This window comes from Mustela nigripes, chromosome 5 (assembly GCF_022355385.1).
Source record: "Mustela nigripes isolate SB6536 chromosome 5, MUSNIG.SB6536, whole genome shotgun sequence".
In the NCBI taxonomy this organism is placed as follows: domain Eukaryota; kingdom Metazoa; phylum Chordata; class Mammalia; order Carnivora; family Mustelidae; genus Mustela; species Mustela nigripes.
This window is the reverse complement of record NC_081561.1, coordinates 64,188,169-64,259,103: the sequence shown is the minus strand read 5'-3', so window position 1 is coordinate 64,259,103 and position 70,935 is coordinate 64,188,169. Positions and strand designations below refer to the sequence as shown.

Genomic DNA, 70,935 nt, shown 5'->3' with positions numbered 1-70,935 from the left:
GGAGTCTCTCTTGGTTTACAAATGTCCTTTAGATTTACAACAAAGAAGTTGCCTTATCAATAGCCCAATTTCCAAAGATACATAACTCAGTTCCTCAAGCCCTAACTGTCACCCTCCCCTCCATAAAAAAACCGAAGGAGATGGAGGTAGAAGGAAAAGTAAATAAAGTTAAATTTCTTTAAAGACCTAAATCTCACTAACAAGGACGTTTGATAGCAGGAATGTAACATTCCACCAGGAGACTCCCAATTGTCTTTATGTTAGTGCCTCATTAGAGGGAAAGTGGCCTTGGCTTGATAGTAACCAGGCCTTCCATATCCTGACAGTCTTCTTTATCCCAATAGCCCTTCTGAACAACCCTTTGTCCTCACCTACCCAACTCCTGTGTATATAACCAGCCACTCCTCACAACCCAGAGCAGCAGCTCTTCCTGCCCACGGGTCCTGTCCCCGTGCTTTAATAAACCACCATTTTGCACCAAAGATGTCTTAAGAATTCTTTCTTTAGTCGTCAGCTCCGAACCTCACCCCACCAAACATGACTTAGGTTCTGGAACTTCATCAATTTGACAGATGAGGGGAACGAGACTCAGGGGGGAGAAGGTTGTGGGTTTCAAGGCTTCTGACTGGGTGTCCAGATGTTAACAGGCCTTCATTCTAGTAAAAAAAAAAAAAAAAAAAAAAAAAAAAGAAAGAAAGAAAAGTAAAGAAAGAAAGAAAAGAACTGTGTACAAGGGGAAGGGCTGCTTCTAGCCCACTGGATGCTTTTTTGCATATAAGAAAGGGGATCCCTATCCTCCTGGCGACACTGCTCTGCCCCAGGGGTGTGTGGCTTGTAAAATGAGGGCAGCTGGATTTCAGCTCCTGCCGGCTTCTTGGCAGGGCACCCTTGTCCCATGCACAATCTCTACGATCACACTGGTAGCTCCGGCCACGGAAATGGAGAGTTTGTCTCGGAGGGCAGGACCTGAGCCTTATTTACCCCATAAATCCTGCCTCCTCTAGACCTATGCCTGTCCCAGGACAGGAGGAAGAGAAATATTTACAGAAGGAAAGAAGGGGGGAGGGGAAAATGCCAATATCCTTGGGAACTTCACAAGGAGCAAAACAAGCAAAACCCAAACAGCCAAACCCTAGGTCTGGTACAGGAAAATAGGCAAAGTGAAATAGAGTCCAATTCGTTTGCTTAAACGATATTAAACTCTAGGGGAAAATGGAAAGATAGCTCCGCTGACAGGACTGCGAGCTGTGGAAAGGGGCCAGGCAATTACATTAGGGAAAACAGATAAGTTTGTGAGTTGCCAAATAAAGAAGCAATCACAGAGATAAAAGCAGGCGCTTTCCCCCAAACGGAAAACATAACTAAATCATTTGTCAACTTCCTGTGCAGAGCCCAGGCACCTGATCTGGAGACAAATAAGGGGTTTTTGTTGTTGTTTTTTTTTTTTTTTTTAAACCGGTGTTATCTTAAATAGCCTGATTCCTTTGCCTCGGGCTAATTTGGATTAATGTCTCTCCCCAGGAGGCCATAAAATCCTTCCTTTCCTTCATAAACCTTTCAGCCGGTCACCCATCTGCCAGTGAAGTTTGAATTCCCTCCTTACTCCCCTTGGTGGGGAGTGGAGGGCATGGGGGTAGGGTGGGGGGTAGGAGGTGCAGCGGTTGGGGGTGGGGTCTGAGGAAGGTGTGTCTGGAGCAGAGAGGCAGAGAAGAGGGAGAGAGAGTACATCTTGCATTATGTTCAGAAGTAATGTCTTCCGATTCATTTACTGAGACAAGCTCCTGTCCTTTTAAGAGTCACTGTGGTCTGTAAACTTTTCAGAGTCACAGATCCTTTGTTTTTTGTTTTTTAAACATCTTATTTGTTTATTTGAGAGAGGGAGGGAGGGAGAGAGAGCCCAAGCAGGAGAAGGGACAGAGGCAGAGGGAGAAGCAGGCTCCGCACTGAGCAAGGAGCCTGATGAGGGACTGGGGACTTGGGACAGGGTTCCAGCATCCTGGGATCATGACCTGAACCGAAGGCACATGCTTAACCAACTGAGCCATCCAGGCACCCAGGGCACACAGATCCTTTTGAAAATCTGGTCAAAGGATTGGGATCCCCACTTCAAAAAAAAATACACATATGCTCGCACACTTTGACAAACAATTGCAAAGGCTTCATGCATCCCCTGAAGCCCAACCTTGGATCCCAAGTTAAAAACATGTGCTCTAGAGCCTGGAATGGCAGTCTTTTGGAGAGGGCCCCAGAAGCTTAAAATATGACAATGCTGTCCTTTTGTATTTTAAATGGGGGTTGAAGGCCTCAATTGCATTATGAGGAGCAACTTGGGAAGTGGCCTACCTTGAGGACCCTGCTAGCTGAGACTGAGTAAGGGACAGGTGGGGCTAGGTACGGAGAGATAGGTAGGGGGCTACATGATCTGGCTCACCAAAAATCCCAGAAATGCTGAGGCATAAGGAAACCAGAGATAAGGGAACATAATCAGACCACCTCGTTTGTCTTAAACATCAGCGATGAGATATTCAAAGGAAAAGTAATCATGGTGCTATCCGTGGTGATGTCAAGAACATTTTAGGTCCCTGGTCAGTTCTAGAGAGCTTTCTTTCTGTTCTCATCTTCACTTAATAAATTATCACTTCATCCCTCTGTGTTTGCAAATTCCTTCAACTCCACGCACAAGAATCCAGCAACAAGACCTGGGTGAGGGGAGAAATTGACAGGGAAATGCTAGCACTGTCTTTATTGGGAACACTTAAACCTTCTAAAAGTCAGGTCTTCACTGAAGTTTAGCCTGTAATTTACCAATGCTGCCACAAGGCGGCAGTGCTGCGGTCGTATGGTTTTTCTTGCGAGTGAGCCTGTGTGTGCATATTTCTGGGTTCCAAAACCAAATCAAAAATTTTCCATTCTACTTTTTCAGTAACTCAAGAACAAATATAGAGAGCCAAATACCTGACTACCAAGTGCCTACTTCTGGCTTAGGTATTGGGGGTGCAAAGATAAGGAAGATCCATCAGTATTTTTACGTTCCTTTCTTTTTACTTCCTGCAGCAATAGTTAGCCTTCATGTGGCTAGATTTTCATTTCTGAAACTCTTTCAATCACTTTTCCCTTTCAGAGGCAGGTAGTGAGTACATATATATCTTGTCTTTTAATTTCACAAAATCCGTGTGGGCTGTACCTGGCATTTTCCGCCTCTGAATTTCCTGAACTCTGAGATGATGTAGTGTCTTTTTGCTGAATAACTAAGAATTTTTGTTAAACCAGCTAACTGTTATACAGATGAAGAAGTATTACTGGTCACCAAGGATTCACTAAGCTCTCTTCATAAATTAGAGATATTATTCTTAGATGCCCCTGACCCACACCTCTAACACACTCTCTCTCTCTCTCTCTCTCTCACACACACACACACACACACATTCTTTAGGCTGCTGGGAAGTAGGTCAACTCCTGTAAGAAAGTTGGATTTGATTTAGGCCTTGAAGGAAATTTTTTGTGATTATTGCTCAAAGTATTTGTCTTCTCTGAATTCCCAAGTTCTTGTGATCTGGCATATGGTGTAAATGACCTAGACTTTCAGCTACTTGTGTGCCTATTCTGTCCTGCAGGATGGGGATGAGTTTCCATCTGCCAAAGCATCGTAGGTAAAATGCCCAATAAGTAACATCGGTTGAATATATCAGCTAAGAAGGATATGAACAATAAGACAAAGAGTTGTGGGGAAGGGGGCACATTGGGCAGAAAGGGCAAAGACAGCTGGGTAGGAAACGCCAAGGCTCTCACAGGAGAAGGTGACTCCTCCCAGTGTGACTAGGGAGAATGCATCAGAAGGGCAGAGGAAGACAGAAGATTGGGGGGGTGGGGAGCAGACAGACTGAAGTCACCTTGAATTTTAACCTAAAGAATCTGGACTTGGTTCAGTAGGCAAAGGTGAGCCAATGAAGGTTTCCAAGTAAAGATTTCAGCAAGACTCAGAAAGAACAGGTTGGGCTAAGCCAGAACTAGTAGTAATCCATCACACACATTCCGGGGTAGGTCATAAGGGGGCCAAACCCTCTTATGAAACACCTTTCACAGTGACAGGGAAGGGTGGACGGAAGTGAGATGGTTAATGGAAGAATGAATTAACAGAAACTGGTGACTGCATGTGGAGTGGCCAAGGAGAGTGGCCTGGGGCCTAGAGGGAAATGAGGTGCTAGATTGGGAGCCAAGATTCACATTCAAAATAGTACCACTGTAAACTTCTGATGTTATCTCCAAATGAATTTGAATATAAAATTACAAAGACACACACACAAATAAGATTACTCATAGATATAGGCAAGCTGATTCCTAAAATTATATGGAAAGGTAACGAAGCTTGAATTATCAGAATAATTTTGAAATAGAAAATCAAAATTGAAGAATTTGCACTACCTGATTTTAAGACATACTAGGCACTACAGTAATCCAGATGGCGTGGTATTTGGGAAAGAAGAGACATGGTTCAAAGGGATAAATAGAGTCCAGGAACAGACTCACAGAAATATGATCAATTGATTTTTGACAAAGGTGTATAGGCAATTCAGTGGCATGTTTTCAGCAAATGGTGCAGAGACAGTTGGATTTCAACCTCAACCTCAACCTACCTCACACCATATATAAAAATTAACCTAAATGAATCATGGATCCAAATATAAAATATAAAGCAATAAAGTTCTTACAAGAAAACATCATAAAATCTTTGTGACCTTGAGTTTGGCAAAGAGCTCTTAGATATGACACCAGAATGATGATTCATAAAAAATAATAATAATAAATTTAAATTTCCTGAACTTTAGAACTTTTGCTCTGCTAATGACACAGAGAATGAAAGTTCAAGCCACAGAATGGGAGAAAATATTTGCTAATCATGTATCTGGCAAATATATCTAGAATATATAATGAACACTCAAAACTCAAGAAAACAGGGGTACCTGGGTGGCTCAGTAGGTTAAAGCCTCTGCCTTCGGCTCAGGTCATGGTTCCAGGGTCCTGGGATAGAGCGCCGCATCTGGCTCTCTGCTCAGCGGGGAGCCTGCTTCCCCCCCTTCTCTCTGCCTGCCTCTCTGCCTACATGTGATCACTGTCTGTCAAATAAATAAATTTTAAAAAATAATAAGAAAACAATCTAATAGTTAAAAAAAGACAAACAAAGGATGACTGGGTGGCTCAGTCAGTTAAGCATCTGCCTTTGACTCAGGTCATGATCCCAAGATCCTGGGTTCGAGTCCTGCATTGGACTCCTTGCTCACTGGGGAGCCTGCTTCTCCCTCTGTGCCCCCCCCCACTTTGACAAATAAATAAATAAAATCTTAAGGAAAAAAAAAAAAATTGAACAGGCACTTCACCAAAAGAAGATATACAGATAGCAAACACACACATGAAAAGATGCTCAATATTTCATTAAATAAAACCACAATGAAATATCATTTTATAACTATTAAAATGGCTCAGTTTTTTAAAATACTGAAAATACAAAGTGCTGGCAAAGATGTGGAGCAACTGGAACTCTCCTACATTGCGGTGGAAATGCCAAATGGTACACTCTGGAAAATGGTTTATCAGTTTCTTATAGTTATACACACAGTTACCACACAACCTAGCTCTCCTTCTCCTAGGTGTTTACTCTAGAGAAATGAAAATTTATATTCATAAAAAACCTGTTCACAAATGTGTATAGCAGCATAATTCATAATCACCCAAATCAAAAATAATCCAGATGTTCTGTAACTGGTGAATGGATGAACAAACTAGGATACAACTATACAATGGAATATTATTCATCAACAAAAAAGAATAAATAATTGATGAATGTAACAAATTATATAGGTCTCAAATACATTGTGCTTAGTTATAGAAACTAGTCCCAAATATTACATGATTTCATTATACGACTTTCTGAAAAGGGTGATAGGGGCATGTGGTAGGCTAAGATATTCCCCTACCCCCCCCCACCCCCCAACCACCACTGAAAATGTACCCACATCTTAATCTCTGGAACCTGGAAATGTAAACTCATCTAGTAAAAAAGTATTTTGCAGATGTGATTAAGGTTCTCAAGATGGAGTGATAACCCTGGGTTATCCAAGGGGACTCCAGATGCAATCGTAAGTGTCCTTATAAGAGGGAGGAAGGAAGAGATTTCACACAGGAAAAGGAGACATGAAGATGGAATGGAGAGGGATTTTGATGATGCTGGCTTTGAAGATTGAATTGACGTGGCCACACCCAGAATGCGGGCAGCCTTCAGAAGCTTGAAGAATCAAGGGACAGATTCTCTCCTGGAGTCTCCAAAAGGATTGCAGCCCAGCCTACACCTTAATTTCAATCCAGTAATACTGATCTTGGACTTCTGGGTTCTAGAACTGTGAAACAATAAATCTGTATTATTCTAAGCCACCGAGTTTATAGTAACTTGTCACAGCAGCCACAAGAAACTAGTACAGGACAGAAAACAGATGAATGGTTTCCAGAGATTGGCATTCTTTAGGGTGTTGAAATTGTTGTGTATCCTGTGTGTTGTGGTGGTTACAAGAATACAGATATTAATATGATCATCTCAATAATGCAGAAAAGGCATCTGACAAAATTCCACATCTATGATCAAAGCTTCCAATGAAGTGGGTATAGAGGGAACATGCTTCCACATAATAAAGTCCGTATATTAGGATAAGCCCACAAATAACATATATCAACAGTGAAAAGCTGAAGACTATTCTTCTAATATGAGGAAGAAAACAAGGATGTTCACGCTGGGCAGTTTTATTCAACATGGTTTTGAAAACCTAGCCAAAGCAATTAGGCAAGAAAAAAGAAAGAAAAGGCACTTAAATCAAGCAGGAAGAAGTAAAACCATTGCTTTTCAAATGATGTATTATATATAGAAAACTGCACCAAAAGACTGTTAGAATAAATGAATTCAGTAAAATTACAGAATATAAAATCTATATGCAAAAATCAGTTATATTTATATATAGTGATAACAAACTATCAGAAAGAGGAATTAAGAAAACAATCCCATTTACCATTGCATCAAAAGAATAAAATACCTAGAAAGAAATTGAACCAAGAAGGTGAAAAACCTGTGCACTGAAAACTGTAAGATATTAATGAAAGAAATTAAAGAAGACACAAAAAAATGGAAAGATATTCCAGGACCACTGATTGGAAAAATTAAAGTTGTTAAAATGGCCATACTACCTGCAGCAAGCTACAGATATAATACAACCCCTATCAAAATTGCAATGACATTTTTTTCACAGAAATAGAATAAACATTCCGAAACTTCACATGGAACCACACACAAGAAGACCCTGAAAAGCCAAAGCAATCTCGAGAAAGAACAAAGCTGGAGGCATCGTTCTCCTATTATAAGCTGTATTTCAAAGCTATAGTAATCAGTACAGTATGGTATTGGCATAAAAACAGACACACAAATGGATGGAAAAGAATAGAGTGCCCAGGATTCATTCACACACAAATGGTCAATAATTTACAACAAAAGAGCTAAGAATACACAAAGGGGAAAGGACAATATCTTCAATAAATTGTGTTGGGGAAACTGGACAGCCACGTACAAAAGACCACTCGACCACTACATTACACTATGCACCAAAAATTAACTCAAAATAGATTGAAGAGTTGATCTGAAGCCATAAAACTCCTAGAAGGAAACGTAGGCAGCAAAACCCTGGTCATCAATCTTGGTGATGATTTTTTGGAGTTGATATAAAAAACAAAGGCAACAAAAGCAAAAATACACAAGTGGGGCTACATCAAACTAAAAAGCTTCTGTACAGCAATGGCAACCATCAATAAAATGAAAAGGCCACCTACTAATGGGAGCAGGTATGCCCAAATCTTGTATCTGATAAGGAGTTAATATTAAAATATACAACGAATTCACACAAGCCAATAACAAAAAACAATCTGATTTAAAAATGAACAGAGTAATTCCAGAATTAACGTTATTAACATTAAAAATGAATCAACGTAATTCCAAAAAAGACATGCAGATAGCCAACAGGCACAGGAGAAGGCACTCGGCCTCACTGATCGGGGGAAATGCAAAATGACTATTATCAAGAAGACAAGAAATAACAAGAATTGGCAAGGATGTGGAGAAAAAAGAACATTTGCGCGGTGTTGGTAGGAATGTAAATTGGTGCAGCCACTTGTAGAAAACAGCATGGAGATTCCTCAAAAATAAAAAATAAAAATGATTAAGCCAATTCCACTTCTTGGTATTTTCTGAAGGAAATGAAAACAGTAACATGTTCACTGAGGTATTATTTAAAAAGCCAAGACATGGAAACAACCTAATTGTTCATTAGTGGATGAATGGATAAAGTAAATGTGATATATTATATTATATTATATTATATTATATTATATTATATTATATATATATATATATATTATTTCACAGCCATAAAAGAGAAGGAAGTCTTGCCATTTGTGACAACATAAATGGATTCTGAGGGCATTATGCTAAGCAAAATAAGTTAGAAGAAATGCGTGATCTCACTTATATGTGGAATCTCAAACAAAGAAATAAAAACAGGCTCATAGATGCAGATAACAGATAGATGGTTGCAAAAGGTGGGGGAGGGGAGGGGAAAATGAATAAGGGGGGCTCAAAAGGCACAAATAAGTCATAAAATAAGTTTTATAAGAATAAAATACCTAGAAATTCTTTATTATTTAAAATACCTATTCTTTAAAATACCTAGAAATTCTTTACTCTTTATTCCAGTCATAAAATAAGTTAGTCCTGGGGATGCAATGTGCAGCATGTTGACTATAGCTAATAATACTGTGTTGCATATTTGAAATTTGCTAAGAGAGCAGATCTTAAAAGTTCTCATCGCGTGAAAAAAGACTGTGACTATACGGTGACAGTCATTAACTAGATCTATGATGGAGATCGTTTTGCCATATATACAAATATTGAATCATTAGATTATACACCTGAAATATACATAATGTTGCGTGTCAATTATACCTCAATTAAAAAACCAATAATTTAGGCATGTGTTAAAAATCAGAAAACTGTGGGTGGCTGGGTCATGATCCCAGGGTCCTGGGATGAAGTCCCACATCCGGCTCCCTGCTCTACGGGAAGCCCACTCCCCCTTTGTGTTCCCTCTCTTGCTGTGTCTCTCTCTGTCAAATAAATAGATAAAATCTTTTTTTAAAAAGAATTTAAAAATTAAAAAAATAAAAAACTGTACACCAAGAAAAGTGAATATTACTGTATTTAAATTTTATTTTTTAAAAAAGATTTTATGTATTTGCTTGAAAGAGAGAGAGAGAGAGAGCATGTGGCGGGTAGGGGGGTGGCGGTGGTGGTGGAGAGAAGGGTCTGAGGAAGAGGGAGAAGCAGACTCCTCACTGAGCAGGGAGCCTGAGGAAATGGGAGTCAATCCCAGGACCCTGAGATCAGGACCCCAGTCGAAGGCAGGCACTTAACCGACTGAGCCAGCCCGGCGCCCCTGTATTTAAATTTTTTAAAAAGTGATCAGTAAAATTTTTAAATTAAAAAAAAAAAATACTGGACTTTCAAAGTGGTTCCACTGAGAGCAAAGCTAAGGGGAAGAAGTCCGGTCTCCAGCCCAGGGGATTCCAAGGCCATTACAGGAAGCGGCAGGAGGAGCTGCTATGTCTGTGTCGGGGAGGCGAGCTGGGGAATGAAGGGGAAAAGGCCATCAGGCTTGTTCCAGACACTATGAACTTGAGGAGACCTCTGGCTATCTAGGCGGAAATGTGCAGCAGGCGGTGGAAATGGTTGACTCCGAGAAAGGATGATGTGGGAGGCTGGAGGGTATAGGTGGTTATGAGCAGGCTTTTTAAAAATTTAAATACAATTAGCCAAGGTATAGTACATCATTAGTTTTTTGATATAATGTTCAATGATTTATTAGTTGAGTATATCACCCAGTGCTCATCATATCACATGGCCTCCTTAATGCCCATCACCCAGTTGCCCCATCCCCCCACCCACTCTGGTTTCCCAGAGTCAAGAGTCTCATATGGTTTGTCTCCCTCTCTGGTTTCTTCCCATTGAGTTTCACCCCGCTCCCCAACCCCAACTGTCCTCTGCACTATTCTTTATGCTTTACGATAGAACATGTAAAGTTGTAGTTCCATCCATGTGGTTGTAAATGAGTGGACTTTCAGCCAAGACCATATTCCAGCTGTGTGACTTTAGCAAGTTACTCAGCCTCTCTGAACCTCAATTTCTGGGAAATTGGGACAATGTTGGCACTTACCTCATGTGAGGACTCAATGAGAGAAAACAAGGAAAGCAGCTGACCCTAAGCCTGGCACATGGTAGGGGCAGGAAGTGTGAGCTAGGACAATTATTGTCGAGAGAGTGATGGAGACCTAACACATGGAACCACGAAGGGACCAAGGGTCTGTTTTAGGTCTGATTAATTGCAGAGATGCACGGATGGATGTTGCAGGAGTACGGGGCTGGCTGGAGAGATTGAAGAAGAGGGTACAGAAGCAGAACAGGTAGCTAGAAGAGGATGGAGCCGGGGGGAGGGGGTGGTAATTAGATTTAGAGGGCTTCTGTAACACAGTAACCACAGGCGGGTGACTGAAAACAACAGAAATGTACTATATCAGTTCTAGAGGCTAGAAGTCCGAGATAAGGTGTGGGTGGGGCTGGTTCCTTTGGAGGGCTGAGAGAGAGAATCTGTCTGTCTATGCTTCTCTCCTAGCTTCTGGGGGTTCTGGGGTGCTCCTGCACATAATACCTCCAATTATGGAAGTGGCTTTGGAATTGGGTAATAGGTAGAGGCTGGGGGAATTTGACTGATAGAAGCCTAAGTGGCCATGAAAGAGACTGGTGCTGGATATCCCCATGTTCAAGGCGAGGTCTCAGAAGAAAAGGAGGAGGCTGTTGCTGGCAGCCCTTGCTCTATGTACCCCAGAGATGCGGAGAATAAATGCAGTGGTCCCTGGGCATCGGGTATGCAGCAGACATGAGGACTCTGATGTCCCATTACAGTGTCCTGCCAAGGGGTCAGCATGAGGCTCAACAGGGGAGGACTGGAGGGACAGAGGCATAAGAAGCTTTGCCGATGAGATGAGTTTCTTAAAGGCAAGTGTGAAGGATCCTAGGCTTGTCTCTGGAGTCGCCCTGGCTGAGTTCCTTCTTCCTGCTCTCCTTTTCACGTTGTCTCCGGCAGACTCCCCCTCCACCCACTACTTTCTCCAGGCTGCCCCTCTCAACCCTGTCCCTTTCTGCTCCCGTCTTGACAGTGACTCCTCTTTTGGACCCCTTGTACCTGCCCATGGCTTTATGCAAAGGGGGTTTCTCCAGCCCTCACCACAGGTCCTGAGGCTAGCAGGCCAGAAACTGTTAAGTCTCATCTTAAAAATGAGGCTGTGGAGGCTCAGAGACACTGTCGGACCTATCCAGGACACACAGCATGTTGAAGGCAGTGGTGTTAAAACTTCTGGTATCTAGACTCCAGCCTGGAGCTGGGTTCACAACACCACATGGCTTTGGTTTCTGGAGATTGCCATGCTGGGAGGCTTGACCTGAGAGAGAAAGTGAAGCCAGAGGCAGAGTTATCCTGAGTTTCCCAGTCCTGACCCTGGCCCCAAGATACCGCTCTTGGGAGGCCTTCCTTCCCAGGCACTTTGAGCATCCCAGAGGGACAGAACCTTCAGCGTTGCTCTCAAGAGTGACCACAAGGGGGCAGTAGTGCCCGCGTGATGACCTGCCTGTGGTGAGGCTTTGAGGTCTGCAGAAGTGGGGAGGAGTTCTGCTTCCCTAGATGTTGTCAGAGCTCTGGGCTGCCAGGACCCTTCCCAGATTCCCCTCCTCCACGGAGAGACTCATCACTTTTCAGGGTGTATACATTTGACTCAAATTGGTCGTTCCAGCATTTCCTGAGCTGGGGCTGGTTTTGATGCCGGAGAAGTCCCCCATTTCCCACCACCGAACACATACATTCAGCCTCAACCCAGAATCATTAGAGCCCCTTTCTCTGCCTCCCTGGGGACTGAGTTAAGATGACATCCACATCCACGATCTCCTCCTTGGCTGCTCCCTGGGCGCTGTGGGCAGAGAAGCTCTGCTCCAACCCTCCCTGCTCCCTCCTTCTCTCCCCTTCCTCAGGATCTTAAAATTCTGAGAGATCAGCCCAGATCTCAAACTGGGCTCAAACAGGGCTTATTGGAGCCAGAGAATCTGAGAAGGGGGAGTGGGAGGGAGTGGACTGGGGCGGGGCGGGGGGGTGTCTAACAACTCCCTTAAGAGAACTTCTAGTATCCGCTGTTTTGTATTTTGAGTGTTTTCTTAAGATTTCTTCTGAAGAAAGAGCACCACCGTGGAGGGGGTAGGGGCGAAGTCCTTCCAAATCATTAAACTAATTGATTCTCTTTTCGTTGGAGACACTGACGGAGACCCGAGGGCAGAGAGACTTGCCTGAACACACATCTCAAGAGGAACAGAGTCAACCCTGAAACCCAAGTCTCCTGGCCACCAGGCCCACCCCACACAGCCTACCAGGGGCTTATGGGGTATGTGAGTGGGGTGAGGGTAAGGAGCAGAGGAAACTCCTATAACTGTCAGGAACAAGATAGAAGGGTCTAGAAGTCCATGAAGCCATACCAGTTGAGAATCTGTCACTCACTCAACAAGTATTAATTGAGCACCAACTATGTGTCAGGCACAGTGAACAAAACAACAGTGAATAAAAACAAAGATCTCAGTCTTTAAGAAGCTTACGTTCTAGTGGGAGTCTGTTTGTTCTGTGACAAAGCAAAAATGGCAAAACAGAGGATTAAAAATTCACCCCCACCTTATCCAACTGTATAGTTGCAGTGCCTGTACGTCACCCTTGTGGTGATCTGTTCTTTGTTTTCTTAGAACCATGCACCCATCTCTTCGGTATGTTTCCTGCTTCCTGGATCGCTCCTCTTCATACTCCAGAGAGGCATCATGACAGGCAAGAAGGGGCCTGCCCTTCTGGATCCATGTGGGGCCAATGGATAAACATCGAGATGGCCATTCATGCGGATGGCCAGGCGGAAGGGAGGAAGCCAGAGGTCCTGCTGTGTCAAGCCCGGAGCAGGCTGCCCTTTGACCCATCATTGGTGGGGACAATCCCTGAGAAGGACCCCTCTGTCAGGGACAGCCATGGTTTTAGCTCTCAGAGTCAACCATCCACACCCCACAGCAGAGGGAAGGGGACAGCCCAGGAATAGGAGGGAGGGGCAGGGTTCCCCAGGGGAGTTCCAGGTCTAAAGTCATCTTTGGTAATGAGGATATCCAGTCTGGACCTCCCTGAACTCCAGCTGAGACAGAGTGCATTTCCTGAGTATTTCTACAGAAGCTTCTGAGATTAAGATAAGTGTACCAGTCAAATAAATCATGGTAAACACACATAGTACTTATGGTTCTTTGTTCCCTGGTAGATCAGCTTCTCAGGCATCCCTAGACTGAGGGGGAAAGGAACAGTCCTTCCAGGGATTTCCAGTATGAGGGAGAGACACAGCCTTGCCCGCAAGGAGCCCCAGTCTGAGTGAAAACACAGCCCTGCCCTCATAGAGCCTTAGTCTGAGGGAGGAGACACAGTCTTACCCTCAGAGACCCCAGTCTGAGGGGAGACACAGTCCTGCCCTCAGGGGGACCCAGTCTAAGGGGGAGACACTGCATAGGGAGCCCCAGTTTGAGGAGTGGAGACAGCCCCATCCTCAGGGTGCTCCAGTCTGAGGGAGAAGACACAGCCCTGACCTTCAGGGAACACTAGTCTGAGGGGAGAGACACAGCCCTGCCCTGAGGCAGCCCTAGTCTGAAGGCAGACACAGCCATGCCCTCAGGGAGCCCTAGTCTGAGGGCAGACACAGCCCTGTCTTGAGAGACCTTCTGTTGTTAGGGGGAAGACACAGCCCTGTCAAAGGAAAACATCCAGTCTCAGGGGAAAGACACACTTTCTGATCTCTAAGTGTCTCTGAGAAGTTATCCTTCTGTCTTCCTGCCCCTGTCTTGCCTCTATGTCTTTCTCACTCTCTGCCTCTTTCTCTTCATCATGTGTGCACACACGCAGAAATACATACACACACACGCACATGCAGACGTTCAGAAGAAGGCTGGGGTGTGAAACTCAAGACCAAATTTTAATAAATGCCACAACACACTGCAAACTCTAAGAACTCTGGAGACTTAGACTCAGGGAGGCATCAAGGAAGATCTTCAGGTTGAGCTGCTGGGGGAGGCTCCAGAACTTACCTCAACTCAGGGGTCTTAAAGCCAATGGGCTTTCTGAGGCTCTGAGTGTGACTACCCTTGTCAGCAGATGTGTCCTCTGTGGTCACTATGTTGGGGGTGTGAAACTCCTCACCTTGGAGCTGTTTCCTCCCAGCCTTAGCAGTCCTGATGCATCCTTGGCTTCCAAGGAAGCGGGACCTGGAAGGGTGAGGAGCACAGTGACTGAAGACATCTCAGAGTCAGAGGGGGATGGGGGCAGTGGAGCTGACCAAGAAACAGAGAATCCCTACTACACACAAGCACACACACACACACACACACCCGCCTTGACTTCCAGAGCCCAGGTCTTTGCATCTTCCCAGGGATGTGCTCCATGGCCCTTGTTTGGGACTCGATGCTGGGGAGGGCCCAGGGGTGGGCAGGAGGGGACCTTAAATGGATGCATTTCCAGTAATGTTTAGAAAACCTCCTTCTGTTGCTTTGCATGACTCTAGTCACTTTTTGTCTAAAGAAAAGGACCATTCCAATTCATTTATAAACGTGGAAACTAGAGTCTGTCCCCCAGAACAGACACAGTCCCAATGAGAGCTAGAGGGAAGGAAGCCATGATGTCCCATTGTCCCATGAAGACAAGGGGTGCAGAGAGGCTGTAAAGTCTGCCTTTCCTGCGCTCTTTAAACTCAGGGCGGGTTGCCTTCTTCCTTGCTGTTCATTTAGGCTGGAGGCTGAGGAATGAAGAGTTGACGTCTTTACCGGCAGAAGCACAAAATGGCAAGACCGCCCATCTCCCAGACAGGGCACTGCTCCAGTGATGGAGAGTTTGCTGTCTTTCAAGGCTGCCTTGCTTTTCACTAGATGCCTCCCACGGGGGCGGGGGGCGGGAGGGTATGGATTGTGAGGCTGCTTGGTCCCCTGCCCTCAGTCCGGCACAGAGGACGGGGCACTGGAGCTCACTCTCCATGTGACACGGAGGCCCAGAGCCTTCCTGGCTGTGTCTGGGAACTGGTCCTGGGAAGCCAGCTTTCACAGATGGGCTTTTGCTCTCAAGTGGCCCCATTGTGCTCTGGGGTGGCGCCAGGGAGGCGGGGGTGGTGAGGCAAGAAGGCTGCACGGGGATCCACCGCGTGATGGAGGTACACGGGGCCTCGGCCCTGGCCCAGCCCCTCCCCAGGCCTGGCCCGGCGCCTCCCTGCCTTGGCACGGCCCACGCCGGGATTATGGTCGAGCCAGACTTCCTGCGCAGGTCTAGCCACTCCTGAGCCCCGGGGGGCCGAAGGAGGAGTTTAAGCCCCAGGGCTACTGTCTGGTGGACAAACAAGATGTTTATTCAGCGAAGGTGAACGGGAAGGTCCAGGGATGAAGCTGCTGGTGCCTAGGCCCAGGTATGCGCCCTCGGACATCAACACCAAAGGATCTATGCTAGACATTATAGACACAAACACACACACCCACCCCCCCCCCCCCCCCCCCCCCACACACGCGCGCGCATGCACCCACAGACTCTCTGTCTTAAAGGAGGGGCTCGGGTCCAAGTCTGTCACAGCAGCTACCAGTGCCAACATGGAAGAGAACTGGTCCAGAGAGGGACGGAGGCGGTAGCTGGTGGCAGGGACAGGGCATGCAGGGGGCCACTGCCAGGTCTGTGGTGTGGCGCCTCTGGAGTAAACAGACTGGGCCTTGTTTGATCTGGGATGCTGTCCTGGAAGGCCCTGCCTCCCCGGACAAGGGATCCACGCTCTGCGGCCCTGGGCATGGAGAGTGGACAGATGGACAGATGGACCCCCAGAGGGAATCTGAGACCCCTTTGGGCCTTGCTCCTCAAAGTGTAATTCACGGACAGCAACATGATGGAAACGCAGAATCTTGGGTCCAACCCAGGCCCACAGATTATGCATTTACCTAATCAGGTTGGGGAGGCACTTCTCTGGGAGCTTCTTGGACCCTGGATGAGTTTCCCTGTGAGCAAGGCACAGAGGACAATGTCATCACAGCAGACTTCACTGGAGTCTGGAAGGCACCCCGCCATTTCCCAGCCTTGGGGGTGTGGCTACGTGTCTGGCCTCCCAGGTGGATGCATTCCTTCATCTCCCAAGTGTGCACTACAATACCCTGCAAAGCATGGAAGATACAGGAATAAGCAAAACCCAGACACAGTGCCTGCCCTTGCGGAGTTCTGGGGCTAGTGGGACTGGCAGCTAAGGTTTTCCTGAAGTGTCACTTGAGGTGCATTTGAAGAGGTTCCTTTGGTCAAAAGGGGAGAGGAGCCTATTCCAGGCAGAGGGAATAGCACAAGCAAAGGCCCTGTGGTTAAATGGAGCATGGCTGGTTTGAAGAACTGAAGCTCACCGCGGCTGGAAGGCAGAAAGGGGCAGGACCACTGTATCAGATGACCCTGAATGTGGAAGTCTCCAGTGAGCCAGAGTTCCCAGGTGCCTGCCACACTCATTGATTCAGAGAATCCTAGAATGCCAGGAATGGAAAGAACATCAGGCTTCATCCATGCCGATGCTTTGAACCTGACTTCAAACCTCAGCTCCGTATGAATGAAGGGTAGCAGTGACCTTGGGTCACAAATTTTTTTGTCTGAAAAGTGCAGGAAGTGACACCTACTTTGCCTGGGCTGGGAGTACCTCGTGTAAGACTTTAATGAGGACTTAATTTAGCTAGGACACATTTAGGCTGCTACTAAAAAGAGAACCCCCTGGGTACCTGGGTTGTACAGTCCATTAAGCGTCTGACTCTTGGTTTCCACTCAGGTAATGATCTCCCATACAGAGATCGAGCCCCACGTCTGGCTCTGAGCTCAGCAGAGAGCCTGTTTCTCCCTCTTCCTCTGCCCCACCCCATGCTCATGCTCTTTCTCTCCCTCTAAAATAAATAAGTAAATCTTAAAAAAGAGAGAGAGAGAGGGACCCCCACATATAATGACTTAAACAGGAAACAGTTTCCTTTCTCTGTTGTGTACAGGTCCGAGTAGATGGTCTGGTAAGGAGGGCAGCCAAGTGGTGTTGGAGAGTCAGGTGTTTCCTACCATTTTGCTCTCCCATCCTCAATGCATAGCTTCATCGGATCCAAAGTGGCGGCTGCAGATCCTGCCATCACATTTGGACCCTCTTTCCTTTTAGAGGCACCATCTAGATGTTGTGCCCAGCCTTCTGCTCAGATCTCATTGGCTAGAAATTAGTCATGTGGCCACACGTTGCCACAAGAGAGTCTGGGAAATGAAGTCTGCAGCTAGGCCACGTGTGTGTGTATTACTATGTGAAAGCGGGAGAATGGATATTGAGGGGCCACAGAGGGTGACACAGAATCTGAAGGTACAGCTGGAGTCAGGACACCCAAGCAGGTATCTCTAGGATTCTCCTCTTAGCATGAGCTGCCCTGGCCCCCCTTTACTGAACTTATCAGGGGTGGGGTCTGTCCTGCCCCACAATCCACCAGCCTTCCTACCAACTTGGGGAAGCAGATCCAGCCTGTGGAGGCTTTGATGGTGAAGGGTCACAATCATGGGAGGAGGCCCCAGCTCTTGAGGGGCCCCCATGACACCACACACTGGGTTTTAGGAGGGTCTGTGGCAGGCTGGTAGGACAGCTCTGGGAGAGGGAGGTTTCCACTGCTCACACTTGTCAAAGGCTATTCTGTCTGTCCTCAGGGTAGTGGGAGAGGCCATTGGGGGGTGGGAGTGGGCTGGTTGTGGTTTCATTACCTGCTCCTGAGTCAGGACCAGGGGTGCTCCCATGGAGCATTTTCCTACCGGATTGTGTGACCCTGAGAAGTCCAAAACCCACACCAGGGATTCTTGGGGCTGCGTCCCTCCCACTGTCTGGGCAACTCATCATAGCTGGCTGCTGGCAGTGGCTCCCCTTCTGGGCCTCTGCTCTCGCCTCCCGTTGTCCCTGAGGGGAACTGGGGGAGTGTGTATGAAGTAGGGGTTATAGGAGATTGGAGTTTCTCAATCTTGACACTATTGACCTCTTGAGCTGGATAATTCTTTGTCCTGGGGGGCTGTCTGGTGCATTGAACGGTGTTTGGTAACATCCCTGGTCTCTCCCCACTAGGTATTGGTAGCACCAAGTCCCTCTCCAGCTGCCAGAAGTTTCCCTGAGAAGCAGGGGAAATCAACCCTGGATGAGAGCCACCAGAAAAGATTGAAAATGTCCTGATTTCTTAAAGGAAGAAGTCAGGGATGGTTGGAGAAAAGGGGGGAGAGAGAATGGGGGGAAAGGGAAAAGAGAAAAACAGGTGGGAGAGAAAAAAGAAGGAAGAAGGGATAGTGAGAGCGAGAAAATGAGACAAAAGGAGAGAAACAAAGATAGAAGGAGCAAAAGAGAGAAGCAGATGTAGAGGGCCAGAGGGAGGGCCAGACCCCAGAAGGCAGGGGAGGGCAAGTAGGTCCGGGTATTGTGCAGGAGTCTGGGGATGTAATGGGCCATGCAGGAGCTGGCTTGGGGCAAAGAGACCATCTCAGAACTCTAGTGTCCTGGGCAAAACCGAGGTCCTGTCACCCGACTTTCTGGAGGCTGGGCTGCAGGTCAGAGCTTTTGGGGTCAAGCTTCTCCCAGGTCTCTGGCCATGCTGCTTTCTTAGTGGAGTTAGAATTTGAATGTGGGATTTCCTCAAAGTTTCTTTAAGCCTCAATTTTCCCCGGCAGAGAATGGGCCATTACTAGAGAGAAAGCATGGAGGTGCCTGCTTTTTATGTCTGCTCTCTCCTAGAACCCCACAAAGATGATGACCATAAGGCATGGCCCACAAGGACAAAAAGAGTGGAGCTCAACTGTAGGCAGCAGAATTCTGGAAGCTGGAAAAGTGTGGGCAGTTAGCTTGGCAGAAGCTGCAGCTTCAGTGCCTGGAGTAGGTGGGGTGGGGGTGGGGATGGAAGAAGGGGCTGGTGAGCAGGCTGCTGGGGGGGCACCAGGGGAGCTCAGTCCGTTAAGTGTCTGCCTTTCACTCAGGTCACGATCCCAGGGTCTTGGGAGTGAGCCCCGCATGGGGCTCCTTGCTCAATGGGGAGCATGCTTCTACCTCTCTCTCTGCCTGCTGCTTCCCCTGATTGTGTGCAGTCTCTCTCTCTCTCTCTCTGTCAAATAACTGAATAAAATCTTAAAAAAAAAAGAAGAAGAAGAAGAAGAAGAAGAACACGCAGACTGCTTGGAGCTGTGAGTGCCTTGAATGGCTCAGCATGGGGCAACAGGAGATCCCTCTGAAAGGAGGTGCAGTTGGGGCTGAGAAGACTAGCTGGAAGTGGGCAAAGGAGAGAGAGCCTCAGGCCGCCTCTCGCATCTTGCATAGCTGGACACTGATTTCCCCACCTTAGCAGAGAATGGGCTTGCTGATCGTCAGAGACGTTTACACAGCTGAGGAAAGACTTAAGTGCCACTACCCTGTACACAAAGAGTAAGCTCCCTGAAGCCCTTCCCCACTCCACATCAGAACTGGAAACACGTGTTCATGTGCTGGCACATTCTGGGGAATCTCTTGAGGAAAATTGGCCTGAGAGAAAAAGCCTACAGAGGCTGACATTTAGGGGGTTCTCAATGAGAGGATCAGCTTGCCACCAAGTCCCTGAGGCACAAGCCCTGGTCCTACAATCAGAGACAGTCTTAAAGATGAATAGACAATGGTGGGTCGCTGGGAAATGGAGAAGAGGCATTTCTATGAAGAAAGAAACCAAAATAAGCAAGTAAGAAAAAAAAAAAAAACACCCATAACTCAGAGATGATGCAGAAGCCAGAATCATTTTTTTTTGTCTCTTTGAGACAAAAATATTGTTTCTTTGAGATAATATTCTCAGAGATAATAAAAATGCTGTCACCTTTGAAACAAGAATAGGATGCAATAAAAAAGGAGCATTCAGAGAATAAAAAATAGCTCTTGGAAATTAAAAATATGATAGCAACCTATTTGCATCCTTGCTAAAAATATTTAAACTGATTCTCACCATGATCTTACTTACCCCACAATACAGGGGTTGGAGGGATGAATTAAATGGCATGGTGAGGAAATAATCAGACAAATCCAGCATGTAGGACATTCTGTAAGACAACCTGCCTTAAAAGAAAGAAAACCTGACTGTAAGAAAACCTGACTCTTAAAATGTTCTTTTCTGTAAGAAAACCTGACTCTTAAAATGTCAATGTTGTCAGAGAAATAGAAAGAGAAACTATCATATATTTTTAAAAGACTAAGGAGACCCAACAGCCAAATAAAATAGATAGGATCTCCGTTCAAATAGACCAGCTATAAAAGAAAACGTGGACATAGGGAAATTGGGATCTGGACAAAATATTGAAGATATTATGGGATTATTGTGAATTTTGTTAGGGGTTATAATAGTGGTGTGATTGTATAGCAGAACATTTTTAATTTTAGGATCCGCAGGCTAAAATACTTAAAAATCAAGTGTGGGGGCACCTGGATGGCTCAGTTGGTTGAGCATCCTGCTCTTGGTTTCAGCTCAGGTTGTGATCTTGAGGTGGTAGGATGGACCCCATGTTGGGCTCTGTGCTTATTAGCAAGGAGTCTGCTCAAGATTCTCCCCCTCTCCCTCTATCCCTCTTTCCCCCATTCTCCACTCATTCCCTCTCTCTCTCAAATAAATAAATCTTTAAAAATTATTAAAAAATAAAGTATAATATGATCTTCAAATTCCTTTCAAATGGCTCTACCAAAATAGATAGTTCATAGATAGATATATAATAACAAGCTTCAATCTTGTCCTGTGCTAGTACAATAACTAGTCACATGTGGTTACTAAGCACTTGCCATCATCTATCTGAATTGTGATATGCTGTGATCATAAAGTACACACTGTATTTCAAAGACGTAGTACAAATAAAAGGAATGTAAATTTACCTTGATTGTTTTAATATTTATTAAAATATAGTTTGAAATAAAATATTAATTTCACCTGTTTCTTTTTACCTTTTTAGTGTGGCTGCTAGACTTTTTTTTAAAGATTTTATTTATTTGAGAGAGAGAGAGAGAGCATGTGTGAGAGAGATCATAAGCAGGAGAGAGGGGTAGACGGAGAAGGAGACTCCCCACTAAGCAGGGAGCTTGATGCAGGACTCAGTCCGAGGACCCTGGATTTATGACCTGAGCTGAAAGCAGACGCTTAACTGACTGAGCCAACCAGGTGCCCTCTACTAGAAGGTTTAAAGTTACCTATGTGGATCACATATTTCTATTAAATAGCACTAGCCTAAATGTCAGGAAAAAAATGTTAACTCAGTTATTTTTTTTTAAACTTTTCTACAATCTGTGATTGTCTTAATAAAAAGTTATGAAGAGAAAACAAATAGTAAAGTAGAGGGCTTTCTTTTTAATCACTAAGAGTATTGACAACAAAGTTTGGAAATTCCTCTTGAAAGTAGAATAAGGGGACACCTGGGTGGCTTAGTAGGTTAAGCATCTGCCTTTGGCTCAGGTCATGATCCCAGGGTCCTGGGATCAAGTCCTGCATTGGGCTCCTTGCTCAGCTGGGGGTATGCTTCTTCCACTGTCTGCCACTCCTCCTGCTTGTACTCTCTCTCTCTCTCTCTTTCTCTCTGACAAATAAATAAATAAATTAAATATTTTTTAAAAAGAAAGTAGGATAAGAAGACACAAAGTAAAGATTAGAAAATCAGACCAACCCCAGAGTCCTAACTGAAAATATGTAGAACACAATAAGCACAGAAAGGAGCTGAACAGCATGAGCTTCTAGGTTGAAGGGAAGCCTGAGGGCTAAGTGAACTCCAGAATATACAGACAAGTGCTCCAGTAGCTAAAGAGACCATAAAATATTTCCAAGGTGAAAAGACAACAACACGGATCACATACAAAGGCCCTGGAATTAGAATTTCACGGAACTTTTCTGCAACCACACAGGAAGCTAGAAAACAAGAAGGAAAAACTCTCAAAATTCTGAAGGAAACAATTTCCAACCTAGGGTTAGATACCCAGCCCAGCTATCAATCAAGCTAAAGGTAGGATAAAGATCTTTTTAGATATACAAGATCTCAAACATTGTTCTTCCCTCACACCATTTCTCAGAAAGCTGAAGGAAGTGTTCCATCAGACAAGGGAGTAAACAAAGAAAGACGGAAGACAATGGATACAGAAAACAGGGGCTCCAGTGCAGGAAGGAGGCAAAGGGAATCCCCCAGTGAGGAGTGAAAGGACAATCAAGGATGTTAGCTCTGGAGCAGGCCTAGAGAGCACCCAGGGGCAGAAAGATGTTTGGTTCAGAAAGAAATTTATCAAGAAATAAACAAATGGGTCTGATGGATAATCCTGGGAGGAGTTTTACAGCTGTACAGGGGGCTTGGAAATTAATCAGTGACAGAAACTTACAAAATTAAGCAAACAAAACACATGGAAAACAAAATGAATGCAAGAAAGTGTAGCCAAGTACACGAGGTAGAATTTATATAGTCATAATAATGTGAACATATAAATTAAAATCCAACTATAATAGAAGGGCTGGGGAAGAAGTTTGGGTGTTGGAAGCCATATGGAGTTAATCCCCATTTTTTCTAGTAGGGAGATGGGGCACAAAAATAGCTACACGTTATTTGGAGAAGTGGAAGAAAAATAAGAAATGGTTAAAAAGCCTAGAAGAAGTTACCTCTGGGGACTGGGGATGGGGAAGGGTGAGGCAGGCAATGCCTGTTTTTCCGTTACCGTCTGTGTAGTATTTTTTTTTTTAACTTTTTGGAAGTATTTATATATATATCACTTTGCTAAAAATAAAAATTGAATGAAAAGATAAAAAGAAAACTCAGGCCATCCAGGGCAGGGCAAGTGAATGCCCAGAACTGAAGGTCATTCCAGGTGTCACTGCCTGGCAGCTGCCTACGTCAGCAACTCCGGACATGGCCAGAGGAGCTCTTTTGGAGAAACATTACCCTGCCCACCCCCATGACTCATAGGCTCCCATTGTTTCCACCCCCTGCCATTCTCCCACCATGGCGATGTGTGCGCTGATGTGGGGAGCAGAGACAGAAGAAACTTTCTTGTGCTCTTTGTTTAACTGCGTGCCCCACTCCCATCCCCAGGGGTACAGGCTTCCTTGCCAGGGACCAGGTGTTAAGCAGGGGGGTACTGGGTGCCAAGAAGGAAGAAAAAAACAATCTTAAAATACCCCTATGCTTTCCTATTCTGGAAACTCAGAATCATGTGTTTGAGCGGGACCTATGAGTTCAACTGCCAGCATCTCCAAGGAGTGGACACCGACCCGTCGCCTGACTACGTTGAATGACAGGGACCTCAGTGTCTCAGAGGCACAATGTGGGGTTTGGGGGCAAAGGGACGGGTGCATTGGGGTCTTCAGTGCTTATAGGCTTTTGTAGGGGCTGTTCAAGTCCCATTATATTAATCAAGGCCCACTGGTTATAAGAGGTGAGGTTCCACGGAAAGATTCAGCTCTCGGGGAAGCCCAGCCTGTCCAGTTCCTTGTCTCTGCCTGTCTTACTATGTGTCTGTTCTATCCTTCTGCTTCTGTCTGCATACCTTCTTTCTCTGACTCACACATGACCGCAGAGGTCTGCCACCACTCCCAAGCCTCCGTGACCTCACGGCTCTGCTCACCACTGCTCACTGTCTCAGTCTCTCAACATCCTTGCTTCGAATGCCTAGCTAGGTCATCCCACTGGTGCATCTCGGTTCCAGTTTTTCTCTCCCAGTCTAATCAGCGTTGCTAAGGGGGAACACATGGTTCTGAGCTACAAGCGATTGTCTGAAAGGTCCCAGGGGAAGCAAGGGACTCTTCATGAGCTCTGATCTCCTTGAAGCCCAGACATGCTTGCTCCTTTCCAAGGTGGGCAAAACCTCACTGTTTCTCCCAGCCCCCCTTCCCCCCAGCAGTTCACATGGCCAGTCCAGAAGGGGCTCAGTGCAAAGATGTGCTGGACATGTGGCACATCTGGCCATGTAGAACATCTGGCTCTCTGAGGAGGGGAGAGCCCTAATTTGCAGTGCCTGCCCATTTGCATGGTGTCACTGCTCCCACTAGGGCTGATTTTTAGCTACCGACACGATGTCCCAAAACGTGAAGTTGAAGAGAGAAGCACCGTAGTTCTCATTATATAACAGTCCTTCCATTTACCTCCAATAGATGCAAATATCCTCAGAAGCATGGGTAACGGTGGCATGTGATGAGGAAATGAGGAGCTCTGCCAATTTTATCACATTGGTTCTTACTATGACTTGTGTGTTTGTATAATTTAACTTCTAGTACAGCCAGCTTGTGAGATGTCTGAAACTGGAGTCACCGGGTCCCCTGAGCCAGTTCGAACAAGGCTCCTGAGCACTGAGTTGGAAACTTTCCCCTGGTGGTAATCTGAGTGGACAGAAAGACAGAGAGGGGGCCCTGACTGCCTGGCAGGTCATTATCTGTTCCTCATTTTTCCTTCCTCCTTCGTCACTAACATCAGCTGTTCCAGGTAACCTAAGAGGGACAACAAATAGAGATGATTTGAATTGAATGGTGTGTGATGTCAACACCCCAAACAGAGCGGCTGAGCTGCAGGTGAAGGAATCAAAGAATGACAAGGAAGTTTCACATCCCTGGAGGTAAACACGGATTTCAACACAGAATGAAAACACCGGCAGGGATGGATTGCTGGGGGCTCCCAGACACACCGAGGGACCTGCCCTCTAACATCTCCGGCCAGGTGTTGCCAGAACCTGGATATTTCCAAGGTTTTACCTCCAAACTTCCTGATTCAGAATCTCCTGAGATGGAGCCCAGGAACCCCCTGGTGGTTTGGGGGGGCAGTTGCCACAAGGGCTGGGATCTACGGACCGGGTCACTTCCTGGGTCTTGAGGAGGACGATTGGCTGGGAATTGTGACCAGCACACCTTCTCTGGTAACCTCTCCCTTGAGCAGGGGAGCCTGCTCTGGCAACCTGGTGTGGTAGGTAGTAGCCCAGGCTGGGACTTCGTTTAGAACTGAGGCTAAGCGTCTAGCTGTGTGACTTGGAACAAGTTACATAACTACTCTGAGCCTCAGCCTCCAAATGCAGCTAATGATGGGATTAAAGGAGACCATGGACCAACATGTCCCTGTCAGTGCCTGTGTGTGGTAAGGATCCCACAATGGCAGATGTGGCTATGTGGGTCACACTGCCCAGATGGCGGCAGCCCCCAGGTCTCCCAGGACTGTTTAAACCTAGCAGAGAGGGTATCAACATAGTTAGAGAACCCCCCCCCCCCAATAGAAGGGGCTTTGATATCTTGCAAGTAAAAATTTTGGTCTTACTTAAGTAAGGACTTAGGGAATGTGCGTGTGTTTGGTCTCAGCTGGGACGCTGCTTCAGTTTTGGATTCAGGGAGGCAGATGCTATTTGCATCGGATGTCCCAGTCCCTCCTCCCGCTCTGGGTGTCAGCCCCGCTGTAGTGGACAGCCCCACACACGCTGCCCAAGAGCTTCCCCAGTGTGCCTCAGTGCCACTCTGCTTTTCCACCTCAGAGCTCTCTCTAAAGCTGGCAGAAAAGTCACTCAGCTCAGAGCAAGTCCGCCCTGTCTTCTCCTTATCTCCTGCCGTGTCACAAACCACCCCAAATCTCAGAGGCTCAAAACAGCGCCTATCATTTATCTGCTCATGGTTGGCTAGGTTCTCTTCCACATGGCCTGGGATGTCCAAGGATGTGCCTTGGCTGGGCAGATTCTCTGTCCCCGTGCCTTCCTCACATGGCTAGTCTGGCTCTCCGCAGCGCGGAGCTCAGGGTACTTGGGTTCCTTACCTTTCATCTGGTTTCCCCAAGAGCTCAAAGGTGGGGGCCGCCAGGCCCCTTAATAGGTAGATTCAAAAAGCACAGAAGGTCATTTCTACAGTGTTCTATTGATCCAAACAGTTGGGTCCCATGCCGAGGGAAGAGACTCCACGTCTTGCTGGGGGAGTAGCGAGGTCACTTTGCCAACAAGTATGAGGGCGGGGAGACATTGTTGTGGCCAACCTCGGACCATGCCAACTGCCACATCCAGCCTGCATGGGAGGAAGGTGGGGACTAATGCCTCTGGGGGCATCCTCAACAAGGAGGGTGGCATTTGGTGGGTAAATGCAGGGCTCTTATCCTCCAGAGGCACAGTTCTGAGGTGCACTGGGCAGGTTTTTCAGAAGATCCCAGCAGGACTGAGCCCCAGTTTCCCACAGTGGAACCACTTCAGCCTCTCCACAATGCCCCCTTTATTTCCTTTTGCTCTTTCCCCATCTTTGCCCCCCCTCCCTTTCTACTTCCTCCAACCACCTCCCGGTTGTGCTCTTAGGCCTTGTTCTCCTGGAAAAACAAACCAAGACACTCAGTTTTCCTCACTTGAAAAAGCCGTTTAAATTGGGCTGTAAAATTTTGCACCTGCCTCCAGGGGCTGTTGAATGATCCCGCAAGAACGGACGGGAACAAGCTTTGTAAACTGGGTGGCCAGCCACAGAGGTGAGGGGTCACCGCGAGTGGAGGTATTACTCCCTAGGGAAGGCAGGGACTTGGGGACTGCTGGTGTGGGAGGTCCAGTCCCCCTGATCATCTGTGAACGGTGACTGGGGCTGCTGTGGGGGTGATGAGCGGTGAGGGCAGAGAGGTGAGGGGAGCTGGGAGGGGAGGGGTGTGGACAAATAAGGTGTGCTGTGTCCCTGTCCTGGCTGCCAGACGGAGGTGACTTGGCACAGTTACGTGACTCAGCAGGCCACCACCGCCTGGGACAAGGTCCCTCAAGATCATGTACCCAGCTCTGCTGAGACTCGCCCTTGTGGGATAAGATCTGCCTCCTGATTTGGCTTTTGCCCCAGGAAGAGAGACGGAGTTACCACTGGGAGGGTCCAGGACTCTGGCTCATTCACCTCTACTCAGGAAACCCTGAAACACTGAGCCCTTCCTTCTCTGTGGGCCCTGCGGGAAGTATCCGAAAGTGAACAAGCCACTCTCCGCGTTCTTGGGGCTCCCGGGCAGGGACTAGATGTGGGACACCAGGCGACAAGCACCTTGAACCGCACTGAAGCAGCTGCTTGCTGAACTCCTCCCAGAGAAACTGGCCTCCAGCATTAATCCCACAAGGCTTTAGGATACCACAGGGAGAGAGGAAGGGCATAGCCCGGAAACAGCATAGGGCAAAGTCGTGGGCGGCCTGGCTCATTGCAGAAACTTTTCTGTGGCTGGAGCCCAGAAGGACATGGGGGTGGGGATGGCCATTAGAGGAGGCTGGAGAGGGGGTGTCCGGAAGAGCAATGGGAGCCCAGAAATTCAAAGCAGGACGAAAAGGGGGGTAGGTTTGAGTTCTGATTCTCCCTGCTGGGGGCAGTGATGGCCAAGTGGGAGAGGGTCTGTGTTAGGGCCAGCTAAGGGTCCTCACTCACTCATTCAACAAACATCTCGAGAACCCCTTTCAGGTGCCAAGCAAGCCCTGATGCCGCTGGTACGAGGTTCCACATGAGGGGCCGCGGGGGCTTGGTTGGAAAGAAGGGGCAGGCGAATTTAGGAGTTCTCACTGTATTACACAAACACATCCTGGAGGTTCTCACGCTGGCTTCCTGAACCAGTTGTGTATGAATTTGGAAGTCGGGGACCTGTTGCTTCAGGGGTGACGAACTGTTATTTCGGGGCTGAGCTCAAACCTCAGGGGCGCCACAGAAGGGCCGCCAGTCCTGGAGACCCCGCCCAGCCTCATTCCTCCCCCTCCTTCCCCTACTCTGTCCCAGGCTCAAGAAAGCATTATCCCCAGGGGGCGTGGGAGAAGCTTGACCCACCTCTGCAGTCAGGAGAGGTGGGTCAAGCTCATCCAGTGCAGAGCTACGGGACTCCTCCAGGATGATAACCCGAGGTTGGAGGAGACCACTCTTGAAAGGATTTTACCCCGCCCTGGAAGGAGCCCTCCACCCTTTCCCACATGATAGATGACCAAAACCTGATTGGGGGACAGGCACAGGGAGGGTTCATCAGAGAAAAACAGCCCACCAACAAGCCCATCAAAACCCCTAGACATAATAACTCCACGACAGCTCCCTTGGGTCCCCTCCCTCCTCGGAGATGTGCGATCACTTTGCTATCCCCCCCACACCTTGCTTCGCTGCCTAGCCCTCCTGGTCTACCTCTTCATTCTTCCATAGCAGCGTGACCAAGGACTGCGGGCACTTAGAGGCGAGGAAATCCTGTAACAGGGTGTCACTGACGTGGGTTATGAATCCCGAGTCAACAAGAGGGTTCCCGTCGGGGTCCTCTCCCCTGACTCCCAACCACCTCGCCTACCTTCCATGCCCGGCAGCTCACGACCGACTGTGACCGTGACTTGAGGTCTCACCACACCCCCACCCACCACGTGGCATGCCCCCTCTGCTTCAATCCCTCAACAACTTGGGGCCTCCTGGGCCCCACCTTTTACTAGGAAATCTCCGGACTCATCTTAGCCAGGGTTGCCCCAGACCACACCTCCACCCCAATTTGGCATTGGTGCTTTCTGTCTGTGGGATGCTGTGCCTGGTAGAGACAGGCTTTCTTGAGCCTTCATCTCCTTAGCTGACAATGGGGCCCAGTGACCTGTGGTGTGGGGACGCTCCGTATTTGTCAAAAGGGCTTGGTGAAGTGGTCAAGCGCTAAATAAGGGTAGCGCTTAGTTACCTTGAGGTTGAAAGGTGCTAAAGCAAAACCAGAGAATCTTGGACCTGTTGTTGGGGGAGGGTGTGGGGGTGGGGTGAGGAAGGTGAGGGAGGGAGGTGGAGAGTCGTTCTGGTCGAGGTAGGGATGATACCAAGTAGCTCTAGAATGGGTTGGTATTGTTCAACACATAGGACCCTTTGTAAACACATCCATGCCTTCATGAAAATTGTGACTCACTCCTGAAACCACAGAACTTTATATTTTTCCCCAATAGACTCCAACTTTTAACTAACGTCCTGTCTGGTGCTGTTTAGGCGACTCTGGAACCATAGAAGAGACCAGTCTCAAACCCTTTAAGTGGGCACGGACAGGCTCAGCCTGGTCAGTCCTCCTTTCACATTCTTTCTGATCCCCAGGGCCCATCCCCCCAACTCAAGCCTGGTCCTGTTATTCTCTGGCCCAGATTCCAAGGCAGGAGCCCTTCCAGGGGACATCAGTGGCCACAAGTACAGGCTCGCTCCCTCCTCCCATGCCCGTGGCTGCAACAGGTGCAGGAGCATGGCTGTGTGGGTTTGAATTCAGGCCTACTGAGATCTTGCCCCAATCACCTCTCCACATTTCCCCTGGCCTGTAAAATGGGCACGTACACCCACTGCATGGTAAGATCTTTTGCAAGATCAGAGTTCGTTTGTGGAGCACGAGCAAGAAGCAAACTGCAGACAGTTTACACGATCCCCATCACTGCCCCAGAGCTCTCCCCGGCTCCTCACTCCTTCCCAGTTCTAGGATCCTTTCTGCAAGGGTCTTCCCCATCCACCTTCAGACCTGTTAACTGCCACCTCCTCCAAGAAGCCCTCCCTGACCACCTCCTCTTAACTAGCTGGCTCCTTCCCACACCTCCTCAACTCTTTTTCTCCCCTTTCCCTTCTGGACCACCCCAATCCTCACCATGACCCGCACACTGTCATCCGTTCTTCCCACCCCCAATCCTCCCAGACTGCCCCCACAGAGCACACAAACGCCAGGCTGCCCTGTCCATCTTCAAGGCTTTATTGTAAAAATGTTAAAATAAATTACATTTAACATCATTGCTAGTATGTACATACAGTGTGTGAGTCCAGGATGGCCAGCGACACCCAGCTAGGTCGGGCAAGGAAACTGGGATGAACTCAGAACATTCAGAGAAACAGAAGGCCGCTCCTTCTCACCCAGCTGCCCGGCCAGCACAGCCCTGGGTCACAGGATGAACGCAGGTGGGGGTCACACACACCCATCACCGTCTTCACATGTTGGTGGCGGGGGAGGGGGTCTGGCCCCACAGTATGTGGGAGGGGGCTGAGAGGCGGAGAGTTTGGGTCAAGGGTGATCCCTTGCCTCCTGGCCAGCGTCAGTCACCTGTGAGGGATGCCTCGCCCCTACCACCGCCACTCTGTGTGTGTGTGGGGGGAGCTCTCGACAGCGTGGTGCTGGCTGAGTCCACCAAGAAAGACCCAGCTAAGCTGTGGGTAGGAGGGCAAACAGTTGGCGTCCCAATCCTTGGGAGCCTGCTCTTCCTCCCCTGCCCCCTGCCAACAATGGAGCCAACAATGGAAGATCAAAACAGCAGTTTATTCAAAACCAAACCAAACCAAACCAAACCCTACAGGGCAGAGAGGGCTGGCCCCAGGGTGTACCTGGCAGAGGACCTCTGCTGCCCCACACCGGAAGCAGTCTGTGTGCACTTCACATTATCTTTTGCTCCCCGTGTCCCCAGTCTTTTCTTAAACACACAAACGACAAACCGTGGCTGCAGGTGGGGAGCTGATTCACATCTTTGGTCCCTCCCATGTGTAAGCCAAGAGGGACTCGGCCTCCCCCACCATGGGGGCCAGGAGGGCCAGGGAGCCATGAGGTCCTTGTTCTGAGCACAGGGAAGGCTGGGGATGGAAGGAGCCGGAGCTGAACCCAGCCCTGTAGCCCCCCAGCCACCGCTACCCTCTCTTCCCACAGCATTCCCAGGGGGAGGGAAGGCCTGCATCTGTCACCTCTCGGTGGAAGAGTGAGTCAGGGAACTGGGCTCCGGGTGGCTTGGTCTGGGCAAAACCAGGACTCAGACCCTGGGGCCAACTCAGAGCTTGCTGGGGGGTCCTGTGCATTCGGAGTGTTTCAGCATCTGCCCGGGGTCTTCCCCTCCCTTCCCCTGGGCGCCTCTTCCCTACTGAGCTTGCAGTAGGGCCTGGTGGGCACATGGGGTGGGGTTGGGGGATGCTTATACGGGCATCCCATGCAGCGTGCTATTTGCTGAGGAGCTGGAATGCTCCCCACACCACTGCTGTACCTTCTGCAAAGGCAGGACCCAGGGCTCCTAATGCCCTCCCCCCACTTCTGAAATACTAGCTACGTGCTGGGCACACAGGAGCTCATTAATACTGGTGAACTCAAATGGCCGGGGCTCCGAGCCTAAGAAAACCGTGTGACATGCTCAACCAAACACCCGAAGACCCATGCAGGTGCAGGCTTCCTGAAGGGTCACCTGCCAGGCCACACATGTCTCTGAACCACCAAATACACCAGCCTCCCACTGCCAGCGTGCCCATTCAGCCAGAGAGCAGGGGCCCTGCCCTGGGTACACGCTGAGTCTGACCCGCAGCATCTCACCGGAGGGGATGGAAGGTGAGGAAGGGCCCTGGCCCCCCACTCCCAGTTCCAGGGCTGCCCCCCACCAGGGGCCAGAGGTCCCAGCCGTAGTAGGATGCTCCAGGATGAGGGGAACAGAAGCCATCGGAGTTGGGGTGGGGAGCCGGGCCTGCCTCACGTGCCCCTGGGGCAGTCTGACTGAATGTACTCGTTCATAAGCTGTTCGTAAGGCAGAGAGAGCTCCGACTCCGTGCTGGTGAAAGTGGACTCGTCGGATGACGGGAACTCGCCCAGGTTCAGGGGCGCCTCGGCTTCGGTCCCCTCCTGGGGCCTCTCCTCCCCAGCCAGGTTGTCCTCTATGGAGGACTTGGATGTCTCCTCATCCGAGAGGCCGGCCTCCTCGTTTGCAAAGGTGATGCTGACGTTCTGGAAGATGAGCGGGTGGTAGTCCTGGGCGTCCCACGGCTCACCCTCCTCACTGATTCGGTCCAGCTGGTTAATGAAGACCTCGGAGGTCGGGGAGCCCTCCTTGGGGGGCCCTGCCCCGGCCTCCTCGCTGGGCGGCCGCGACACATGGCCTTTACTCCTTAGTGTCTGAGATACCTCTTCCAAGCTGGGCACCCGGTTCTTGGAGTAAACCACCAGGGGGGACAGGGAAGTGGGGAGGGATGGAAGCCCACCCCCCTGGGGCCCCAGCCCTGGCGCTGGGACCCTCTCCCCAGCCCCGCTCGTCTTCATTGCCTTCTTCCCGATCTGCTTGATGAGGTCATTGTAGGTCTCCTCCTTCTTGGACAGAAAACCGAAGATATTGATGTCCTTGGATGCCGTACTCCCAGTCACTTGCAGAGCCTTTCTGGAGTGTGGGGAGCTCTCAAAAGACTCCTTCCGCCGCCGCCGCCGCTTCTTGATGGCCTTGTGGACCTCCACGAACATGCTCACCTTCCAGTTGACAAAAAGGGACAGCCAGGCCAGTCCCAGGTAGATCCAGAGCTCCACAAAGTAGCGGTACAGGGCATGGTAGTTGGCGCTGGGGTTCACACCTGCAGATGGGACAGGAACCCCCGAGGGTCAAAAGTGGGTCAGCAGGGACCTGAATACACGTCAAGGCCACTGCTGGGTTCTCTGAAAGCAGGCAGTGTCAGAAACCAGACTGTTCCACCATCCTGATGATTCATGTCCCTATCTTAGTCTCCAACCTGCCTGAGCCTCCGAGTCCTCAACTGTCAGAAGCCAAGAGAGTGGTTCTGCAGGATAAGGTAGGCTCCAGGTCCCAGGTGATGGGAAATCGGTTAATGTAGCCACCATATGGGTCAGAAAATAGTTCATGAATGTTTGCCTTTCGATTATCCACTGTACCACATCTAGGTGTTCTGTGCACCTTTGGGGACGTATATGTTATAATTCAGTTAAAACCAGGATGGAAACTAAGTGAGCGTGTGGCCGGCATATTCACAGCAAGGGATGGACTCACTGGTTTAACATGAGTGGGGCTGGTGGGTAGGCCAAGAGGGCTGTGCCCACCGGTTTCAGCACAAACTGCTCTAGAAAGATGTGATTCTCCTTCAGTGGGGTCTGGCTGCTCCCGGACTTCCTGTTTCTGCCTTCTTCAGACTGGCCCTTCCCATGGTGGAGAGGGCTCTGCCACCCCACACCCTCCTCTGAGCCCAGGCTCCTGACACCTGCTCCAGAGAGTCAGTCCTCTGGGGTCAGCCTGTGCAGCTCTGACTGATCTCCTACATTCCGGCATTACAAGGTTTCCAGCTTAACTTCACGTTTCTGGACCCACTGACCTGCATTAGTATCTATCCTGCCCCCGTCACCTTCCAACTGGGAGCAGTCTGGAAAAGGGGAAAGGGCAAGGGGGCTTCCTGCAGAGTAGGGCTCCCGCAGGGCAGGAACTATACAACCCTCATCAAATTACAGGTCACGGAGGACAGTGGCTGTGTTTGCCCCTGGAGGCAAGCGGTGTCTCTGAGGGACGCTGGGGGCTCTTGGTCACAAGTGGGCTGAGATGACAAGGAGGGCGCACGCTGACACAGCTGGGTCTTATCCTCAGCACTCATTTGATCTTTGACCACCCTGTTAGGTAGGTGCTGTTCTTTTTAAACCAATCTTAAAGATGAGGAAACTGAGGAAAGGGCCTAAGGTTTTGCTGGAGCCGAGAAAGTATGGGTAAATACACTTTCCCTAGGACAAAGGCTTCTCCCTGCCCACTCGGGGTCCCTTAGACAATGGGTGGGGGGGCTGTGCTTACATGTGAATTTATCTCTCAAGACAGCAGGCCCTGAGCTGCCGACGTCAGGGAGAGTGTCTGGGTCTCTTTCCTGTCCCCCCTCACCACCACCACCCAACCATCTCTCCCAGCGTTTGGAGTCTCCCCTTACAATAAGGCAGAGGGGTAATGAGCTGCTCCTGCCCCTTAGGAAGGGGGAGGGCGGAGACCAGAGGCCCCTGGAGCAAAGGCTGGGGTCGGCTGAGCAGGGCCAGCAGGTACTGAGGAAACAAACACGGGGCCGGCCAGTGCAGCCAAACAGGGGCTGGTTGAGAAGATGAAGGGCCAAGATGCACTGCTGCCCAGAGACACAGGTCTTAGAGGCTGTGGCCAAAGAATTTTATCACCTGCCTGGATTAAGCAGGGGAGGAGTGGGAGGGACTCTCCTGGCCCCAGAGGGTGGAGCAGCTTAGGAGAAGGCCTCTCTTGTTTCTAAACTGCCTGTGGCAAGAGCAAAGTTTCGGGCCTCTCGGCCAAGCCTCTATAACAGCTCCCTCTGCTCCTGTGATGGGAAACAAGGCAGGCAGCTCTCGGACAGGAAGGGGACCCCACGGCTTGGCTGCAGGGCTTTGTGGGTAACAGGCTCCAACTCTGCAGAGGGGGAAGAACCTACCTCCTGCCCCGAGTGAACCTAGGCCTGAGAGCAGGGGAAACAGAGGGAGAGGAAGCAGGAAAAGCTATGGCCCAAGAAAGGGAAACAGAAGAGGACCCCTTTTGGGGGAGGGGTTGCTGCCCAGGACGCTGAGCACCTGCTGGGGCCCCAAAAATGGTCCCCTGAATTGCACATGGAGAAGCAGAGGTCTGGGGGGCAGGGCAGGACTCACCAGCCACAAAGTCACCGAAGCCGATGGTAGAGATGGTAATGAAGGAGTAGTAGAGGCCCTCGATGTAGTCCCACTCCTCTGTCACCATGAACACGAAGGGCGGGATCACCAGGTGGACCAGGACGCCCCATACAATGAAGATGGCTGTGCACGTGATCTGCGCCTGTCGCTGATGGGGTGGGGGGGATGGCAGGGAGACTGAGTCAGACCCATGGCAGAGACAGGAAAATCAGCAAGGGCATTCAGAAGGCCGGTGAAGCAGCCAGGCGGGAGGCCAACTGGTGCCACGCCTGGGAGAAGGCTTGGCGCCCAGGAAAGGGCGAGGAGCACTGTTCCCAGCCTCAACCAGGGGCCGGGGGTCCCCGAAACTGCCCTCTTGACTCCTGCTCTAGCACCTCTGTCCATTCTTAGATCTTTCCCCTCCTCCCATCCCCTGCCAGGGTCTCCCCAGTGCTGCGCAGCATCCAAGGTTTGGGGACATACCAGGCTCACGCCTCTCTTGGTGAGGAACTGGCCCAACCTCTTGGCACGTCCCCCGAAGAACTTTCCCAGGGCACTGATCCACGTCAGGCAGAGTGGCACTCCAAAGAGACCATAGAAGACACAGAAGAGGCGCCCAGCAGGGGTCTTGGGGGCCACATTGCCATAGCCTGAGGAAGAAAAAGAGTGAGGCATGGAGAGCTGCAGCAGGGGTGACAGAGTCAGACTCAGCATGGCCCTGGGCTCCACTACATGGCCAAACCTACACCCACATCCACACCTACACAGCCCTGTCCTCTAAGATCACTTGATACTGATCTAATATCAGTCCTCCAGAAATGAAATTTTACTTTATTACACAATGGTCATGTCTCTTCCATCAGACTGGGAGCTCCCTGCTGGACAAAGCCTTCATCATTAGCAAGCCCTCCACTAGTCCATACAGCACCACAGTGCAAATTACAAACAGCCTTCTCTGGGGAGACACCCCACAGGCACCACGGGAGGTGGTCTCTAAAGACGGCCGTTCTTTCTTTCTTTCTTTATTTTTAAGATTTTATTTATTTATTTGACAGACAAAGATCACAATTAGGCAGAGAAGCAGGCAGAGAGAGAGGAGGAAGCAGGTTCCCTGCTGAGCAGAGAGCCCAATGCAGAGCTTGATCCCAGAACTCTGGGATCATGACCTGAGCCGAAGGCAGAGGCTTTAACCCACTGAGCCACCCAGGCACCCCTAAAGACGACCATTCTTAATCCCTTCCCCTCCTGTGCATGCTGCTGCTCACATCCGGCTGGTGTCTAATCCCCAACCTTGGAAGCTGGGGCTTCGGGGGCCTGCTTAGCCAGCGGATGCAGCACAAGTACTACCAGATAGGCTAAGCCTGAGAAGCCCTGTTGCTTCTCCCCTGGCTGGCTGCAAGTGCTCACTTCGGGGATTCTCCCCCTTGGAATCTAGTTGCCGCGCTGCGAGCTACCCGAGTCACGGTGTTTTCACCTCTAGCCGTGCTCTCAGCTGACAGCCACGGTCCACTATCCAACGTGTGATGGCAGAAGCAGTCCTAGATGTCTAGCCAGTAGTGCTTTTGGCTGACTCCAGCCTCAGACACAAGACCGCCACCGCCATTACTGACCTCTAGCAAGAACCAACCGGCTGAACCCAGTCAACCCTCAGAATAGCAAAAGTAGCAAAATAGTAAAAAACAGTAAGTTGTATTTTAAGCCACTGAGTTCTGGGGTAGTTGGTCATGCAGCCATAGATATCAGAAGATACACCCAGCCTGGTGAGCAAGCATGGGCTGGTTTGGTGCAGAGCACAACCTGTTCAACCTCCTGCATGGCTCGGGCTATCAGGCTTTGTTGTTTCTGCTCCAAGAGCCCAGGTGAGGACTCCTAGAGAAATCTCCCAAGCATGGCCAGTCACCAAGGACTTACTAAATCCCCAGGAAAAATGCTCAAAGAGCGCAATGCAACTGAAGGGCACTGGGCCAGAGCTGGACTCTTATAAAAAAGTTCCGTGGATGGGGGGCATGGACGTGGGTATCCGGAAGGTCCCAAAAGACTTACCAATGGTAGTGATGACCGTGGCTGCAAAAATCATTGCGTTGGGCCAGTTCCAGTTGTTGAAGGTCTGATTCCCCGTAATGGCCACACCCTGTCCTGCAGCATCAGATACTACCTAGAAGGAGAGACACAAAGTGATGATTTCTTCCCAGTGACAGCAGCGGGTGCAACTCCATATGAACATTCTTACTGAATCATCACAATAACAAGGTGGCAGTTACTGTCTCCAATTTATAGGTGATGAAACATTTTACAGAGGATCAGAGAGGTTAAGCGATTTGCCCAGGGCCACACAGCGGGTAAGAATGCAAACTCAGGCACTCTGTCTCTCAAGTCCGTTCCCTCACTGACCCAGTACTTCTGGAACTTACTAGCATGTACCAGCATCACCTGGTGAGCTTGTTAAGTAGAGACTGTGGGGCCCCACCTCCAGAGTTTGATTCAGCAGGTCTGGAAAGGGGCCAGAGAATCTACATGTCTAAAAAGTTTCCAGGTGATGTTGCTGGTACTAGGCCAGAGCCCACACTGTGTTAATACTATTCTGCTTTAAGGCAGGCATATGTGATTCAGAAACACAGGACGCCTATGCCCTACCCAGTCCTCCACAGAGGAGTTTCCTACTGCGGGACAGACCTGGGAGGGACCCGCATCCACTCCTCGTCCCAGCTCAGCACCTCCTGGATCTGTTGTCTGAAAGAGTACACATCGCATCTGCTGGCTTCCTTCTCCCCATGCTTGGGACTCTATCCTGCTCCCCTAAAAGGTCCCCTTTCCCTCTCTTCTCTGGGTCCATCTCTCTGCCCTGGGCCTGGCAACTTTCTGGTCTAGGCCAGGACAGATCACCAGAGATGGTGTGTACATTTCAGGGGGACTCAAAATCAAGTGATCAGTCCCCACGGGGCTCCCAGCAACTGTGGGCAGCAGGTGACACAGGCCACCTGGGGAGTACATTGGTAGCCCTAGAAGAAGACTGATCTATTCCAGGAACTTTAATAGTTGCCAAAACTGCTTCAACCTGTTGAGAACTGGCTCTACCCGCCACATCATTCACCCCACCCTGCAGATGGCGGGGTATGGACCCCAGCAGAAAGCTCACAAGCAGGGTTCAGGGTTTAAGCCAGGAGTTCCAGGACAACCCGAGGAGGACCCCAATCCAGAGACCAGGAAACTCAGCCGAATTTTCTGTACAACTCAAGCCTGGGTCTGAGGGAAGACAGAAGGGCAAGGGATGGAAGCCAGAGGGAGACGGAGAGCCCACAGTTCTAACCCTCCGTGGCCTGACTGAAGTCTGGTGGGAAACAAGGGAGGGGCTAGGCTGGTTCTGAAGGAACCAGAAGTTTGCAGCTGCGACAGCAGGCCTCGTGTTAACGGCTCTGCAGCTTCCATAAAGAATTTTCCATGATGACATGCTCCTCTGACAGGCCATCAAACCACACCACCCGCTGTCCTGCCTCCTCACTGCCTTTCCAGAACATCTCTCTGCAGGTCGGGAGGGGCGGACGGCTGCCCTCCCCTCAGAGAGCTGGCCGTCTAGCTGGCCGGGCCACTTCCATGAGAGAGCACCAGCACATCTAGATCCCAAGGGGCCTCCTGGTCCATCGGAAATGTTTTCTAAAAGATTAAACCCACGTCCGAAGCAGGAGAATGAGGAGTGGGGTCCCGTGTCTTAGCGTTAAACAGGCTAAGCGTTAAACTGGCCCTTTGTCCTCTCGGTGGCCTGTTGTGCAGAGAGAGGGTCGAAGGCAAAGCCGGGAAGCTCAGCCTGATGGACGAAGGGACATTGAAGGGGAAGCCACCCCACTGAGCCGAGGGCAATGCATTTGGGGCACCAAGGCTGGTCATCCCTGTGGAGTCTCAGGAACACGAGCACTGTCTGTCTTCTCACACAGACGAGAGGGGTGGATTCCAGAAACTCAAACCAGAGTCCTCACCGATGTCTAAATGGGGACATGAGAATGTTTGGCACATTCGGAGGAGGAACTGGCGGGCACTAAGAGCGAGCACAGGTCTGTCAAGAACCAGTCACGCTCAGCTAAGTGCATCTCCCGCTCCACAGGGGCTGTGAGCCCTTGAAGTTGGGTGGAATGCGGTAAATCTCGATTTCAGCAACAGATGGGCTGGCAGCGATTTCATGTGGACAAGACAGAGTAATGCAGGGCGGAGCTGGGATTAATTTGGGCCCCTTTACAGGCAGATAAACAACCAAGAAGTATTGATCGTTATCAATTTGACCGGAGGTCTTGGCCTCTTCCGTATTTTAGTCAACGACACAGCCAAGACGTACGTAGAGGGCTGCCCCGTCCCACTGGCAGAGGAGGCAAAGCGGTAGGCAAGGCGGGGATGGGGAGAGGGCCATGCTCATCTCATCATTGCCGTGCAAGGGCAGTGTGACCTCAAAATCCCCTCCCCCACACTAATGAGACAGGATTATCTTTGACTATTTTCATGTCATCCACTTTGAGTTCCGAAAAGACCAGACCAGGATGGAGGGGAGAAGGCCTTGGGTTTCAGGAGACCACAAACTAGCAAACATGAGGAAAGTCAATAAAATCGCCGGCAGTGTCAACACCTCACGTCTTCAGGGCTGGGCTACACTCGGGGAGCTCTGCCCCACCCTGGGTGTCGGACCTCCCACCGTCTGCTAACCGAGAGGGAACGAGGGTGGCATTCTGGATAAGGAGCTACCTGAGAACCCAGGGCTCTCAGCAGCACATCACTCCCGGGGAACAGAACGAGTTTACAGCAAGGCCAAGCAGGGCAACACAGGGCCGCTAAAGGGGTGACAGGAACCCCGGGGAGCCCAGCTGGGGAACAGCGCCCTCCGGGAGAGTCAGCAGGTGCCGAGTGGGGAGCAGTGGGTGTGGGAGACGCTGCCACAGGTCCCGGGGAGGCACTGTCAGGAGGCGAAATCCCTGTCCTCCCCCCTGTCTACGCCAGGTGATGGGGCTTCAAGCCCCACGACATACAGGGACAGCCCACCCCACGCTGCCCAAAGGCCGTCCATGACTTGGGAATCAGTAAGTGCTCAGGAAACACTGAACAGAAGAGGGGCAAAACAGGGTAACCCAAGATGGCGCTACGGTTGGGAGCTCTGAGGCAGACAGGCTAGGTTTCCTGCCTTTTCCCCCACCAATGCTATATGCCCTTTCAGGCACAGCCTGCCACCTCAGCCTCCGGCCCTGGGTCCTCAGGGGGCCACAGTCCCAGGCACTCTCCCCACGACCCCCATTATCTCTCCACAGTCATCTAGAGAGGAGCACCCGGATGGGTCCCCTGTGTCTGCAGGGCTAGAAGCACCACCAGCCCTTAGAACAGTCCCACTGGTCAGGTCACAAAACAGGCTGAGGGAGGTTAAGTGGCAGAACTGGGCTAGTTTCTGGGCTAGCTGGCTGTCAGCCAATGGGGCTCCCTCCACCTCCCTTCACGGCTCTAACTGCCCCCTGGGCACACCAGCACCGCCCTGCTGTTGCCTCCTCTCTGCCCATGGGCACCAAGCAGCTGGCCTAGGAATCAGCTTGGCTCCATCCCAGCGCTGGGTGTGAAGTAGGATTTCTGTGCTGCTGAATGGCGGACACCCCTTGCTGGGCGTAGATACACACATCACCTATCCTGCCTGTGTCAGGGGAGGAAAGGGAGGCCTGGGGGATGGGGGTGGAAGTCCCAATGTGGACTTGGCGGCCTGTTCCCTGTTCCCACTGTGTGTAGCTGCAGCTCTGGGAGGGACAACTCAATGGTTAGGCTCACGGTCACAGAGGATACAAAGGGGAGGCCTCCCAGAACCAAGGGCCTGGCCCAGGACTGAGGTCATTCGCAGGTTACAGAGTGGCATGGGGGAGCCAGGCCGACACCCCGTTAGACACGGCGTCCTGTCCCCAGGGTTAGGGAAATAGCTCTCGCAGGAGGAGGTGGCCCCTGTTCACTCACGAGGTTCTTTAACTTGGCTCCCAGATTCACACAAGACAATATTTTCATTTTCCACAGAACCGGGCAGAGTGATGGGAGAAGGGGATACTGCACACAGCCTGGGCTCAGCTCTTATTTGGGGAAGGAACAGAGTTCCTGCCTGAGCTGCCCTCCTGACCAAGTAGCTATGATTTATTGAGGGCTTTCTGTGCACCAAGTGTTGTGCTAACACTTTACTGCCTTTAGCTCATTTAATGAGGACAGAATCCTGCTGGGAAGATACTGTCATTTTTTCCATTTTGCAAATGAAAATTTAAGGCTTGGAGAGGTTAAGTAAGTAGCCTAAGGTCAGAGTGCTCCAAGCGAAGCCTGGAGAGCCCTGACTAGACACGGTTATCCTGCGCACCCCCCCTCCTGCCCACAAAGGCTTCAGGAAGGAGGCCAGTGCATACTTCCATCCCTTCGCACCAGCTGAAAAAACAGTGCCCTAAAACCAGTCCATCCACTCTGACCCGAGCTCAGCATTTCCAGCCAGGCCTCCAGGGAGGCTGCATGCCCTTGCCTTGGCTTCAGGCAACCAGCTGCCCTGACCCCACCCTCTGTCCACGGAATATGGGGTTCCCGGACATCTCTGCATGCCCAGGGGATCGGGGGTTTCCCGGGCAGAGGCAGCTACCAGGCCTCCCCTTCCTGGAGAGTGGATCGTCCCGGGGCTTGGGACACGAGGCCCACCTTCAGCCCTGGGCTGGTGGGGCCTCTCCCCTCATCTATCCTGGGTGGGCAGGGGTGGGGCACTACAGTCCAGGGACAGGTGGGCTGGCGAAGGCAGCTAGGGGGCACGCAGGGGGCTATGCCCCCCTGGCCTCCAGCTCCCAGGCACCTGGGACCACAGAGCACTTTCCTGCTATGCAGATGCAGCCGTAAGCAGCCTCCGGCATGCCGGCCCCCCTGGACCCACAGGCTGTGTGGGGGGGGGGGGGGGGGCTCTTACCTGCCCCTGGCTGCATTTCACCCTGCATTTGTTCCATCTAAATCACTTGGTGCCTCTGGCCTGGAAGGCAAAATAAGGCCGCTGGCCACATACTGACAAGGGGCTTGGCAAGAGAGAACAGGACTTTCTTTTATCATTCTTCTGGTCTGGTCCTCCCAGCTCCCCCTTTTGAGGGGGGAAGGGCAACTGCTGATCAGTCCTTGAATCACAGATGAGCAGAGTTGATATTTGAATAGCAGCTGATTTTGAGCAAGGAAGTGACAGATACCAACCAAGCACCTCAAATCACTTAGTTTGCTGAATCTTTATAACCCTAAAACGTGGGGGCCGTTAGCCCGATGAGGACAGCTAGGCACAGAGGCTAATGAAGGAGTGTGCCCAAGGTCACACGGCGAGTCAGTGGCGGAGCTGGGGAGCTTCCTTCCATTCCCAACCCCCCCCCACCCCAACCTATAGACAACGGGGAGGATGGATGCTGGGGTGGGTGCTTCTTAGCTCCAAGGAGTGGAGCCAGGCCTCTGGAGAACACAGCTTTCCAAGCAAGGCTTGAGAACTGTCTATAGAAACACAGGCTCCCCAAGAACATAAGCCTAACGAGGACAGGGCTTTTCAATCTGCTTGCTTTTCTGTGGCTGTATTCCCAGCATCTACGACACTGCCTGGCACATAGTAGGTGCTCAACAAGGACTTGAGCGTGGGTGAGGAAATTAACTGAAATGATTACTGTACATTCTCTGGTCTAGACTGATGTATCCTCCTGTGTCCTTCCTTCAGTGCTTTCCCAGCACCGTTCTGCAGTTGGGTTTTAACTAAATTCACTAGTGCCGAGGTAGAGCAGGAGAGCGGGAAACAGAGGCAGACCCCAGCAAGGGTGGGGGCTGGTGGGGTTGAGGGCGGGAGCCACGGAAACCACCTGCATCAAAGGGGAATTGAGGGGAGGGGAGGGGAGCAGTTGCTAGACTTTGAGAGGGGGCAGAGGGCTGGGGAAGGGGGTGGGCTGAAGGAGGAAGATGAAAGCCCCCCCAGCCATGGCCAAGATGACAGAAGGAGTAGCAGTGGGGCTGGGAGAGTCCCTGGGGAGACTTGAAGGACTTTTCTGCAGGGAGGGGAAGCAGTCCCCTGTGCAAACTGTCCTGAAGGCAGTGGGTGAGCAGAGAGCAGAAAAAGGAATCTAAGTCACCCCAGGTAGCAACACTTTAGTAAGAAGCCCGGCACCTTCCTCGGGGAATGCTTATACGCCTAAGCCCTGCATCTAGGCAGGCGGACGGCTCTTGGGCCCTCTCCAGGGCACTGACCTGGCGGTGAGTCTAGAGGGGCTCCCAATGGCTCATACCAAGTCTCTGGGTAAATAACGTAACCTATCAGCCTCAGTTTCTCCGTCTGCCAAGAATAACACCTACCCTGAGCATACGAAAAGTATGCAGGACATCCAGGCAGGCCGTCAGCGTCTGCACTGAATAAATGGATCCACAGTCAGGGCCAGGACTTGCTCCGTGTGTCTGTCAGGAAACCAGACCCTGCACGGACTTGAGACCCGGGCAGAAGGACCACATGTCCCCAAAGCTACATCAAAGAGCGTGGGGTTAACTTCCCTGCACCTGGAGGGCAGGCCTTGCTGAGAACAGGACACTGTCCCCAAGTTTCCTCACACCTGCCACCTTTTCCCACCCCTTTCTGTTCGAAGACTGAAAGCTGCCCTTCCTTAGTCTCATCAGTCTGCTCCTTCAGGGCACAGGGTGCCTTCTCTGACATCCATGGGGACCTAAACAACTCAAGATGGGGTCAGCGGGTTGGCTGGAGTTGGAGGGGCTGGGGGCACAGGTGTGTTAAAGCTCTCCCTGGAGGAATCAGAGGCATGCCCCAAGATGTCCTGTTTCATCCCTTGGAAGGCCCATCTCTCCTGGCCTCTGCCACCTGGGGGCTCCTCCCAGGCTCCCTGGCCAGTTTCCCCGAACAGCCAAGCAGGGCAGGCAAGCTGGGAAGGAAACAATGCCACACACTACATCTCCGACACTGTGCCTGCCAGGAGGGGCTGAGCCTGTCTGAACCCCAGTTCCTGCTTGCCACCCCGCTGCCCCCACCTATCCCTAGGCCCCTCCCGGGCTCTCCCCACATGTCCGTGTCGTCCACACACCCATATGGTCTGACAAAGAACCCCTCAGAACGGGGGGCCATGGGTGGGGTTGAGTCTCTGTAAGAAGGTGTTCTGAACAGGACAGAAGTGGAGGCCAGTAAACCTATCTCAGGTGCTTTCCAAGCAAGTAGTTTGGGCTTGTTTAGAAGTCAAGTTTTTCAAATCCTTTCACACCTGGACAAATGGACAAACAGAAGAAGGAGGGGAGGAGGACCCCAGAGCCCCTGAATGTGGGGACTCCCTAGAGCAGTCTGAGAAGTGAGAGTGAGCATGTTGGGGGCTCGTCTGTCCAGCTGCCAGGCCAGTCCCCCATCAGACAGTCCTTTCTGGGTCTACTGGCAGATCAGAAGTATCTAGGCCAGAAGGTGAGCACCTGTTAACCCTCATATTCCTAAGACCATTGAGAGAGTTGAAGACTGTTGGTCAAACCCTCCATGATCTCCATCCTCCCTCCCTCTGCACTGCTCAGTTTTCTCTAGCTTTGCCTCACAGGGGATGCGGGAAGGGCTACTGGACTTGTTATCAGATGTGGAAACTGAGGCTCAGGGACCTGAGCCACCACACAGGTCTCAAGGTAGTGGTTCTCCGTCCAGGCTGCCTGGTGGAACCACCAGGGAGCTTAAAGGACTACAGTGACGGGGGCCCTAGTCACCTAGCCTCAGCCCAGGTGACTGCGGTGTGGCAGGGAGGGCAGGTGTGCCTTAGGGGCAGGGCACTGACAAGGGCCAGGTGGTCACCCCGATACCCATGCCAGCTGCAGGCCCAGCTCCCCAGGCCCGTCACTCCCGGGAAGGAGCAGGTGTCTGTGGCAGGTGCTGGAACCCCAGCAGGCAGGGCCACACCGTGACTCTGTGGAGACCAGACTTCAGCTATTGCGGTGTGGATTTTGTTAACTTCTTTTTTGCTTTTCCGCAACTTTCAGCTTTGCTCCAGTGCCTATCAGGAGTAATTATAATGTTTTCGGAAGAAGGAAAGACAAACTGTTAAAGGAATGCTAGGATGGCCACACAGGGCTGAAGGACAGGCTCAGCTCTGCTCTGCCAGTCACTTGCTGAGATTCTCCAGAACCCTTGGACCTCTGCCTGCTTTCTTCGCTGTAAAATGAGGCGGCTGGCTTAGGTTGCTGGGGTGCCCCTGTGTTTACAGTCATATCTTCTTCTGCCCACAACCATGACTTTGGAGCCCAGTTCGGCCCTTCCCAAGTTCCCCTGTCCACAGCATGTTCAAGAAAGTACATTTTCATTCTCAAGACTCAGGTTTACTGGCCACCAGCTCCAGCTCCTCCTGAGCCCCCAGCAAGTCAGGCCGCCCACGCCAGGAGTAGCCCACTCCTCAACCACACTTTCTTCCTCATGTCCCTGAGGCCCTACTGCAGGATGGAGAAGACGCCTCACTGCGTCCCCTCCTCTCTGGTCCTTAAAGTAACGTGCCGGTGCTGGTCCAGGCTGCTCTCCCACAGCCCATGTGTCTTCTGGGGGACGAGGTGTGTGTACAAAACAAGTCCCCTGCAGCGCTGCTCACACCTACAGACACCCACGTGACTTCATAAGGCAAGGGAGCAAGTGGCCTACGGTCCCACACTTTAGGCGTCACTCGACTCCTGCTTCCCCTGGACTACATGTAGAGATCATCTGGCAGGAGTTTGGGCAAGTCCTCCTGCCTGCGTCCTATCCTCAGGGAACCAGTCAGACATGGTCTGGGGCATGGAACCAGGATGCTTCAAGCTGTCCCAGGTGACTCTAATATGTACAGCCAATTTCAAAGCCACTGCACTAGACCCAAATCGTCCTTTCGGTTAAGAGCCAGAGTGCAGCCCAGCCCAGGGCAGCAGGCCTGGAAGCATGGCTGTCCTCCAGGCCACTGCTGGCCTTCCCCTCACACACCCTCCTGAACCATCTCTCAGCAGCCTTTGCGGAGTGCACAGGCACTCCTAGATCTCACGCTCACCGGGGCAAGCCCGTGCCAGAGGTGAGCACGTTTTCAGCAGAAATCTCTGGATTTCCGTCTTTCTCAGGCCCGGGAGCCCTGTCTGTACTCAGGAGGGACAATAAAAACAAGGCAGGTGACCCTGCCCCCATTGTTCTCTGCCTGGGACGGTAACCCTCCCCAGCAGCTGGGAGCCCCTCCCGTGAGAGCTGAGCCCAGGGACGGGCTGACCTGGGAGGGCAGCAGGTTTGGCTAAAGCAAACAGTGAAGGGCTGGTGGGGCTGAGCTCAGGATGGGACGTCAGCAAGCATTCTCAGGCACCTGGAGGGCTCGGCAGATGCGTAAGACTGGAGATGCCTGTGTGAACAGGCACAGGGGACCTCTCTGGTGTGGCTCGGGTCCCACAGCATGGCCAACTCGGAAAGCATTTCCTCCCACCCACCTACCCAACCACACAAAGATTATTCTCCACAGCCATAGTCTCAAAATCCACCTCCCGCTTCATCTTCCTAAGGACTCAGGGCAGGTGGGATGTCCCGAGACATCCTAATGACAAGAGGGACATCCTTTAGCCACCTCAGCTTTTCTACCCACGAGTTCACACCTACTGTCCCGCCTGGGGTGACTGTGGCCCCGCACCACTAATGGCTCCCTGCCTGGGATGCCATGACCCGGGGCCTGGCATCATGACTTGGGTCCTCCCTTTCCCCAGAATCCAAATCCTGGGAGTGTCTCCCTCCAGCACGCCAGATGGGCAAAGCAGTCCCCTTCCTCTCCCACAGGGGTGTAGGGACTACGGAGTGAGAGACCCCTACACCGTGCTCAGCTTCTGCCTTGTCCTTCCCAAGCAAGCTAGCAGACCTTTCTGTTGAGCCCCACTTGATGGCTCTAACAAGGAAGCCAGGAAGGGCGCTGAGATGACATCTCCCTCCTCCTTGCCCAAACCCACAATCATTGGGCACCTCTCCCACCTAGAATTCCTCTAGCCCTAATGCTGTTTCAGACCAAGACCCTAGAGGAAAAGGGAGGCAAAATGGATAGTCCTAGTCCCATTTTGTAGCTGAGGAAATCAATCAGAGAGGGCTAGTGACGTGGGAGAAGTCACACAGCAAGGTGATGACAAAGCACTGGGAAGAATCAACCAGAAGAATCCCCTGACTCTCAGTTGAGGGCCCTTTCCACCCATCAACCAGACCACCCACCACCCACCCCTGGACTGGGCTGAGAAATGCCACCCAAAGTGGAGCTGGGAAGGGGACGATAGACAGGTAAGCACAGCTAACAGGTGGCAAAGAGCTATGAAAGGGTTGCGCAGATCTACTTTTGATATTTGGGATGAGCGTATGCGGACACTCTCTGTCCCAGCTCCCGGGATGCCTCTTGGATTTACCCCGACCTTGCAGCGGAGTGGAAGGAGCAAACACGGGAAGTCACTATCCATTCGAGGCTTCTAAAAACAGCCCTTGAGCAGGCCACAAAGGAGGTCACAGGAACTGCTGACTTGCCATCTCCCCATCCAGGGCTGATGACCTGAGGGAGATCTAGTTCACCATCAGCCTGGCTGGCCCCCACCCCGCGCCCCACCCCTGCCAGCTTGCTTCCCATCCTGCAGAGCTCAGGTCTGCATGCTGGCCTGGACACCATAAACTGTGGTAGCCATCCACTTCAAAATCACAAGATCACGTTCAGGACTCCACGAGCAGCACGGACAAAGCAGGAAAGGCCTGGGCTTTGATGCAGACATGCCTGGATTGAAATCCACGCTCTCCCACTCACCACCAGATCACCTGGGGGCATGTCCTCCCCCTCTCTGAGCTTCAGGTTTCATATTTGTCAAGTGGGGGTACCAAGACTTCGTGGGGTTGGGGTGCGGGTTCAGTGTGGCCGTTCAAGGGCTGCTCCTGAAAACAGGTACTAGGTAGAAAAGTGCATGTGAAAGAACATGGGGGATGGGGAGGCCACCTCCACTCCGGGGGAAGTGCACCTGCTGGACAGGGCCTCTGGAGCTATAGACATGAGAGATGGGCTGTCAACAGCAATGCCCTCCTTCCCAGCTACCACCACCTGGAAGACCAGGGCTTGGCACAGTACTTATGGCTACAGACATTCTAGTAGGTATCTGTTATCTAGCCCACTGTTTCATCTCCCCCCAAAAGACCGTGGATTTGGAAGGCAGGCCTCACTCATCCCTTACCCCTAGAGCAGTACCTGGCACTAGTAAGCACTCAATATTAATGAGTAACTGAGTCTCTGAGATGTAAATCTTTTACAACCAGCCCTTCCAGGGCACGAGGGGTGCCGGTGTGTTCAGGGTGGGTTCTGGCTCCACAGGAGCAGGTGGGCAGTTCTGGTAGGTGCAGGCAGCCCGGGGTGATGGCTCTGTGTTTCTCTACCCCACTGCCTTTCCCCTGCATCACCCCATCCCACCTGTCTTCAAGGGTAAAGCCCCCAGAGGGCCTAGCCCTGGTGAGTCAGCCGACTTTGCAGACTTTGGAACCATCAAGATTTTAGAGGAAGGAGGCAGATGGGTGGGGAAGGGTGGGAGCCCAGGAGGCATTTCAGGGTGAGGGCCACAGGTCTTCCCACACATGATCCCATTTTCCCACATCTCAGCAGTGGGGCGGGACGCTCTGTTCCACGAAGCTCTCTTGGGCCCTGGTGGCTGTCAGCCCTGTTCCTCTGGACACAGCTGCCTACTGCCCTGGGCTCCCCTGCTGGGATGCTGAGGACAAGGTTCCCTACCTCTGGCACCCCCCACCCCAACCGACTCTTGCTTTCACGGTACAAAACCCATTCTGATGACACCTGCCGCATTCCTGCCTCCTGGGTTCTCCAGCACCCTGGAAAGAAGGGCTGTGGCTGACAAGGCCCCCTCCTGCCTTGTCTCGCAGAGCACACCAGCCCACCGGCACACTCCTCCACACCCAGGGGCCTCGAGAGCAGCCCCTCCTCCTGCTCCTTCCTCCTTTCCCTCTAGCTTCACCCAGGACTGGTAGCTCTGGGTAATAAATAACCACCCACCCTTGAAGCCTGGGGTTCTGATGATAAGGAATTATTAAGCTTACCCATTTATTGTAATTTAAGATGACTAGATGGTTAAACTGTAAGCCCCTTCACTAATTTAAAAAAAAAAAAAAACCGCCCAGGGGGTCTTAGAGGGTGGGTGGCAGGAATTCTGCATGAGCGGCGGGCACCTTGAGCTTCTCTACTATGTAGGAACCCCCCTGCCTGCTTCCTACCCAGCACCCACCAACCCCCCAGCCCCTGATCCTGGCCCTACCACCTCCCAGCACAATCCCAGCCCACCGCTCTCCACAAAGCCCCCTGTGGGATCTTCCTGAGGGCCAACCACCTGTCACAAAATCCTTCCTTATTGTCAGACTCTAACCTAAATCCCTCCGGCTGCACTCCAAGCCCATTTCCTCTGGTTCAGTCTCCAGCTGGAGACGAACAACAGCTGGCTTCCATCCTCCCTGGAATAAATTGTACCAGAAACTACCGGCGAAGTGGCACAGGCATTTTGGGGTGGGGGGTACACCTCCCCACTGCAGGGAGGTGGAGGGGCGGACGGCAGCTTCTGCCTCCATGGCCCCCAGAGGCCAGATCAAACCCCATGAGAAGATGGAGTCCCGATCAGAGACAAGGGGCAAGACCGCCAAGCCCAGCTACCATGAGGATCCCTGGGCCAGACATATGGGGAGCAATGTCCTAAAAGACCGACTGCCCACTTCCCAGACAGCCACAGATTTCACACATCCTGGCTGCCAAGGCCCCCTGTTTGGAAATCACAGAGAGGAGATACGAACAGGATCCCCAAAAGGTGTGGGACAGGAAAGGACGCCAGATATAGACAACCAGCACCCCCCACCCCACTTGCCCCCGGGCCAATCCTACCCACGCGGGTTGTGAAGGCACAGGGCCAGACCAGGCACAGTGGCCTCAGCCTTCCCTGCCTGGGATGGACGCGCCCCCCACCCCAGCCCACCTCCCATCCCCAGCCGACTGGGGCATGGACGTGACCAGGAGAAGAAACAGAGAGCCCTTTTGTGCTGAAGGTACGGAAAAGTACAGCCAGGCGCTCCCAGCACACAGAGGCTGGGTGAGGTGAGGGCTGGTGTAGGGGCTGGAAAACCTCCCGTGCCCAGACCTGGGGCCCAGGACCAGTGAAAGGCCGGGTGACAGGAAACTCTCCAGTGGCACAGCCGCAGAATCGTGCCTGTGGGGCCGCCCCACTGCGAACCCCACGAGGCGAAACGGATCAGGACCGCTGCTCACTCGGTCTCTCCTTCACGAGGGCTGTGATGTTAAGCAAAAGGCCCTTCTCAAGTCTGCTTAACCCCTCCGCCTCACCCCACCCCCCAGGCTCTGGCAGCCCTCAGTCTTCTTAGTGCAATGCAGTAACAGTGAGTGCTCAGGCCTGCAGGGGGCCAGCTAGATCCCCTGCCGTAGAGGTCAGAGGTCACGACCTCAATTTCTTTCCTTGTAAAATGGAATACTACTCCCTGCCAACTCTCAGGGTTCTGGATCCAAAGGCTCAGTGGACGTGGACACGAGGAGGTTGCACAGGCAAAGCTACAGATGCTCCTGACTTGAGAGGCGAGTCAAGATGGCAGGATGGGAAGGGGTTCCCTTCACCCTCAATCCCCGCAAGGGACCCTGGGGTATCCCCTCTTTGGAGGGGCATGAGGGCAGCTATGTCTGACTGCTATGAAGGCCGCATCTGGCCAGGTCCCAGCCCCAAGCCCCATGCAGAACCCACCCAACTTCATCTAACCCAAGGAAAGATGGGGCCAGAAGCACGAACAACCTTGCACTGTGCAGTTCCAAGTCGGATCTACTGGTTGAGTATTTGCTGAGCACCGGCCACATGCCTTGATGCTGTGCGCCAAACAAGCCAAGTGCAAGACACAGGCCCTGCCTAGCAGGACTCGCCGTCCTCACGCCAGAGACAATCTGGCAGACAGAAGTTTCTCGATGGTGGAAGATACCACGACAAAGCAGTGGACAAACATCGAGGCCAGGACAAACCCCGGGGTTCGAGCCATGCCCTTGTCACAAGTCCCAGCAAATGAGCACAAAGCTGGACAAGGAGCTCAAACACAGACAGGGAAACGGAGGCTCGCAAGACGCAAATGACTAGAGCAGAGCCATCTCCCAGCGAGTGGCCTCCCCCAACTCTGAGAACTGCCTGTCCCGCCCCCTCCGTCCCCACCCTTGGGTCTTGCACTTTTCCTGGAGCGGGACCCCAGAAAGAAGCTGCAAAGCCCATACCCGTTCCATCAGTCACCCCTTCTTCCACTCTTTCCAGATTTGTGATGGAAAACATGTTCACGGTTCTCATCCCAAGGGGAAGATGTGCCAACAGACTCACCCAAGCGGTGAACCTGAACCTTAAGTACAGGCTTCCCTCCCAAGGACCAGAGAAGAAAGTTGATGCTTCACTGGAGATGGGCAGGCCGCGGGAAGGGGGTGGAGTGGGTGATCAGAAGGAATTGAGACCCTGAAGCAACAACTGGAGACCCATGAAAAACGACGAACTTGGGGCGCCTGGGTGGCTTAGTCAGTTAAGTGTCTGCCTTCTGCTCAGTTTGCGATCCCAGGGACCTGGGATCAAGTCCTGCATCCGGCTCTCCGCTCAGTGGGAAGACTGCTTCTCCCTCTGCCCCCTCTGCCTGCTTGTGCGTTCTCTGTCTCTCTTAAATCAATAAATAAAATCTTAAAACACAACAAAACAAAACGACTGACTTCCCACAGTCTGGTCCCACCTCCACCGAACCGAGCCTGACCGATGACACCAGGAATGACCCTCCCACCAAATACCCACTCATCTGAGTCTGATGCAGCTCAGAGGGCAAGGCAGTTCAGGGCTCTCTGAATCACTTTCTGGGGTGGAGGGTGGTGGTGCTCACCTCAGAAGGGCTTGCAGGTTCCCGGTGGGTGGCACAGGGAAACCATGTCTGGTGGGTTCCCGGCACGTCACGCCCGGCACTTCTCTGAGGCGGCCAGGTCAGGCTGGCTGTCCCCTCTCCCACCCCAGAGCGGGAATGGAATTTGACTAGACACCGAGAGAAGCCACTGTGCCATTAGAAACCTCCACAGATTCCTATCAACACGCCAGTGCTGTCCAAGAGAACTCTCTGTGCTGATGGAATGTTCTACATCTGAGCAGTCCCATGTGGCTACCAAGCCTTTGAAATGTGGCCAGGGTGACCGAGGAACTAAATTTTAATTTAAAATTAAAGAGCCATGATATTTAGTGATGGCACGTTAAAAAAAAATTAATTAGCTACATGTGGGTGATTACTGATACCGAATCAAACACGAGACATCCTACCCAAATCCTCTCCTAGGCAAGGCGTGCCTTCCCCTGGACCCTCAGGTTCACCCCAGACCTCGGGCTGTCATCTACGGCATGCTCCAGACTCTGAATTCCGTGCACGCTGACCCAAATCTTGCCGGCTTGTGCTTTTGTTCATCGGAAAGGCAGGGCAAGGTCTCCTTGTGGCCCTGTGGGGCTTGCCGAAGCTGGATGCAATGGAACATGGGGGCCGTGGGCCTCCAGAAGACACAGTCCCTTGCAGGGGATGCGAACCCCAGCACTGGGCTCAGCCGTTGGGGCTCCCCAGGCTCTGCCAGGCACCTCTCAGGGAACCCCACTTGGAGGCTGCCAACTCACAGGCGTCTAGTCTCCAGCAGCTTGGTTTGCAGACTGAAGGCCCAGCGGGCATCCCCCGTCTCTGAGACCCTTCCCCTCCAAGTGTTCAACAGCACTGCTGCTTGGGAAGCCACCACTCTGGCAGCTAAATTTAAAAATAATGACAGGACGCTGTTAGCAATCCCAGGACTGACACCGGGTCTCAGAGTGTGTTCTGTTTAAGACCCGGTTTGGCTTTGTGCTTGGTGTTCCTCACACGTTTAAAAATAGCGAGCCTAGAAGTGGCTAATGATATAAATTCAGTTTCCTTGTTTTAAAGGCAATTCAACAGCATTTCAGAAAACTGGGGAGTCAGAGAAAGAAAAAGCAGCAATCATCCTGCCTCCCACTCAGCACCGACTGCCTTCTGTTTCTGCACCGAGTTTCTGTGACTCAGTGCGAACAGAACCACACGTGCACTTGGGCGCCCTGGCCGCCCTCACCCCCAGGCTGGTTTTTGCCAAACTTGAAGTCTAACTTCCAGCTCAGGCCCACTTTGGGAACACCAGCGGAAGGACTGGGAGACCACCCCCGCCCTCAGGACCTGGGAGTCCCTTGCGCCAGTCTATCTGAGGGGGTCCCATCAGAAGGCCCCACAGCCCCAGCCTGGCTAGAAGGAAGGACCACTGTGTGTGCAGAGATGCAGGGGAGAGGTGTGGAGGGCTGTGTGTGCACACACACAACACCAGCGTCAGGGAAGGGGAGAGTTTTCTAAGACCTGTGTGCGGTGACCCCAACAATGAGCAGGCCCGGGAGCCAGAGGGTCTGACCATACACCGCTCTCAGCCCTGGAAGATTCCAACAAGACAGGGCATGCTGAAATGGAGATCTGTGAACTTGGAGGCCTCAGCTGGCTAGGTGCAGAGAGGAACCTTCTAGAGCAGGACCCGACAGTGTCCCCCACAACTCTGACGTCGCCCTGCCCCAGCACTATGGAGCCTGCCCCAGGTCGAGACGTGGCTCCATGCCCAGGGAGGTAACACTTTGCTGGGCAACCAGCTGAGCTGTCCCAAGAGGACATGTGCACAGGAGGACGGCAGGGCCGTGGGTGGGCCCACGGCACCTAGTGGGGGGGTGCAGCATCTGGGCAGGCAAGACCCCCGCTGGGAGGGTGAGGGACAAGTATCCAGATTGGAGGTGGGCCTAGAAGGAGGGCCGCAAGGGTCCTGCCTCTGGGCTTTGGAGGCTGGAGAAGACAAGCTAAAGGACACAAGCCTCCCAGTTCACAGTGGTTTTTTTACTAATTATCCCTCACGGGGTACTACGTTTGTGATGCAATGGGGCACAGGGTTAGGACCTTGCAGAGCGGGGGAAGAGTGCAGACAAGGCAGAATCCCCCAAGGCAACATGCTCTGATGCCCCAGGGTGCAGAGGTGATGCCCCGAGAAGGATGAGGAGCCTGCCCTGGCAGCCACAGCCTACAGTGACTTTTCTCCCTTGGGGCCCCTGAAACCCCTGCCACTTGCCCCATTACTAATTAATAATCCTTGATCTAAGGTCCCACCCCAACCTCAAAAAGCAGGGATGATGTCCAAGTCTTCCCATGATTTCCACAACCCTTAAACCAGCACTGGGCATACAGCAGGTGCTCGGGAGGTTATCTAACTGGCCTTAGTGACCAGGTCCTGGGTTCAGAGAGGGGCAGTGATCTGGTCTAGTTGCGCAGTAAGTCAGCTGAGCAAGCCCCAAGACCTATGAGTCCCCAGCGCACGGGGCCGCTCCTAAGTAGATCTCTGGGCTGCGGCTAGCGTCTGGGGGATGGGAGAGAAGGGGTGTTGAAAAGCTGATAATCAGGACACCCTCCCTTTTCCTGCTCCCCAGAGGGGTGCTGACGAGACACTACTGCATCAGCCTGTCCCACTTAGCCCACTCAGCACTTATGCCTCAGTGAGAGGCGGCCCTTCCACCCGCTGCTCCAGGGGGCCGGGATGCTGAGAAGGGAAGGGCATCCGTCCAAAGCTAACAGTGTCAGCATGCATTCCACGATCCGGGAGGCAGGAGCTTTATTTGAACAGCAGAGACGGGCCAGGCCTGGGGCTGCTGTTCTTTCTCCTCTGGAGGGTCTGAACAGGTGCCATCCTGCACCCGGGATGTGGGAGGATCAAGGAACTTGCACTAGTCACCACGGACACCCACGCCCAAATCAACATTCGAGGCCGTACCCTGGGGTCCTCAGCCTACGGCAGGATCACTGATCCCTGTCATCAGCCACACAGGCAGGTGGCACTTCTACTCCAGGAGAATGGCAAGACTAAAACTATTCCCTCCCAAGGTGGGGACCGGAGTCCTGCTGGGGCTTTGCCCTGGGGAAGCCAAATGTGGGCAGAGGTTACAAGTACAGGTTTAGCTGCTGAGGAGGGAGCAGGTAGTATGGGGACTCAGATGGAAACCCCACCACTGACAAGCAGTTACATTCCCCCTCCAGCTCCCTGATGCTTTTCTGAAGGCTCGGTTGCTGGGTCCCCTGACCCACAAATTCTAAGTGAAGGGTCAGTGCCTGTTGGCTCTGTAAGGATGCTGGAGGAAAGGGGCTGAGAGCAGGAAAGGAGTTGATAGTCCTGACCCTGAACTCTGGCCTCTACTTACAGGACCCCAAGATTTCCTGCTTTAAACCTTTTCATGCTGAAAATGGCAAATATACCTATGTATGGTCAATGTGGTCGGGGAAACAGTGGTGTCAGAACCCACAAGGCTGTAGAACACAGTGCTCAGCAAAGGCCAGCAAGCAGGCCTGGAATGCTTTTGGGGTGCTAGGAGCCAATGGGTCCCAAGGAGAAAGTGCAGCCCCAAGGAGTGGCTGGTAGCCTAGCAAGATGGGTAGGACTGGCGCCAATTTAGGACTCCACAGTCTAAATGACGGGGCGCCTCTACAGAGCTCTGGCTCTGGACACAAAGGCCTGGGTTCAGGCCATTAACTAGCTGTGTGACCTTGGTTATGTCTTTAATCTCTCTGCTTCAGATGCCTTATCTGCAAAATGAGGTTCCCCACAGCACTTATCTTGTCATTGCTGTGGGAGGGGGGTTGATGCGTGTGGTGATGGCCCTCGCCCAGCCTGTGGCTCCCTTTCCATCACCAAGTGCCAGCCACCGTTACTTCTGGTTACGGTTATACCGTGACTGTGGTCCTGCCCCCGCAGCCACCCTTCCCTGCAGTGACTTACGTTACTAGCGGATACAGACCTCGAGTTCTTGGTAAGAACTGAAAACTTGTGATGCTTCTACAACGTCTTAAAACACCTCTCCTCCCTCATGAGATGGCCTTCTGTCTATATGAAGGCCAACTGGGATCAAAGGGATGGGTCCAGAAAGAGGCCAAGACCACGCCGATAGTAGAGTCCAAATGACAGAGGCCACAGCAAGAATGTTAGCTTGGTCTGACCGAGAAGCCACCGAGGGTTTTCTCGGTTGGGGGTCACGATCTGAGTCTATGAAGACCCCTAACAGCTGACAGCCATGACAATGGCCAGGACAGCTATTAGGACGTGTGGTGGTCACCTTTCAACCTAACTCTCGGGGACCTTGCTTCCAAGATGACTTCCCTAATTGCCCCACTTAGCTCTAATTACTGCTTCACTCTCCTTCCCTGCCCCTGGTGAGCACAGTAACCTGGGGAAAGTTACATAACCTCCTAAGGACTGGGCCTTGGCTCCAGGGCTATCCCGGGAGGCCGGTTAGGTAACCACTAAGCTTCCTTCAGCATCCCAATTCATGATTCACTGCCAGGAGAGGTGCCCAGAGCTTGACCCTCCTCCCCCATCAGCCTCCTCTGCCAGCCTCCAAGCGGGGTGCTCTGGGCTCTGGAGAAACCAGCTAACAGCAGCTCCTTGGGTGTCAACACTTGGGGTGCGGGGTCCTGTGACAGGGCGACTCCCTGGGAGGCCTCCAATCCGTTCTGCTCCAGGTTCTGGACAGCCCTAAAAAAACCATCCTCCTTACAGAGCTTACAGTTGCTTCCATCTCGACTCCTGCCTCTCGTCCCACTAAAACTCACTAGTTAGGGTGGGGAAGCTGCCACTTGAGGTGCCAGGAAGGCGTGTGCTGGGCAGGGTAGGAAATCAGGCAGACCTGGTTAGTGTACAGAGAATCAGTGTTCGGCACCCCAAAACACCACCATGGTTTTGGTTTAAAGGCCATTTAAAAGGGGATTTGAGACAGGGTGACAGATGGCTTGGTAGAAAAATACTCCGGACCTGGGCAAGCAGAGCCGGTTTACCGGTAGAACTTAGTTCTACCGTCTGTCCCCACCCAGCTCCTCACCAGGCCTCAGTTTTCCTACCTAGCAAATGGGATGGTGTTTCACTGCCATACCTGTCAGGCCCAGAGAGGTCACAGGAAGGCACCTTGGATGAATGGGTCTGCACAGACCCATGGCAAGGCCCAGGGTGGGAATCTGGGAAGGGCAGGAAGCCTGTGTATCTGCGAGCTTCTTGGGGTCCTCCAGGTACTTCAGGCTACAATGTGCAACACTCCTGCTCTGTTCCCTGGGGCCAACACCCTCAGTCCACTGTGCAAGGCTCCCCATGACTGGGGCCCTGAGGGAGAAAATGCCCAAGGTAGGCTCCAGCCGGGCCAGAGTGATCAGGTTAGGACATGCCCCTCTCCCCGAAGAATAGCCCGGCCTTTGCTCCTGTTCCTCAGCAGGCTCTGAAGGCCTCTCGACCTGTCTCCACAAGGGAGGGGCGGGGGTGTTGCTTGCCTCCCCCAGCAGGTCCACTTGCCTTCTTGGGTTTCTGCAGTCCTTGGTCTGAAGGCATTCCCCAAAAGGCAGAGATGCGGCTCATTCTCTTTGCAGCAGGTTTCAAACAGGTTTGGGCACATAGTATGTGCTTAGTAAATATCTGCTGAAGAAAGCACTGGATGGCTATTTGCTCTGCCTCAAGTTCCTTGAAAGCAGCAACCACGGTGAGTCTGGCCGGCTGGCCCCAAGTGAAGGGGGGTAGGGACTTGGTGGAGGGAGCAGGGGCTGGACAGATTGGCCTTGTTAATCCCAGGAGAAACAAGTTTAGCAGAAGTTTATGAAATATGGGATGGGGAGAGGAAGCAGGGAAGGGAGTTCCCAGAGATAAAGACCCAGAGAGGGAGAGCTGTTACAAGTTCCTCGAAGAGGGAAGAGACAGCAATAAACTGAATTTAAAGGCTAACTTGGAGCTGACAGCAGGGCCACAGCAAGTGACCTCCACGCACATTTTCTCCTACGATCTCCTGTGATCTCCACCCACCAAGATGGGTAACACTGTTCCCACGTTCCAATGGAATAGTGTGCTCAGGGTTGCACAGCTTGCAAAGGTGCTGGGACTTGAAAAGCCTGTCCTTCATCACTAGGAAACGTGGCCCCGGCTCGTGAGGCTTGAAGGGGAAAGCAGGAGCACATTTGATAATGGCATTCCCCTCCCCTCCTCCTTTGCACAATTCCCAGCCTATGAGGCCATGGGCCACAGTCTGGGCCTGGCTCAATGCACCTAGACAAGAGCCTTGATCTTCCAGAGACCCAGCCCCTCCTGACTGGACATGGAAATGGAAGGCCCACAAGGCTCTCAGCATCCCCCTCGGAGCCAGGCACACCACTGGGCACCTGGGGCCCAACAGACATTGTGAGCACAGCAGTGGGCAATTAAATCCACAGGCTTCGTGCACGTGTCTGTAGACCTGGGCCGAGGGTGGGGAGACATGTCCCTGCCCAGGCAGGGCTCCTACGGTCTAGCTGGGCCTAATTTAATAGGCACTATGAGCGTTCTTGAGTGCATGGATGAATTTACTTGAGGGAAATGGAGTCCAGAGCTCGGCACAAAGCAGTACCACAGGCAGAACTGGAATCAGGGTAGAATCCACTATTTCCTACACAGCAGTTCAGGTCCGAGCAAGCACAGACAAAGGGAGGGACTTTGAACATGGTACTGGCCTGGCCATCAAGCACCCTGCTAGACTTTTCTCCTGGGGCCCCCTGGGGGGAGGGGAGAGAAAGCTTCTCCCTCCCAGGAAGAGCCTAGCTAAGCAGCTGCAGCCAGATTACACTGGGCCATGGGAGGTGACAACAGCCACAGTACACAATCCTGCCTAAATATTTCGACAGGAAACCCAAATATTTAGATGGAAAAGAGGAAAAATAGAAAAATAGAATGCACATTTCAAAGGCAATCAAAGGGACCTGTCTACCAAGGGCCCTCTGAAAGGGGAAGTGGGTGGGGGTGACTGCCCCCTACGAGGGTATAATTCTGACCCGGGATCCTTTGTGATTACACACCATGTGAGTCCACCTGCACCTGGAATCCTCTAGAATAGGAAAAGTTTGATGGGGACTTGGGACGAGCCCGGGCCCTGCTGGACAGGAAGAGGAGGCCAACCTGCTATATGTTTAGATGTGGACCATTAATTCTTTTGAGGGGAGGGCTGTGGGTGAACTTGAAAGAAATAGGAAATGGTGGGGGACTCCACTAGAAGGAATCTGGTGGGCTTTACCATCTGTATCTCCATCTCCAGATCCAGAGCTCAGTCCGCGGTGGGGCCTGAAACAGCCATCAGAAACAGCCCCCCCCCCCCAAACCCTGAGAGATGGGGCACAGGATCGGGAGCTAACAGGCAGCAAGTCACCAGCTGCATGCGCCAGGCACTCTGCCTAGTACGTTTCCATGGACTCTGCGGACATGAGGGAGATACTGTACTACCGTCCCATTGTGCAGATGAGGAGACTGACCTGCCCAAGGTCACGCAGCTTGGTAAACATCCTGATAGCTAAGGCATTGAAGACACCATGCAAACCTGACCCTTTCCTGCCTCCAAGCTCCTTGTTTTTTTGTGGACTCCAGGTTCAAATCCTCATTCTTAATTCCTAGACGTACAGCCTCTAGGTTGAACCTATGTGGCTGTGGCTCTTACCAAGATGCAGTGCTGGTAAGAGCCCTTCCAGCAGAGGGCTGTGCATGGATTCATGAGGTGAGGCACCGAAGAGTTCCCACAGCCTATGGCTAAACAAGCGCTCGGCTCACACCATTCCTACCCCAACCCCTGTACTCCAACCTCTGGGCTGTTTCTCCATTCCTGGCTCTGAAGTCACCAGGGCAGGATGAATCTCAGCCTCTAGTTAGCCATGTAGACCCAGCCAAATCCCCTGGCCTCCATTTCCCTAGAAAATGGGCGTAACAGTAACATTTCCCCCACTGGACTCTTAAGGAGACAGTCAGAGAACCAGCCCAAGGCTGGCATGCAGTAAGAATTCGGCAGCACGCTCCCAGGCGCTGCTGGCTACACCACTATCTTTCCAGCATGCCTTATATCCTGCTTCTTTAAATCTGAGAGTGAAGGTTCATCTCTCAATGACTGACACTCAGAACCTCCTGGTACACTTACCAATATCAACACGGTGATAGGTCCTTTTACTTTTCTTCCTCTAAACTGGGGGCTCCCTGAGGGCAGGGGTTATGTGTGGGTCAGACCCAGATCCCCTGCCAGCCAAGGGGTCCTACAGGCCTCAGGAAACAGGAACCAAATCCTCTGAGGCCCTGTGACCCTCGCCCATCTCTCTGGCCTCTACCATCTGCAACCCATCACTCAGCACCAGGACCGCATTTCCCTTCATTCCACCACTGTGACCGTTTCTCTCCCTTGTGAGGCTGAACTCCGGAGGGCTAAGGCCCCTGCCTGGTTTCTGAGGCTTCAGCACACACTAAAATGCTGGCTAGCAGGGAGGCCCTTCTGTGAGCCCACCCTTTCTTTTGCCCAGATATCTGAAACTTAGGGACCAGATGAACCCCTCACCAAAAACCCAGAGGCCCCAGGCAGCTGTACAGAGCTGGACTACACCAAACGCACTTTTGCTTAAAGGGACAACTAAGGCATAATTTGGTCAAATGGTGGTGGGGGGGGGGGGCGCTGTGGCAGGGACCCAGACCTGATTGTCCAAGGGGCTCATGGTAAGAGGAGAAGGTGCCCTAACTGAAAGTTGGGTTTGGGGGGGTTGCTGAGGGTTCTGTGGGCTTTGGTGGAAAAACCCATACTCCATCACATCAGAACAAGGAAGGGAAGAAGCATCCTTATCAGAACACCCATGGGGTGAAGGGATCAGCCCACAGAAATGCTGTTAATTTCGAGTCAAATACTCCACTTCTTTAAAGTTGCAAAGCCAGTGAAGGAAGAGGGAACTTTCTGAAATGCTGTTCACTCCCTTACTTGAAAATTACAAAAATTTGGTCAGTTCAAATTCCTTGGCTAAACCCAGAGGACTTCATCATCTGACCCTCACCCTCTAGCCCTGTGGCTGCTGCCCAGGATCATCAGGCAGTTTTCCTCCTCCCTGAGAGCTGTGGGCAAGAAAGATCTATACACCCCCCCCACCTTATTTGTTCAGCAACTTAAAAATCTCACTGATGCACACCCAGAAGAGGGACTCTGGATCATAAGGTTCCACTTCTAATTTCCTGAGGAACCTCAGCACTGTTTTCCATAATGGTTGCACCATTTTTCTCAAAGAGACAAATACTCTGTGATTCCACTTGAAAGGTATTTAAAGTAGCCAGACTCACAGGAACAGAACATAAACTGCTCATTAGCAGGGACTGGGGGAGAGGGGACACGGGAGCTGTTTAATGGAGGTAGAATCTGTTTTGCAAGATGAAAAACTTCTGGAGATCTGTCTCACCACAGCGTGAATATACCTAACATGAAGGAAACGTACTCTTAAAAATGCTTAAGATGGGGAAAAAATGGATATGATGGTAATCTCTGTTATGTGTTTTTTACTGCAATTAAAAAAAAAAAAAATTGGGGGCGCCTGGGTGGCTCAGTGGGTTAAGCCGCTGCCTTCGGCTCAGGTCATGATCTCAGGGTCTTGGGATCGAGTCCCGCATCGGGCTCTCTGCTCAGCAGGGATCCTGCTTCCTTCTCTCTCTCTCTCTGCCTGCCTCTCAGTGTACTTGTAATTTCTCTCTGTCAAATAAATAAATAAAATCTTTAAAAAAAAAAAATTGGTTGACATTTCTTCTGCTTCAGGAAGGTCCTCCTGATCCTGTATGAGCCAGACTTGTGTGGGCAGCCCTCTCCCAGTGCAGGGGTGTCTAGGGATAGTAGCAGGGTCAGTGGAACTAACATTTAATGAGGACTGACTATGTGCCCAGCACAGGTCAAGGCAAGCAATGAGGGTGCTATTGTGGCCTGCCTTCCGAGGCCAGCCCATAACCATGACTCACGGCAAGGATGGGACTCTTGCAGCAAAAGCAAGGGCCCCGCGGTTGGTGGGGCGAGTGGTCCTTGGAGGACAGCGTGTCAACCCATCCCCGGGGAGGGTGGACAGGTCAGGCCTCCTCTGTCCTATTCAGAGAGTCCCGGAGAACTCTCACTGAAATCTCCAAGGACCCTCGCCTTGACTTGCTCCACTCTCCAACAGGCAAACCTATTTCATTTGGTTTCTTCTGGGACCCAGCACGCTTGGCCTCTCTGTATCACCCAGTTCTGGCCATGTAGTTCTTCAGCACTGGTCCGATCTAGCAATCCAATTTGTAGAAAGACTCTCTTGGGCGTTCTGTCTCAGGAGTACGGCTCCTCTGTTCCCCAAAGCCTTATACTTCCCTGCTCCCCACCCCCACCACACATAGAGTTCAGAGGCTGAGCCCAATCTGACAGCAAACAGCCAAGTTCAAGATGAAAGCCCTTGGCCTGAGGTCAGAGCCAGCCAAGCACAGCATCCAAAACTGGAGGACTGTTTCTTTTAAACGCCAAACTATAAATAGGGCAAAATCCCAGGAAAATACTTAGACGCAACAGTCCTCACCTCCCTTGCACCCCCTCCTATAGGACTCCCCCCACCTCCACTAGAATCTTTCAACACTTGCTAATTCCCACCGTCTGAGAAGTCTCTAATACCATGCCATCTGTAATCATCCTAAGGGTTCTAGTAAAACTCTCCAAACGATGCAATAAAAATTCACTTTAACTGTTGAAACTCTAGAGCAGTTAACGGAGGCAGATTTATCGATTTAAGAACTCTTGTTTTGGGGCGCCTGGGTGGCTCAGTGGTTTAAGCCTCTGCCTTCAGCTCAGGTCATGATCTCAGGGTCCTGGGATTGAGCCCCACATCGGGCTGTCTGCTCAGCGGGGAGCCTGCTTCCCCCTCTCTCTCTGCCTGCCTCTCTGCCTACTTGTGATCTCTCTCTGTCTATCAAATAAATAAATAAATAAAAATCTTTAAAAAAAAAAAGAACTCTTGTTTTTTTTTTTTTTCTTGGCGGCCCTCAACTTTGAGAGGAACATCAACAGACAAGCCATGAGGAGGGGACCTCCTCCTTCCAATTCCTCTCAAAAACCCGACTTCTCTACTTTCCACTTCTCCAGTTCTAGACAGGGAGGACCCAAGTTCACACTACTGACGTGGAAGCCTCCGTGATCTTGGATAATCAAAAGATCTATTGTGTTCCCTTTACTTACAAAGGCAGTTAAGCAGACCAGTGTGCTTTACCACTTCCAACAAGGCTTGAAACAAAAGAGGTTTTCATGTTAACTCTCAATTCTCAAAAAAATTCAATTAAGGTGCCCCACTCTCAGCATTTTGGGCAGATATAACTTTAGCACATAATCCCTGGTTATATTTTCAAATTTTGGGAGGACTGGTGTTAGTGACTTGAGGTCAGACCTTTAAAATTGTTATCAGCTCGACTGGTATAGATGGGAACAGGTATGTTAAGAAGGTTCTAGGAAATAAAAGGAGAGAGGTCTGGCACACATGGAAAACTTCCGATTAGGATAATGCAGTTTGAAACTGGCAAGGCGGCCAGCAGGATCAGAAAGGCTTCTGGGAACTGGTCAGATACATGAGAAGTCCAGCCAAACCCAGAGGTAGGGATGGGGCATCCAGTAGAAGGCAGGGTCTGGAGCCACCCCTACCACACCCCTAGGAGACATGGGGGAATCTGGAAAGCCACAGCAGGAGCACCCACTCTCTCCTCCCTTCTTCTTCCTCTCAAACCCTCCTAATTTCAAGACCTTACTTGAGGTCATCGCCTCCAGAGAGCCCTCCCTGACCCCTCAGGCTGGTCCTGGGGGCCCTCTCCAGCCACCCCATCCTGGGGAGTTTACTCATCCTTCTTCCCAGAAGCGAGTTTCAGCCTGGCGGATGTCTTAATCCATCTTTGCACTCCCAGAGCCTTGCCTAGTGCCTGGCACACAGTGGGCCCTTAGTAGACACCTGCTGACTAATTCTCATGTACTTCGGAATACAGCACAGTGTGAAATCCGACTCTGTGCCATATAATCCTGGGCAAGTTATATATCACTGTTCCCCTCTATAAAAGGGGGTGGTCACCAAGATGAAATTAAAATAAGAACATCTATAAAGTACTTATTGGAAGCTCTGGTGCACAGTGAGTTCTCAGATCCTTCCTGTTTATGATCACCACACACCGGAGGTGAAGGCTGGAGAAGGTTCACTGCTCCCCTTTACCCCAACCCTTTGCTTTCTTGTGCTGCCAAGGGAGGGGCGGACTGAGGCTTACCGCAGTCACAGAGGAGGTGCTGGGTTGGCCAGGCCCCACACAGGAGGCCTGTGTGCCAATGCCTGTTCTAGCGGAAAGAGAAAATAGAATTCCCCAGCCGGCCAGAGTCCACCTGAACCAATCCCTGCAGCTCACTCACAGACTAACCAGTCAACAGCTTCACATGCCCGAGGGCAAAGGTGCACAAGGAATGGGCTCTGGAGTGCTCCTGCAGTGTCGCCAAGGCCATTCCAACCTCCCTGAGCTTTGTTTCCTTATCTTAATACGTAAGATTGCTGTAAGGAGTAACTAAGGCAGGTAAAACGCCTTGTCACTGGGTCACCAATAAATGCTAACAACAGCGGGAGGCGTGTCAAGTCACACCCAAGTCACACCTGCACGCATCTTGCCTAAGGCTTCTGCTTGACCTGGTCCTCACTGGACCCTCATTTTGCAGGTGGGGAAAGAGGCAAAGTTAAATGGCTTGATGGGAAAATGGCCAAGCCAGATGGCAATACCAGCCTGTGCCCTCTCTCATAAAATGCACATGCTACCCACAATGCCCAGTGCACGAGGCATTCAGTCAATGCTAACTGCCCTTATGGAAACCGCTGCAACTTAGGAAGAGGCTGGTGGAACAAGGCTTGGGAGCAAGGTTCCAAAGTGGTTCTGAAGGCAGGAAGGAGGGCGACCACGTGCTCTGAGGCCAGTGGGGGTGGGGAGGTTTGAGGTTTGAGAGTTGGCCTTCAACCACAGCTTGTACAGGGAGGAAGCACATGAAACTTGGGGTCTATTTCCAAAGATCTAACGAAAGGTGAGGGGTGTGTTGCGTTAACTCCCTTCGCATGCTTTTGAAAGCACAAGCCGTTTCCAGGGTAAGAAAAACCCCAGCCCAGACTGCACCCTCACCCGCTTCTAACAACCCCTCCCAAGAGCCCACCCCAACCCCAGGAATTCCTAGCCTGGGACTTCTTTAGGATTACAAAGGGGATTCAGAACCTGACAAAACACAGAACCTCAGGTGGGCCAGATGGGAAAGAAGTTTAAGTTTTCAAAGACTGAGTCTTCGTGGTTTTTTTTTTTTTTTTTTTCCCTTAAGCCAATTTCCTAGGGCTGAAGGCAATGCTTCAAGTCAGAACAGAAAGCAGAGCCAGGCAATTTCTGCAGACTGAAAGTGACGCTAGCAAAATGCTTCCCCTGGTCAATTTTCATTTCTTGGGTTTTTCCTATGATGGGAGTAGACTCGCCCAGTTGGAAAAGGTTTGAGAGTTTTCTGGCCAGGGATGAGGAACAGGGCTGTCCATAATCGTCTCCAAATCAGACTGGCCTGATGCTCAAATCTAAAAATTACCTGCACAATTCTGGGGGGCCATCATTGGCGGGTTTAAGAGGACCTCCAAACAAGAAGCACAAGAAGTATTTTGTTTCCTCGAACACCTTAGGAAAGCTGTTTAACTTCCAAAGCTACTACCACCAGCTGCACCCGGCTGCCTTACCCTGACCGCCCCCCTTTCCCCTCTCCTTGGGTTTTGAAGTTTATTTTCCCACATTCAGCCTTGAATTCTTTCCTTCCTTCCCCTGCTGTGGCGAAAAGGGAAACACTTCGAGGGCAGCTTGATTCTTCATCACCCGCGCCTGCCCTCTTCCCCCTCTAAACAAAGCCCTGGAAGAAACTAAACAACAACTAGTTCTCCGGGGAAATTGTTTCCTCAAGGGAAATTATAAAGTGACCCCTCCCCAACGCGCACACACAGGGCACGCATTGGAAGGCGCTCCTGCTATGGGGTGAAACCACACAACCCTCTGAGCCCATGCTCCCCACCAAACCTCATCTCTCCTGGGCCCCCACTCTGGGGATGGCTACAGGTCCAGAGACTCTCCCCACTAAAATCCAACACCAAACCTGCCCAACCTCCCCTCTTGCTGGCCTCTGGGAAGTCAAGTCTGTACTTGCCCAAATGCTGGTAAGTACTTATATGCTCATGTGTGTAAATGTCCATTGATTTCAGGACAAAAAGGAAGTGGCCAAGGCAAGACCTGCTCATGTGCTCCACAGCGTTCAACTTCCCAGCCGTCCAGGGCAGGGAAGACAGATGAAGACTGGTTCGTTCTCATTTCACATATGGGGAGATTTGAGACGGGGTCAAATGAGACAACTAAACAACCATAACACGTTGGGGGCCTGCTACAGATTAAGTGTTTGTTCCATCAAACCTTCTTTCTGGCATCTTTTGCCCCAAGAGAAATCTAACACCTTGGACAATCTCCCTCTAGTCCACCCCACAATCTAGAACCTTCACCAGCTCTTATATCCAGGTTCTGGTCCTTCCACTGGAGGGATGCCATTAATGCAGGCCAAGAGGATGAGGCCAAGGACCTCTGAGAAACTGGAGCAAAGGGCCCTGGGTCCCCAAACAGACTCAAGGTCCCAACCAGCATGGTCAGCTCCAGTTTATCCCAGTGAGGTCAAAGCCATCCATAGAACACAGGGAGAAGATAAGAGGCTTTCAATCCCAACACGGAGAAGAAACTACCCCCCCAACACCTCCCATTCTGCTCAACCTCTCCTTCCCCCTAAAAATGATCCCCAGCATTTTGTTCCTTTGTTCAAGCTGCTACTTTCACAAACTTTAACTCCAAGCCTAGGGGGAGGAGGGGGACTGTCTCCGAGAGATAAGCCCTGCCGGAAGCGTAAGCGCGTCCCCAGCATTCCAGCCATCGCCCCCCACCCCCCATCCAGGGTGCTCTGGTAGGACAGAGCCCCCTACCTACTTCCTGAGGGGGTAGGCTTTGCTCAGGCTGGGGCTGGGGCGGACCCTCCACCGACTACGCGGGGCTCACATTCGCGAAGAAAAACCGCGCGGGCGCGGCACCGGCCTGGAGCTGGGAGGTGGAGATGCGGAGGAGTGGCACCCGGCTCGCCTCCCGAACTCCGGGAGCGTCTCCAAGTGAAGATAAATGCCTTTATCCGCCCTCCAGCCCCCTTCCAAGCAGGGAGGTACCCGCACACTCACACCGAGCCACCACGAAACCTGGTTCACTCGGGGGGTGACCCTCAACTTCTCTCGGGACAAACCGGGTTCCCAAAGAATCTCGGCGCCTGGGTCACTCCGGCGTCTACCCGTGAACGACAGATCCCAGCAGCCAGACCCATGCGAGACATCCTTTCCTGCCACCCCCAGGACTACCCACGGGGACTGTGGGTTATCCAAAGCTGTGAAGGGCAGCCCTTCAGCACTCCTGACTCTCTGGCCGGCTCTAAGTATGTAGGGGCACGGACGGCGGCTCACCTGCAAGATCTTGTCCAGGCCCTCCTGGCCCAGACACGGGAACTCCTTGAGCAGATGCAGTTTCTGTGTATAGTAGCTTTTCTTGGCCTCTTTCCAGTGCGGCTCCTCGAGCACCTCGAAGATCGCTGCCCCGATGGCCAGGTAGAAGATGATGGCCGAGGTGAGCAATGGGCCCCGGTCCACCATGGCTCCTGAGCGGCTGCCTCCTGGAGAAAGCCTCCCCTAGCCCCAGCGGCTCCCGGTCCACGCGCCCTCCAGCTTCTGCAAACAGCTGTTTGAATTTGGAGCTTCGCATGCGCAGTGTCCTATTCCTCCACCCCCCGGCGCCGCTCCCCGGACAAAGTTGCTCAGTCAAATTGGGCCACCGAGCGCGGGTAACTGTACGAAGCTTTCCTCCCGCAGGCGGGGTTGCGGGGGGGGGGTGTGGGAGGCGGGCGGACACCAAGGTGGGGGCCAGGGGGCCGCCCTGCCTCGCGGGGCTGAAAGGAGCTGGGAGGGGGTGGAATTAAGGCCAGACTCTGTGGAGACACGTGGGCCGGCCTCCGCGAGCTAGAGCAGTGTGCGCTGCGCCCGCCTCCGCGCGCCTCTTTAACCAGCGCCCCGCGCCTGATTCCCGTGGGGGAGGGGCCCGCGCAGGCCCCGCCTCCTCGCCTGCACTGCCCGCCCCCCCCACCCCGCGCAGGCCCGGCCCTGCGCTGGCCCCCAACGAGGTGCGCGCTGCGCAATTCGGTGCTCGGTGCGCTCCCGGTGCGGCCGCCAGGGGAAGCTGCGCGCCCCGCGGTGCCACAGGGGTTGGGGTCTCCGGGGCTCGCGTTGGTGTTTTGTGCTGATGGTATTAACTAAGAGGAGTGTGTACCTATTGATTAGGGTCGGGAAGTTAGTACTATTCTTACTTTCATTGTAATTCAACTTCCATGCTCTGACGTTTCTGCCAAGAAAGTTTGATTGTCTCGGTCTCTTTCTCTTATACCCTCCTGTAAACCGGGTTGGCGGCGGCAGCGGCGCTGGGCGGTAAAACTAGAAAGGGACTGGAGAGACTGTAGAGAATCAGGATAGCAGGAGCTAATCCAGCCACAAAGGCGAGACTCCCCGCTCTTGGCCCATTCTCACCTGCCTTGGTGAGACCCCCCACATTGAGAAGGCGCTGTTGAGGCTTCATTCTCGTAGGTGCCTATTCCGCAACCCTCATCTACACCCACACATGCGCACTCATCCCCACTGTTGGGAGATACTTTCTTCCTAATTCCTTCTGAGAGACGATATTTAACTAATGCACCCTATAACGGTAAAGTGACTGCTGGGGGAGGGAATCTGGATTGTTCAAGGACATGTCCCTGGACTGTTACGTAGGAGACACTCAATAAGCATTTGTGCAATGAAGGAGTGAATGAATTTGTTAAGAACAGACGCTGAGGACCTCTCTCACTCATCAAGGGGCTGAAAACCCCAGGGAGTACCACATCCTTTCCATGCATCAAGATCCGGGCCTCTAATTATACCAACCTTGCAGTGAGGAAACTGAAGTCGTGTTGGGTTAGTATATTAAAAATTTCCAACCAACAACAGCCAGAAATTGGAATGGCACATTCCAGTGCTTGGTACCAAGAGGCTGGCCTTGACCCTGTGGTGGCCTCTGTGGGGGCAAGTGTGGCAGTGAGCCAAATTGGTGCACTGCCTTTAGCCAAGGCCATTTTTCCCCCATGGGGATGGCGAGGGACTTTGTTCAGGTGTTGAGAGTTAGGACGTTTTTTCTTGGGGGGGGGGGGGGGATCTGTGACATGTCCAAATTGGGCAGGGGCAGAAGGTCTAGGGAAACAGGTGTGAAGGGTTGATCTGATTTAGTGGATGTTTCTATCCCTCCTTTATGGCCCCCTGTGTGTGTCTCCAGGAGGCAGGGCAGGAAGTCCCATGTTTCCTGATTTGGTGTCTCTGGGATTTAGGGAGCCAGGTCCCCTCAACAAGGCCTTTCAGTTGCTCGCTCTGGAGCCCAGCCACTCCCCAGCCAGGCCTGGGCCCTACCCCAGGCAGACCACTGTTCTGTAATTCCTGTCTGCCTCCTACTGAGCCTACAGTCAAGCTCTGCAGTCCCGCCGTCCAGCCCTCAGCCCACAGAGCCCTCAGTCTTCTGTCCCGGATCCCCTGTGTCTCCAGAGAAAGTCAGGGACTGTGGTGTGAACCGTTCATCCAGAGGGGGGTGGGGGCAGTTTGGGAGGCCCCAGGCTCTCTCTGTGTTTGGAAAATTCTCCACTGTTCCTCTCCCACCTCCAGTCTGCGTTCTTTTCCTAAGAAAATAAAGGGCCTCTTCCTATTTCAGTTTCACTGTCTCACCAAAACACTGCAGAATGCTTTGGAATGAATCAGGTTTTATTCAAAGTTTTAAAAATTTCTAGTTTCTCTTATTCAAAGTTTTTATAATTTCTAGTTTCTCTATCTTTCCACCTTACCTATTTCTCCCTTCCCCAGCTTTTCTCTTGCCCTCAGTGTGGTGCTCACTGTCTCCTCATCTCTCCTTCTGTGATCCCATTCCTTACCTTTCTGTGTCTTCCTGAACCTCTTGACTTAGCTCTCCATTCACGCGCCTCTCTCCCCTTCCCCGGGCTCCTTCCAGAGTGATTGTGCTTCTCCTCTCCCCTCACTTCCTCCCCCCTCCCAGACCCCATCCATACATTTGGGTCAACAATTTCTTTTCTTTTTTTTTTTTTTTTAAAGATTTTATTTATTTATTTGACAGAGAGAAATCACAAGTAGATGGAGAGGCAGGCAGAGAGAGAGAGAGGGAAGCAGGCTCTCTGCTGAGCAGAGAGCCCGATGCGGGACTCGATCCCAGGACTCTGAGATCATGACCTGAGCTGAAGGCAGCAGCTTAACCCACTGAGCCACCCAGGCGCCCCGGGTCAACAATTTCTGATGGAGATCGGGAGCTATGGCCATTCTCTAAAAGCAGCCAGTGGGGGCTTTTGGAAATATAAACTGTCCTGGGACCAATGAATGTTTAGACTACTTGAACCTTGAGGATGGAAAAGTAAAAGTAGGTAAAAGGTGGGGGAGGGGTATTTTCTTCCACAAGCTGATGTTGGGAAGCAAGAATTTCCTGTGCCCTTCTGGGTCCTTCTAGCTGGACTAAGAAAATCAAATTGACATGAGACAGGTAAACAAGAGAAAATCCAGTTTAATTTCATATGTGCAGGGAATCCACAAAGACATGGAAATTCCAAAGACAGTCTGGCAAAATGAGGTATACCTGTCATTTTGGACTTAGAAGACAGGGGTAGGGGTCTTGGACTTCAAAGGGAAGGATTGCAATTCACAGGAAGATGAAAAAGAGTAAATGTTTGGTAAACAAATGTTTGCTAGGTCACTCAGAAACAATGAGACATAGAGGACTTTGATCAAACAGGCCTTGCCAGATTCCTCTGTCCACCATAGCTAGTTCATAGTGTAATGTAGATATCTGTGGTGATAGCTCTCTTCCTGGAACAGATCCTCTATCTGAATTCTTTTTAGGCAGTTGAGGGCGAAGGTAAAGAACCTTTCCTGAATCTGCTGGGTTTTGATTGCTTTTTAACTCAAAATAATCTTTACGTTGGCATCAAGTGGCCCATCTTGGGGTGGCCTGCCCTTGGCCACTACACTGAGGCTATGTTTATGGCTGATAATCATTTCAGAGTGCCATCTTTTGAAAGTTAATTAGCTTTGAGAATGGAGTTGAATTTCACATTGATAGCAATAGATCATTAGTGCCCTCTGGAAGAGCAGATCAGCTTTCCCCCCCCCAAGTCATGCTCTGGCCACAGAAGGATCCACACTTACTTTTTGTTTCTTCCTTGGTTCAATTAGGGGAAGGGGTTATCCTCTTGGTAAATGAATGTTTGATAATACTTTCTTTCTTTCTTTTTTTTTTAAGATTTTATTTATTTATTTGTTAGAGAGAGAGAGCACAAGCAGGGGGAGAGGCAGGCA

The 70,935-nt window shown here is 51.5% G+C and overlaps 1 protein-coding gene across 1 annotated transcript; it reads right to left on the bottom strand.

Annotated features, from left to right (window-relative positions):
- Positions 1 to 29,858: 29,858 nt before the first annotated feature.
- On the bottom strand, positions 29,859 to 67,570 carry KCNK5 (potassium two pore domain channel subfamily K member 5). Its single transcript, XM_059400543.1, has 5 exons — positions 66,976 to 67,570; positions 36,585 to 36,696; positions 35,025 to 35,191; positions 34,542 to 34,710; positions 29,859 to 32,485 (listed from the first exon to the last, which is right to left on the bottom strand). The coding sequence occupies exons 1-5, from the start codon at positions 67,159 to 67,161 to the stop codon at positions 31,620 to 31,622; spliced, it is 1,500 nt and encodes a 499-aa protein (XP_059256526.1). The 5' UTR covers positions 67,162 to 67,570; the 3' UTR covers positions 29,859 to 31,619.
- Positions 67,571 to 70,935: the final 3,365 nt, after the last annotated feature.

Excerpts from the sequence above, each read along its gene's own strand:
- KCNK5 (XM_059400543.1), bottom strand. The coding sequence starts at position 67,161 with ATGGTGGACCGGGGCCCATTGCTCACCTCGGCCATCATCTTCTACCTG. Across the intron at positions 36,697-66,975 it reads GCCTGGACAAGATCTTGCAG|GTAGTATCTGATGCTGCAGG; the intron begins GTGAGCCGCCGT and ends CTCTCCTTCTAG. Across the intron at positions 34,711-35,024 it reads CCAAGAGAGGCGTGAGCCTG|CGACAGGCGCAGATCACGTG; the intron begins GTATGTCCCCAA and ends CCACCCCATCAG.